General features: G+C 47.0%; 1 protein-coding gene across 1 annotated transcript; it reads right to left on the bottom strand.

Moving 5' to 3' along the window:
- Positions 1–31707: 31707 nt before the first annotated feature.
- Positions 31708–55039, bottom strand: IL1R2 (interleukin 1 receptor type 2; the record flags this gene model as incomplete). The annotated part of the gene is made up of 10 exons (XM_079720643.1): positions 31708–31874; positions 34446–34588; positions 36009–36144; positions 38270–38332; positions 40439–40610; positions 43666–43846; positions 49404–49662; positions 50185–50312; positions 51745–51821; positions 54983–55039. The coding sequence occupies 10 exons, from the start codon at positions 55037–55039 to the stop codon at positions 31708–31710; spliced, it is 1383 nt and encodes a 460-aa protein (XP_079576769.1).
- Between the last annotated feature and the right edge of the window lie 17050 nt (positions 55040–72089).

Below are 72089 nucleotides of genomic sequence, written 5' to 3'. Positions count from 1 at the left end.
CATCTGCGATAGTCCAGCCTTTCTGGACACATAACCTCTTCCCAAGGACACCCCACTACCTACTCGAGACCAGAAATGATGCATCAGACCAGGTGACAGAGGTGCCCCTGGGCAAGACAGCCTCTCACCAACCTCCAGTCGCATCACCTACTACACGGTTGGCCCTAAGTTACTTGATCGACACACCCTGCTGCATAGGCCTGGCCTATGCCTCTTAAGAAATCCAATTAAAAGTCCCCGCTCAGTGCCAGGCAATGGGTCCTAAGAGAAGCAAGCAACTCTGTAGGGTACTTAACCATGTGGCTCTTGCTTCAGGGTTTGTATAAATAAAACCTGGCAGGCTGGGGATTTATGTAACCAGATCTTCCCAGCTCAGTTTCCTGGAAGCGAGTTCAGAGTCCAGCAGTTGTATAGCTGTTTCTCCATCATTACAAGCCAGCCTTCCTCTTGGAGATGTTAAGAACTGATACAAAATTCTGGGACATGGATCCTGTATGATTTTAAGGGTGTACTGACCATAAAATTAAGCTCTGACATGAGCACATTGCTTTCGTCTGGGGAATGGACAAGCAACCCGTGCATGTGGTAAATGATTCTCGAAGAAGTGGTGGGATTGGGGTTAAGGAGCTGCTCATGGGGCTGTCATCCTGAGCCCTGGACCCAGCCCTGGTGGAGTGTGTCAGCTGGGGTCAGCGTGGGCAGTGACTCAGAGTCTACCCCAGCTTCTCAGGAACATATGGCTCTTTCCCTCCCGACTCAGGATTCCCCGCTGCTGAGCAGCCCTCCCCTGTGTGCTCCCAGCCCCCCACGCCGTCTTCAGACACCCTCCTCCCCGGCTGGCAGGGAGGACCCTACCCCCCGGGAGCCTGTCCACAGCTTGTTGGGGCCACAGCCCGGCCAGATACCCGCCGGGAGGGAGGGCGACCACCCCTCTCTGGAGGCCTAACTCTGCCCCTAGGGTGTTTCTGTTTCCTTCCATCTTTCCCTGTGGCCAAATAAGAAGCAGCCAGAGACAGCGAGGATGGGCTCAGACCCCCAGGGAGTGACGTCTCCGCTGCGGGGGGTCAGGACAGCAGCAGGACTGGGAATGGGGCTGAGAATTAAAAGGAGGGGAAACGTCAAACTTTCTGAGCCAGCAGTTTTATCTGTTGAAAAATAATCACTGGGCTTAGTCTGTCAGGAAGAGGAGAGGAAATAACATTTCTTAAGGACTCAAGGCTTATTTACTCACCCCACAAATCTTTTTGAAAGAGTGATTAGTGGTTTCCGGGACCGAACAGCCCATGTGGAGCCAGAGATTCTCCAGGCAGTGGGCGTGATGGAGTCAGGAGGCTGCAAGTGACCAGCTCTCAGACCCAGGCTGGAGCAGCCGCTTCCTGCGGACCTTGGGCAAATGGTTTAGCCCGTCTGTGCCTCAGTTTCCTCATCTGTAAAGAGGAAGGTGAATAACGATGGAACCTGAGGTTTGGGTTTCCTGTGGGGACTGTTCGCTCATGCATCCGTGAGCACCTCCTGTGAGCAGCCACAGTTCAAGGTGATGGTGCTACATCAGTGCATGAAACAGATGCAGATTCCAGGCCTTATGGAGGATGAAGGAAAAAATATAGAAGGGGGCACCTTACGCTGCCTTTCTGCCACAGCACAGACAATAACTAATGTTTTTAATGGGTTTACCAAGTTATCAGGGTCAGGTGTGGGCAATGAGATGTGCTAAGGACGCGAGGCACAGTGTCATTTATTTTAGAAAGATTAACATGCAAAATAGTTACAAGTTTCCAAAGCCGGGTGTTCAGAGCAGTGAGCTCTGATTCCCGGAAAATCCACTTGACAGCACATTTCTGAATGATGCCCAGTGAGATGTGTCTGCTCCATAACGATGAGTCAGGGGCAAGCAAGAGGCAGGGGGCTTGGTGATTCTGACGCACCAGAAATTGAGCTGGGCAGCCTTAAAAACAGTGGTCTCCTTCCTGAATCACAAGGTGAAGTTTAAGAGGAAACCAAGTTTCCGGAGGGGAATTAGCCAAGTCACAAAGGAACCACTAAATCAGGGAGGCCACACAGGAACAAAAACGCCGGAAAGATAGAAATTTCTAGCCACAGTGTCCTGACGCGAGACCATGATCATTAAAAATAAGCACTGGCAGCCGCCCCAGGGCCGGTGCATGAGGAGGGATGGGACACCGTTCCTCCAGCAGTTCTGGAGCAAGCGTGGTCCCCAGACAAGCTGAAGTGGGAGTCACACGCCATCAGCATGGCAGGCCACCAAGTCCATTTTCCATTCTCTTCTCCTGCCAAATGGTCACTACAAAATCCCACTCTGCCACTTGCAGCTGTCTGACCTTAGGCAAGTTACTTAACCTTTCTTAGCCTCAACAAATGGTAGCTAATACTACTGTTTATTGTTATTCAAAGTGGCTGAGTCTTTATAGGATTCTGTAACGTACTGCCTATTTTCATAGAGCACCGGGGTGGGCAAACTTTTCCTGTAACATACCAGATAGTAAATATTTTAGACATCGTGGGCCAAGAAGCAGACACAAATTTGCCCTGTGTGGTGGGCACACTTTGGGCCCAGCTGCAGCGGCTGGAGACCATCTCAAGAAGAAGAGCAGCCTGCTGGGGGACGGGGCCTGGAGGGCCACATCAGTAGGGTCGGGGAGTTGACAGGGACTGCTTCAGCGTTTGTCAATTTCTCTTTGCCAATGACACCCAGACCTGCTCCTCCTGGAGAGGCCAGCTGGCTCCCCTTGGGCAACTGACAAGAAGTGAGGTTACTGCATCTCCAACTCCCAGTCTGAGAGCCCGAAGCTCAGGGTCTAGCAGGTGCTGGGAGCAGGGGTGGAGAGGACACCCCAGTTTGGGTTCACAGTGTTCACCCGGTGCCCCCTGGGCCGTGCAGAGACAGGGGACAGGCCGTACTTGGCCTGTGGACCGTAGTTTGCTGACCCTTGATGTAGCAGAAGAAGCCCAACCCTAACCCCAGTGCGAGGCAGGCGGGATGACCAGTGGGTGTCCTCACCAGCCTTGCCCAGGGCACAACCTACTAATGGGCTATGAGATCACTTCAGTGGCTCACTACCAGCATTTTTTTAAAAAAATGAAACAGAGAATGGAATAAATCCAGGTTTGCAGCTGTGTCCATATGTGTATGAACCTGTGCTCTGGGTACAATGTCAAATGTCTCTCTTACTGAGCACTGGGCTCCAGGCATGCTTTTTGGCTTCTGCAAACCTCAAAAGAAGTATTCTCATGTAACCATCGAGTACTCACAAAGCAGTTACCATGAAGGTTTTGGGAGAAGTTCTTTGAGGAAAAGGCTCAAGTCATAACCCTCTGTTTACCCTGAAACCTACCATCTTTGGTAGGAAATGGAGGGAAAAGTGCATCTGCTGGCCTGTGGCCAATGGATGTTCCCTGGAGGACCCTGGGGAGGGGCGGGTCTTTGCTAGCACACCTCCTCACCACCATGTTTCACACACTTACACAACCAGAACATCTTATAGGGCCTCCAATCCAGTGGTTCTCAGACTGGGTGGGTTCTGAGGAACCCTAGGGTTCCTTGGCGTGCCCAGGGGGTGCCTGGGGGGAGAGGCTCTCGCCTTCCCCCCACCCTGACTTCAGCCAGAATGGCTTTGCATTCTTTTCTATATTTTGAGATGAACAAAGGACTCCAATTCTAAAATATCAAACAACAAAAAGGCATGAGGGCCATCTATTTTGTCTGATGCATTTTATAGCTGGGAAAACCTGAAGTAGCCACAGAAAAGGCAGCAGCATAGAAGGAAGACTGGCCTTCAGACTTCAGCTCCCACCCTGTTCAGTGGTCTTTCTACCCACTGGGATGCAGCCCAAGGAGAGTCCCAACTTTCTCTGGGGGCGACTCCCAGTGGCCACATCACAGCCCAAACAGACGATGTTGTAACACTGAGCTCAAGGTCAAGGTAAAGCCAAGAAGACACACATCATTTCAAGTATTCGTTGAGGGGTGCCACTGTTTGTCCCCCGCTATTATTTATCACAGGTCAGGCACAGACTGGCTTTGGGGTCTTGGACAAGTCAATTCCCTTCTCTGGACTTTGGTTCTTAAGTCCTCTCACTGTTCTGAGTCCTCACTGGAGAGAAAGGGGTTCTTGGGCTAATCCCCCAGGTGATCATGATGGCCATCCCCCCTTATCTGCAAGGGATACATTCCAGTACCCCCAGGGGATGCCTGAAACTGGGGCTACTACTGAACCCTATGCTTTTTCCTATATAGAAACACCTGTGATAAAGTTTAATTTATAAATCAGGCACTGTAAGAGGTTAACAATTAATAATAAAATAGAACAACTGTAACAACATCTTGTGATAAAAGCTGTGTGAATATGGTCTTTCTCAAAGTATCTTATTGCACAAATTGAATGCTTTTTCCTTCTTAACTAAGCACTTATCAGGCACTGTGGCTATAACTTTTGCAGTTTGAGGTGCAATAGCAAAACTAGCATGAATTTCTTTTTTCATACTTCATAATTTCACAGATAGAAGATTCATTCTTATTCGATCTTAGCACCCTCAGCATACGATTGTTTTTTTTCTGTCCTTACTGAGTCACGAACTTTCATGTTTTCCCTTAGAGGACGCACTTTACGGCATTTCTTTGGCGCATCTGAATTGCCAGCATCACTCCTCTGCACTTTGGGGCCGTTATTAAGTAAAATAAGGGTCACTGAACACAAGCATTGAGATAGCGTGACAGGTAATCTGATAACCCAGTGGCTACTAAGTGACCAAGGGACTGGACACACAGGACAAAAGGATGATTCACGTCTGGGTGGCACGAGATTTCATCACACTATTCAGAATGGTGAATGATTTAAAACTGATGAATTGTTTGTTTCTGGAATTTTCCATTTAATATTTTCAGACCATGGTGGACCCAGGGTAACTGAAACCATGGAAAGTGGAGCCTTGGATAAGGGGCAGGACTGTATTAACGCCACTGCTATGACACATCCTAGGGGGGTGGTGACTGCCACCTATAGTCAGTCTGGCAGCAGGACAAAGCCTCTTTGAGAAGCCGTAGAGATGGTAACCGTGACTCAGACCCCTCCGCTCCTAACTCAGTTCAGCCATGCAGAGAACTCGGGGAAACCACATTTTGGGGCTGAGAGCATTGATTTAGTCGTCCTGACTGTTAAAGCGGCTCTACTATTTCTCTTGTACAGTTGAGGAGACCCAGCAATGCCACAAGATTGTCCAAGGGGTATAGAATTGGGATGGGGGAGAGAGAGACAGAAAGACAGGGGGAGGGAAAGGGAAGACAGGGAGGAGCTTGGGGTTTGAGGCAGGGAAATGTCAGTTATCATTTGTTGACTGTCTTCTGTGAAAGGATTGGACATACTTAATCTCACTGAATCCTCCCAAGAACCATACAAAAATAGATAGAATAAACCCATTTTACAAAAGAGAAAGGTAAAACTCAAAGAGTGACAGCTCTGGTCCTCTAACTGGTTTGTCTGATTCCCAAATCTTTGCTTTCCCCACTCTCTCACGATGCCTCAGGGCCAAACTAAACATGCCCAGAGTATTCCCCACTCGGTGTTACACGAAGCCAGGCCAGCGGAGAAGGTGAAGGTCATCTTCACCACTTCAAGTGACACCTGCTACAAGAAGAACCAAGTTCTATCCCAGCTAGAACATCACTTCCCTGGAACACCTCTAGTCTGCTTCCCCAGTATCTTGTCTCAGATGCACCCAAATCTTGACAAGTCTGGTGTCCCCATAAGGAAACCAGGGAGACAAGGCTGTCATTCAGTCCCTACCTCTTTGCCCCAACTGGCTTAAAGGTATGAATAGCCCTTTATGTCTTCACAAACTCTTTGACACTTTGAATAGTTTCCTGCAGAACTGGAACATTTTATGAAAAAGCTTATTTATAAATGGTGCCACCATAGTGGGAAAAGGGCAGGTTTGGAAATAAGTCCCCTTTTCCCTCTTGACCTTTGATTCTTCCTTGGCAAAAATGGGATATAACCACCGTAATGTCCACACAGGGTCAGTGTGAGGAACAAGTGAAGGGATGTATCTGGATCTTACAAGTCCCCGTAAGACAGTGAGTTGGTTTTATGCCGGCAGGCAGCCCGCCATGCAGCCTTGCCTCACGGAGGGGATAGAGGTGAGGACGACGGTCCTCTGAAGTTCTATGGGCTTCTCTCATTCGATCCTCTTACCCTTTGGTGAGAACGACACACTATTCCCATTTTACAGATGGGAAGGTTAATGAAGTCCATTAAATGCAGGGCAGGCCGACTTGCCCAGTCATGAAAAGCTCCAGATCCCAACGTTACAGATAGAACAGCACACTTTGTCACCACCTCGACAGGCCCTGGAAGAGGCCCCCGTTGTCCCACCCGGGCCAGTGAGGTGCCCTAGGTGTCCGGAGCCAACACTTGACCAGCATTACTCCAATATGAAATTTAAAAAATTTTTTTAAAGTACACTTACTCTTCAACAATAAAGACAAATAACCCAATTTAAAAATGGGTGGAGGGCTTCCCTGGTGGCGCAGTGGTTGAGAGTCCGCCTGCCGATGCAGGGGAAACGGGTTCGTGCCCCGGTCTGGGAAGATCCCACATGCCGCAGAGCGGCTGGGCCCGTAAGCCATGGCCGCTGGGCCTGTGCGTCCGGAGCCTGTGCTCCGCAACGGGAGAGGCCACAACAGTGAGAGGCCCACGTACCGCAAAAAAAAAAAAAAAAAAAAGGGTGGAAGATGCGCCTAGACATTTCTCCAAAGAAGGTATACAAATGGCCAATAAGCACGTGAAAAGGTGCTCAACATCATGAGTCATTAGGGGAATACACATCAAAACCACAGTGAGATCCTACTTCTTACTCACTAGCATGGTTATAATCCAAAAGACAGTAACAAGTGCTGGTGAAAACAGTGGAGAAATTAGAACTCTCATACATTGCTAGTGGGATGGGAAAATGGTGCCATCAATTTGTAAAACTCTCTGGAAGTTCCTCAAAGGATTAAACATAAAGTTACCATATGTCCTAGCAGTTCCACTCCTAGGTATATACCCAAAGAACTGAATACACAGGTCCATACAAACCTTGTACAGGATGTCCATAGCAGCATTATTCTTAAGAACCCAAAGGCGGGAACAAGCCGGCTGTCAATTGATGAAAGAATTACAAATCATGGAATTTCCATACTGATACATGTTCCTCATGCATGAACCTGGAAACACTATGCTAAGTGGAAGAAGCCATTTGCAAAACACATATTTTATGATTCCATTTATATGAAATGAAGAGACTAGGCAAACATACAGAGATAGAAAGTAGATTAGTGGCTGCCTAGAGCTGGGGATGATGCGAAAGGGGAATGACCGCTCATGAGTACAGGTTTGTTTTATTTTGTGGTGATAAAAAAAATTTTTAATGGATTATAGTGATGGCTGTACAACAGTGACTGCACAGAAGAACCACTAAATTATATACTTTAAATGAGTGAATTGTACGATATGCAGCTTATATCTCAATAAAGCTGTTTAAAAAAATGAAAAGAAAAAAATCCAAGGAGAGAGAAACCCCTGGGGTGGAGGGAGGGAGTCAGGAAAGAAGGGGCTCCATTTTTTGTAGGAAAACATCCTAGACTCGGAATTTTGATGTATGGCTGTGATTGTTTCCTGGGGAGCCTCATATGGGAAGCAATGAGGAAACTCCCTCCAGCGAAAAGCCAGGGAGCCTCACTCTACAGGTCTCGGCCCATGTGCTCACAGGTACACATCCTTGTACGCAAAGAGATGCCCAGAAAACCACCGCCCACCAACCTTCCCGGAATTGCTCTGTGGCCACAGGGGAGGGAAGGCCTTGCACTCAGGTAAACAAACTTCAAAGGCCTGCTGGAAAGGGAAAACTGATCAGGGACATTTGAAAAGAGGTCAAAGGACATTTGATCACAGGGGGAAGGACTATTTGTTCAGAAGTACACAGGTGAGTATGACATACAAGGTCCATCCAGGGTCATGAAGTCTATTCAAGGGAATAAAACTAAAGGTCTTTTGGCTTAGAGGAGATTTTTTAATTTTAGGATATGTGGTATGAAGTTCTGTTGATTATGGAAGGCCTGTTTCCTAAGGAGAATGCGGAAATAAATTACCCCCAATTCACCCCTGAAGCTGTGTGCAAATGTGTCTGAGGCTATGAGCAGCCAGAGAAGGAGTCAGGGTTCCAGGTGGGCCCCAACTAACGTGCGGCATTGGCCTGGTGGCTCAGGTGACACCTCAGCTTCTCCACTACAAACAGAGCCCATCTGCCTCTCCAAGTGAGAAGCCACGTATGGGATCATTTCAAGCCTTTCAGGAGGTATCGTGTTATTCATTTCTCTGCACCCTCCCCCCAGTCACTTGTTTCCACATCTTCAGGGAAAACCTCACGAAAAGGAGAATTTCAATTAACACCAAAGCACTGAGCTCCCAGCGTTGCCCCAAGAAAATGATGACTCATCCCAGTTTTCAGGGGCTTTCCTATTGAGGGAGGCAACGCTGGACCCTGGTGATCCAACTCCCTCGTTTCTGAAAAGGAAAAAGAAGTCCTCACCACCACAGCTTTTGTATGGGACAAAGCATAAGTCAAATAATGCAAATTATCACCACGTTCCATTTGAATGCACAAGCCCTTGATTTTGACCCATGAGAGACACACTGCCAAGGCTCTGGGATTTTTCTAGAATAAATCCCAAGCCTTTCATTTCAACCTGGTTTTCTACTCTGGGCTCTGGGTACAAGAGTAGGAGCTAAAAACCCCAGAAGCAGAAAGTCCTTCATAAATTGAGAAGAAGGGAAGAGGGACCACATCCCCCTCCCTCTGGGAATCCTGTGGAAGGATGACCCACCTGAGTCTCTGACCAGCCACCATCTTGTTTACTCTGCAGGCGCCTGCACCCATATTTGATTGAAATGCAACACCGCTGTCCAAGAAAATCAAGCACATTATGGAAAGCAATCATCAAGCAATTTACCTGCATGACAACCTTAATAAATAAGCCAGAAGAATATTCTTCTCACTATTTTTAGAAATGAGGAAACAGTAATACAGAGGCACACTATTTAAGTTGTAGAATGGATGAGGACATGTCACCCAGGCCTGATCAATCAGATTATTACCATCCTTATGGCCACGGTGACTAGTGCAGAGGGGGGCACAAGACACAAGATGGACAAGCCAGACTCTTCTCTGAGCTCTTTCAGCCAGAGATATAGGGAAGATGATCTTTTCTCATGTGGGCTGCTATTCAAATATAAGGTACCCCTTGACCTACCATTGGCTAATATGCCTACCCCATGAAGAGAACCTGTTCAAGAGACACAAAGAAAAGGCACCTGATTGGCCCCCTGGATCCAGCCATGCCTAAAGCTGTCATGTTCCTGGATTTTGCTTAACTTTACTGTATTAAGAGCCAATAGATTCCTTCTCTCTCTCTCTCCCTCTCTCTCTCTCTCTCTCTCTCATGCTACTTTGAGAATGGCTGTCACTTGCAAATAAAAAAAAAGTTTACTAATACACGTTCTTAATTATAAGAAGTGGGATTATGTATAAAAAGTTTTATATTTTTATTCATCTGTATATTTTGATCATGATTCAGGGGGGAAAAGTGGCCTAAATGAAAAGTATATAAACTAGAAATCATGAAATATTACCTTTATAAATATGTTGAGGACAGAAATTGCCTGCTCGTTCCACCTAAACTTGAAGTTAGTCCTTGGTCAAATGTAGTCAAAACAGGGGCTTTCCAAATTTTAATCTATAATAGGATTTTGTTGTTTTGAACGCTATCCAAAGGAAATACTTCCAAAAGAGAGAATGCTCAGTGGACCCACTCAGCCCTTTAATTCAAGATGAGGAAAATGTTTATTGCTGTGAAGCTATAAAAACACTTCCAAGAAACTGAAGTCACATGTTTTCTGGAAAATCTAATTGCTGCTTTGCACTCACCAAGATGTTTTATTAATAAGAGGTTGTTAAATCATGGCTGTTAAGTTATAGTCTGCTGTTACTTGTGGACCAGGATTCTCAAGGCATCCCCCGTTCACTATGGACTATGTTAGACATTATCATGATCACAGGCTTCTGGTTACTGAACAAGAGTCTGAGCAGATGCTGCCACAAACACAGCCTGAACTATGACCTTGTAAGGCACCTATTCTGACAGAGAAACCCCAGGAGGGTAAATGTGATAGATAGCTCTGTGCCCAAGATCACAGAGCTCTTCAATGGAGGAGATGGAATTAGGGACCCAGTGGTGATGTCCCAGCCCAGTTTACTCTGGGTCTCATTTGGAGATGGTAAGAAAATCCCTGAGGCAAGTGTAGTAGCCCCAAACCCCTGCCATTCTCACCTCTGCACATCAGAATAGAGTCAAGACCACGTGATCATCCTCCATGGTGATGCGAGATTTGGGCCATCAGGATGACACTTGTCCTGTAACCACAGTTCTCAGATTCTAGCCCTGTGATTATAAGTCATGGAATACTGTCTCTGCAAGGAACTCGAGGGTCACTCAGAGACACTTATTTTCCAGAAGGGAAAAGTGCGGCCCAGCAGGGGGAAGTGATGTGTCCAGGGTCACCCAGGCGCTACCTGGTGACAGAGCCCAGATCGTGTTCACCATGGAAGCAGTTTGCCCTCATAAGCATCTCTATCCGCCCATTAAGCCTGCCTTCAGCTTGGACCTGGACCAGCTGCACACGCTTACCCTGCAGGGCAACAGGTGGGCAGATGGGATGCGAGCCGACAGGCTGGGGCTTTGCCTGATCCTGACTCCCTGAAACTCTGGAGACATTCCTTGCACTTGTTTTTTGTTTTCTGGGGGTTTTTTGGCCACACCTTCCAGCTTGTGGGATCTTAGTTCCCCAACCAGGGATCGAACCCGGGCCCTCGGCAGTGAAAGTGCAGAGTCCTCACCACTGGACCGCCAGAGAAGTCCCTCCTTGCACTTGTAAAATAGGATTTCTTTCATTTTCCTTTTGTTTTAAAAGTTGGTTTTAATGTTTTGATAAGTCTAAAAACATCACTTTGAAAACAGGGCTTGAATTACTTGGTTTTGATTCATCTGTGTATGTGTGTATAAATAGATAGATAGATAGATAATACATAGATAGATAGATGATAGATAGATACATAATAGATAGACAGGCACATACATACATACATATATATACATATACATACACGTAAATACACATTGAGAGAAAGGAAAGGAAAAGTCACAGCAGATCACGTCCCATAAAACAGTAGTTAAACTCTGGTCCTCTCCCCTCCCCAGCCTCTTAAGCTTTGCTCACATCCCCCTCTGTGTCTCACAGTGAAGAAGTCGTGCCCTTTGCTCCATGTGGCCGCCCTAAAATCACCTTCAGAGCAGGGAGCAGGGTTGCTCCCAGCTGGTAAGCCCAAGCCAGCCAAGCAGATAGAATTCCTTTCAGGTTTTCTGCCCATTAGCTGAACTCTTTCAAACGACTACAAGCTTAGAACCATTGAGAGGGCAAATAAGAAAGGAAAGCAGGGCTCAGTTTGGGTGCAAAATTAGAGAGGTTGGGAGTGCAGGAGCCAACTGGCCAAAGGGAAGGAATTCATTGCCATAAGAATAGGGGGAAAGTGCCCTGTAAAATGGCTCAGAAAGAACAAAGATCTTCGCTTTCTGGAGGGTCAGGGGACTTGTTTGTATACAGTGAAGTAGGATGAGGGGGAACGAAGGGATGTAGGGCTGTGTGTGAGTTTCACGTGTTCACAGTACAGGAATCTCTCCAAGGCGCAGCAGAAGATGCTCATGAGCCTGTGAGTCAAGCTGGCTGCTTGTCCGTAAAAACAGGAGTATTGACATGACTGCGATGGCAGCTCAGAGGACTTGTCCCAGTGAAGGGGGTTTGCATGGTGCCTGGATCGAGGAATCCAGACAAAAATGCAAAGTTTCCTTGTCCGCGTCACCAAGTCCACACGAGTGCCTGGTAACCAAGTGCCTTTTAGGTTCACACAAGGGTCTCTGATCTGAAAGCCAGGTAGTGTGCTGTCAAAAAGTATACACTGCTGTATTTCACGTGGATAAGCAGCTGTATAGCACAGGGAACTCTGCTCAATATACTGTAACAACCTCAATGGGAAAAGAATTTGAAAAAGAATAGAGACAGGTATATGTATAACTGAATCACTTTGCTGTACACCTGAAACTGTCACAGCATTGTTAATCAACTATACTCCAATATAAAATAAAAACTTTTTTAAAAAAATTAAAAAACTGGCACATGGGAGCCTGCAGCTGTCCGTGAAAGCTCATGGTTTGTACTCATAATGCTATTACTTCCCTTCGGGCCCATTGCAAACATGGAATTTAAATATGTTAATTAAATAGTGTATTTGTTTTCCCCTTAAAAGAGCTCTCTTCAGGTAATTAGAACTTCTAAACAATTGTTCTGGTGCTTGACATAAAAGTGGCCTTGTGCTCTGCGTGGGGAAAGCCTAGATAACTCTCCCTCCCTTGGCAGGGTAGGAGAGTTCTGCTTAGAGGTTCTTGTATCTTCGCAAGGTTCAAACTGGGTAGAAAGCTAATTATTCTGGGCATCCAGGTCACTGCCACCCTGACACACACAACCACACTCACCAAAGCATCCCCTCCCAGGGGACGATTACTCAAGTGACCTGTCAGTTCCTTGGTGACTTCCTAGAACCCACATCAAAGCAGACCCTACTGTAGAGCACAGGGAACTATATTCAATATCTCGTAATAACCTATAATGGAAAAGAATCTGAAAAAGGATAGATATATGTATAACTGAATCACTTTGCTCTACAACTGAAACTAACACGACATTGCAAATCAACTATACTTCAATTTTTAAAAAGGAGAAAAAAGGAAAAAGAATTAAAAGAAAACTATACTAATAAGATTTGAGGAAAAAATAAAAGAATATTTCCAAACATAAGAAATTTATAAACATGTAAAAATTGTTTAAAAAATAAAATGTGTAACTAGTTACCAGTGGGAGGGAGGGGCAATAGAGGGGTGGGGGATTGGGAGGTACAAACTATTGGGTGTAAGACAGGCTCCAAGGATTTATTTTTATTGTACAACATGGGGAATACAGCCAATATTTTGTAATAACTGTAAATGGAGTGTCACCTTTAAAAATTGTATAAAAATATTTTTTTTTTAAAAAGCCAATTGAGGGCTTCCCTGGTGGCACAGTGGTTGAGAGTCTGCCTGCCGATTCAGGGGACATGGGTTCGTGCCCCGGTCTGGGAGGATCCCACATGCCGCGGAGCGGCTGGGCCCGTGGGCCATGGCCGCTGAGCCTGCACGTCCGGAGCCTGTGCTCCGCAACGGGAGAGGCCACAACAGTGAGAGGCCCGCGTACCGCAAAAAAAATAAATGAATAAAACATTAAAAAAATTTAAAAGCCAATTGGGAGACAGATCTGAGAATTGTTCCCTGTCTCCTTGCTTGGCCGCCCTGCAATAAAGCCTTTTCTCCCTGAAGAAAAAAAAAAAAAAGACTCTAAAAACCACCCAAGAGATGACAGCATTGATGAACAATAACCCTGGACACCACAGTCCTGGAGGCTCATTTTCTCCCCCTCCAGTAGCTTAGCTGAGAGCTGATGTCGCCCACCTGGAGGCCTCCCCGCTCCATCCAGGTCACTCCCCAGAACAGGGATCATCCACGTCACACCGTGACACAGTCCCTGTCCCCAGGCCCCATGTAGGGCTTTGTGAGTGCAGACCCCTGTCTAGAGACCAGACATTCTGTGCCAAACCTCAAATGCAGTGTGTGAACCTTCCAGGGATCGCGTGAGCTGTGTTGTTCCCCGTGGCCGAGCCACGTGGAGCAGCCTGACCTGCTTCTGAAAGTCCCAAGGGGAGCACTCTTTCTGAGTACGTACTTCTGCCATGTGCAATTTTTCTGTTTCCTCAATCTCTCTTTTTTTTTTTTTTTTTTGCGGTACGCGGGCCTCTCACTGTTGTGGCCTCTCCCGTTGCAGAGCACAGGCTCCGGACACGCAGACTCAGTAGCCATGGCTCACGGGCCCAGCCGCTCCACAGCATGTGGGATCTCCCCAGACTGGGGCACGAACCCGCGTCCCCTGCATCGGCAGGTGGACTCTCAACCACTTGCGCCACCAGAGAAGCCCACTGTTTCCTCAATCTCTTTCAATGGACTCAGCACATTACTGTCACGCTCCCCACTTCAGCGGCCACTCCGCCTTTTAAAAGAGCTGATTTGAATTCTTTGTGTACTGGGAGGCCAGATACACAAGTGCCAGAGGAAAAATAGGTTCTTGGAGGGACCAACAGGCTGTCCTTTGGGGAAGAGAGAAAACATCAGGAAAGGAGCAAAGTCCCACAAAGACCCCAAGACTGTCGAGCGACTGTAACTGACGGGATGTTAGATCATAGGAAACAAGAGAGGAGAGAACAATAAGAAGGACCTTTCCAGGGGCCACTCAGGAAGGTCAGCCCAGACAGCACTGCCCCCTGCAAGAGCCACCTCTCAAATCTCATCCGCTGTGCCGTAGGCAGCTTCCGCTGGCACTTTGCGCAGGATATTTGGCAGAAGCCATGAGAAGAGCCTGCTGTAAATGAGAAATCCCCTCACACCTATTAGAATGGCTTTTACCAAAGAGACAAGCGGCAACAAATGTTGGCGCGGGTGTGGAGAAAAGGGAGCCCTTGTGCACTGTTGGTGGGAATGTAAATTGGTGCAGCCATTATGGAAATCAGTACGGCGGTTCCTCAGAAATTTTAAAGTTGAACTAACATGTGATCCAGCAGCCCTACTTCTGGGCATATATCTGAAGGAATTGAAATCATAATCTGGAAGGGAGATCTAGGCCCATGTTCATTGCAGCATTATTCTCAACAGCCAAGATGTGGAGACAATCTAAGAGGCCACCAACAGATGAATGGATAAAGAAGATGTATTATAAAAATATATATAATGGAATATTATTCAGCCGTGAAAAAGAAGGAAATCCTGCATGTGCCACACATGATGGACCCTGAAGGCATTATGCTGAGATAAGTCAGACGGTTAAGTGTAGGACCTCACTTATATGGGGAATCTTAAAAAAAAAAAACTGAACTCGTAGAAATACGGAGTACAATAAAATGGTGGTTACCAAGGGCTGGGGGTGTGGGGAATTGGGGAGATGCTGTTTAAGGGTACAAACTTACAACTAGTAGACAAATAGGCCCAGGAGGTCTAATGCACAGCATAGTGATTATAGTCAGCAATACTGTAGATAAACTCCAGAGCTGCTAAGAGACTAGATTGTCATTGTTCTCACCACAAAAAAAGAAATGATAAATATGTGACATGATAAAGGTGTGAGCTAACGCTACTGCAGAAATCATACTGCAGTCTCTAAATTATCAAACCAACACATTGTATACCTTAAACTTACACAATGTTATATCTCAATTAAAAAAAAAAAAAAAGGAAAAGAGCCGCATCTAATGAAGGAAATCCCAGCCTGAGCCCTGCAGCACTTGACACACCGTCCAACAGCCAATGGAGAGCAAAGGGCTCCACCCACAGCCCCGGACACAGTCATACATGGTCACAGCTAAATGGATGAAAGAGGGAGGGAGGGAAGAGGAGAAGGGGGAGGGGATGGGGGAGGGGGAAGGGAGGGAACAAGTGAGAACACAGTATCTAGAGCACTAGAAATACAGGTAATGGAGCAGATGGGATTCTGCAGATGAGACCAGCCCTTTAAAGATGTCCTTTGAGCAACACAGAGAAAGGCAGGATCTTTTGACTACTGTGTCTGCTGGAGGTGGACTGGATTGTGTGGATGCAGAAGCAACACAGGGCAACCAAAGAAGAGGATCAGGGCAGGACAGACACACGGCCACACTCCCAAGGGCAGCAGATGTCACCAGTTCTCCAGGCAGTATCCATACACATGTGTATACACATGTGCCTTATCCTTAATTGGATGTACACACTTAACAGGCTTTTGACCTTCTGGATTTGGTTTTTAGGATGGTAAAGTCCCGAGTCCAAGGCCTTCCTGAGGTATTCATGAGGAGATGGGGCTGAACCAGATGGCAGCAGCATCTGTCAGCCCAGGGCACACAAAGGGCAGTGCAAGAAAGCAGTGTCCTCAGAGGTGGGACCTGAATAGAGCCAATTCTGCTGTGCCGGTCCTGCATCTCATACAGGGATGTGATAACAGCCAGAACAGGCAGCTTCCAAAATGACCCTCCTTTGCTAGAGATTCATGCCCTTTTATCTCAACTATTAAATCAGGACTGGCCTGCAGGAATGCTGGTAGGTGACTCCTAAGACCAGGTCAGAAAAGGCATTGCAAATTGCACCATGGCCTTTGGGATCACCGAGACCTTTGGCCCACTGAATAGTTGAGAGAAGCAAATGAAGGGCTGTGCGCCCACTACCCTAACTCTCCTCCTATTTAGAAAATACAGGAGACAATTTTGGCAAACAAAACCAAACACCTAAACAATACATATGTGTGTGTACACCTATGTACATACATGCATATATATACATATACATAACACACATATACACACATATATTATACATTTATGTGTATATATGCACACACCCAGACATTATAAGATTAATGAACTTTGGGAATTTTGGATCCACTTGGACCTATGGAAAGTGGGTAAAATTTGATGCCTGAAAGGTCACTTTTAAGGGAAAGGACTATACCCTGGCCAAGACAGCTTTGACTAAAGCCAAATGGATATTAATTACACATCTAGAAGGGACGTGCTCAGAAGATGAAGTCAAGTGGTCCAGAAACACAAATCAACCACGAGCTCAGCCAGCCTCACTCCTGGCGTTTCTGAGGCTGAAAATGAGGCTGAAAATGAGGCTGCAAACGGGCCCTCATACCATGTGTCCAGATATTTCTGCATTATTTAATATACACCTAGGAATGCTAGGTCCGAATTTCCACTAATTTGTGTCCGGGGCCTGCAGCCAGGGGATTCCCTGACCCTAAAACTAAAGATTCCCCTGCATCCCCACACCTCACTTTTCTGACTCAGATTTCTAGACAGTTCCCAAACCACAGATTCCCAGAAAGGGGGCAGGAGGAAGTATAATTATTCAGGGAGGCTGGCTCTGCCCAGACCCCCACGTTGGGTGATTTGGAGCGGTCAACTTTGAACAAAAGCAGCAACTTTCTCTGAATGCTGAGAGCAGGGCTGTGATGTCTCCTCTCCCCACACAAACCCAGTGCTCTCCGCCCAGCATCCTCTGGCTCGGAGGGGTCCAGTTTGGTTCAAGCAACTTTCTTCTATGATTCCTTTTGGCTCAATTTTTGGCCAAACTTTCAAAAAACATTATGAGACTGAAAATACATTTAGAAAGAAGTCTTTGGGTTTTTGCTTATTCCTCTGGTCTAAGGACAGTTCTGATTCCAGCCATCCCTGGAAGATGCTCTTGGTCAAGGTTGGCTATGGATTCACCACCTTTCTTGGATATGATGCAGTTGGGGGAAGAGAAGTATCTGACAGTTGACCACTAATATCCCTTCAAATGGAGATTCCACCCTCCATGATCCTTTACTATCCCTCCCTGGCAGCTAGGCCTTGGTTCGGAATTCTGTCCCTCACTCCTTGGCAAACGAGCAGAGTGGATTCTTTCCACCCATGTGAACGCTGGGCTGCCCAGGGTTAGGGAAAATGCAACAAAATAAGGGCCAAGGGAATCAAATTTTGTCACCTTCACAATATGGGAATGAGTGCTTCAGCCTCCCTATCTGCCCACACCCTCCTCCCAAAGGGTAGCGTGGCCCTTGTATTAAGGAGAAATATTAAACCTTCCGCTTCTTAGCCCCTCGGTCCTATTCAGTAATTCCACCTGGCATTCCACTGTCACAGCAATTCTGTAGATGAAGGGTCAATAAACCACAGTTCAAGGATAGAGTCCCGCCCACCACCTGTTTTTACAAATAAATTTTTGCTGGAACACAACCCTGTCCACTTGTTTAAATATTATCTAGGGTTGCTTTTGTGCTGTAACAGCAGAATCGAGTAGTTGTGATACAGACGGTGTAGCCAGCAAAGGCTGAAATATTCACTATCTGATCCTTTACAGAAAAAGCTTGCCGCCCTCTGCTCTGGAAGGCAATGATGGCAAATAACGCTCGTAGTGGGTACCGTGCACCTGACATTGTTCTTCATGCTTAACGCGGAGTCTCTCATTTAATCCTCGCACCAAACCTGATGAAATTATATCAATTCCATATTTAAGGAAGAGAGATAGAGAAAGAAAGTTCTAAGTTTCCCTCTAAGAACAGCTTTTGCTGTGTCCCAAACCCTATGGGATGCAGCAAAAGCAGTTCTAAGAAGGAAATTTGTAGTGATACAAGCTTACCTCAGGAAACAAGAAAAATCTCAAATAAACACCCTAACCTTACACCTAAAGCAACTAGAGAAAGAAGAACAAACAAAACCCAGAGTCAGCAGAAGAAAAGGAATCATAAGAGCAGAAGTAAATAAAATAGAGACAAAGAAAACAATAGAAAAGATCAATGAAACTAAAAGCTGGTTCTTGGAGAAGATAAACAAAATGGATAAACCTTTAGCCAGACTCATCAAGAAAAAAAAAAGGGAGAGGACTCAAGTCAATAAAATTAGAAATGAAAAAGAAGTTACAACTGACACCAGAGAAATGAAAAGACCCTGAGAGACTATTACAAGCAACTGTATGTCAATGTCACCGGTGCAACATTGGCTGGGACCCAGTCCCAGGAAGTCTGGGGCAGGGACCGTGCTCTTCATTGGCTACTTCACTGCCTCAACATTCCATCAGGCCTCCAATGGTTTCATGCTCCCCAAGCTGCCTTCGGATCCCAAATTCAACCCCCGCCCCCCCAGTCACCTCCATTAAGTCACTGGGAAGGGACACGCCTACTGTAATTAACAAATTGATGTTCTGGAATTCATCAGCCTCTTGAATTTGGTTAGAAAGAACCTACCCCTGGGAGCCTGAACATCTCTGGACACCAGCAAAAGGGAGTTTCTAGCCCCAGTGTGAGCCTCCCTGAAGACTCCCGTGGCCTCAACCACACAAGGGCAACGGCCCTAAGTCTTTCCTGAGCCTCCAGCCAGGCCCTCTAGCCTGCACTGATCGGTCAGGCTGGGGCTCTTGAAACCCCAGTCCTGGGAAAACCAAGCTCTGCCTTCACAAACGCGCCTGCAGCCCTTCCCATAATCGCCCCTGTTGTTTCACTTTGCCTCAAATGAGGGTTAAAGATAACCTCCTGTTAACTTCCACTGAGGGAAGAAATGACTATTTAAGCTTCTTGGCTTTGGTAGAGTATGATTATTTTCATTTCACAAGTCTGTTTTGAAGAATGAAAGCCAGCCACGGCTCAACAGTAGCCTTCAAAGCACTGTTTGGTATCAATGGCCAGCAAGAGGAGAGCTTCCGAAAACAATGCCGTTTGATAGGAGATCCCAGAAGACTTCATGCATCTTGATCAAAGAAGCTACTGGCGTCCTTCAGCTGTTGGCCTGAAGCCCAATTTTTGGCTTGACTTAAAAGGATTTAAACAGTCCCACCCATCCCCCCCACAGGAGGATCCGTAGCATTTACTGGATCTCCTGGAAGCGATACAGACCTTTTATCTGCCCTTGTAATTCATCACCTAAATCACCTACAGAGGTGAGTAAGCGGTCTTGTGATCTGAGGACCCGGGGAAATTCTCCCAAACCTCTCTCTCATGCCCATGCCATGTTGTCCAAAACTCTACCAGCACCATCACCAAAGACACCTGTTTAAAGGTAAATGCTCTCTCCAACGGCAATCCATAGCTTTATCAGCTAGTAAAATGTAAGCACACCTCAAGATGGAACTTACAGTAAAATGAGAAGAAATGCAAAGAGTTGAGGATCTTAGTCCCCTGAGCTACTTAAACCTCAGTTAAAAGGGAGCACTAAGGGTCATCTGCCATTCTCACAAGTTGTGGCGAGGATGAACTGAGTTCAGTATAAACTGTATAAAAGTATGAGCTCAGGGCTTCCCTGGTGGCGCAGTGGTTGCGAGTCCGCCTGCCGATGCAGGGGACGCGGGTTCGTGCCCCGGTCTGGGAAGATCCCACATGCCGCGGAACAGCTGGGCCCGTGAGCCATGGCCTCTGAGCCTGCGCGTCCGGAGCCTGTGCTCCGCAATGGGAGAGGCCACAGCAGTGAGAAGCCCACGTACCGCAAAAAAAAAAAAAAAAAAAAAAAAGTATGAGCTCACTGTTTTCTTGCCTACAGCCAGACTATAGGAGAGAAGAGAAGGGAAGACCAAGAATTGCGGGGGGGCTTACCAGCTGGACCGAGGTTCCAAAAGGAAGGAGATGCTCAGAGACATAACCAGGAATGGACTCGTCTGCGGTGAGATACCACGCTGACTGTTCTCCCGGAGGGCAACCCGAAGGTTCAAGATGTTCCCAATAATTGCTAAGCACCCGCTGCTGTGATGCTCCCTCCCTGACTTCTAGATCCTTAGCAAACTCCCCTCTTCCATTTGTACCACCTGTGGACACGAGCTATTCTATGAGCTTGCTCCCTGCTCTGTGGGGACATACATCCTTTTAAAATCTTTCACATGGGGCCTCCCTGGTGGCGCAGTGGTTGAGAGTCCGCCTGCCGATGCAGGGGATACGGGTTCGTGCCCCGGTCTGGGAGGATCCCATATGCCACGGAGCGGCTGGGCCCGTGAGCCATGGCCGCTGAGCCTGCGCATCCGGAGCCTGTGCTCCACAACGGGAGAGACCACAACAGTGAGAGGCCCACGTACCGCAAAAAAAAAAAAAAAATCTTTCACATGCCACAAGGTGGTGTGCTGCTTCTCCTGCTTCAGAAACAGGTGGGCAAAGTCCATTTGCACTTTAAAAACATCTTTTACAGTAGTTTTACCGATTTGTATTCTCCAGGCCATAGAGTTCTAACCACTGACCTGCGCTCATTACACCCTCTCTGATCTGCTCATCACATAAAACCACCACTGGTTTGCAACGAGTAACAGGTTATTGCAAGCAGGGCTTGGTCTGGGTAGCACACATCGACATCGGCTGTGAGGGGTACCATGCCTGGAAGGGGGGCTTCAGGCTAGGCAGGATATTGGGGGAGACAAGAGAAATGATAATTCCCCAGAAGTCTGGGAAATCAACCAGCAAACCAAGAGATCATTGTAATCTGAAAATTCCCACAACCTAGGCTCATAGAGACACACAATTGGAAATCGTCATCTAAGGAGCATTATTCTGGAGATACTCGCCATATAGTACCTCATTTAATTTAATCTCCAAAGCAATCTTATGAAATAGGCATTATTCTGCCAGTTTACAGAAATCTTAAGGAACCATTGTCGCAAAGAGAGGTAACAGTTGAGCTGGGATTTGAACCCAGGCTAGCCTGGTACTTAAATAGCCACCACAGGGGCTTCCCTGGTGGCGCAGTGGTTGGGGGTCCGCCTGCTGATGCAGGGGACATGGGTTCGTGCCCTGGTCCGGGAAGATCCCACATGCCACGGAGCGGCTTGGCCCGTGAGCCATGGCCGCTGAGCCTGCGCATCTGGAGCCTGTGCTCCGCAACGGGAGAGGCCACAACAGTCAGAGGCCCGCGTACCACAAAATATAAATACATACATACATACATACATACATACATACATACAGTAGTCAAGGAAGGAACCACATAGACGTGGCACAGAAAAGGGGGCCATGAGGACAGTGCACTGAGTCCGGCCTTTGGTAGGTGTCAGACAGAGAGCACACAGTGGGATGTTCCAGTCAGAGAGAGAAGGTGGGCAGGGGGCTTCCTATGAGTCCAAACTGACCGATGTTATAGCTCTCTCCGCGGAAGACCCGAATGAGTCCAGGATCTAGAAGAGTTTGCTACGATGATGAATGAATGAGTGAGTGAATAAATGAATGAATGCCAGGCCTGGAAAGCAAAAGAAAGTTAAATGAAGGAAGGCTTTCAGTGCCTTTCCATTTTCTATGTTTGGTTGGTCTAAAAAAAGCACTTTGTCTAGAAAAAAAAAAGTCACTAGAAAACAAAAGAGCTTAAACCAGGGCTCCAGCTGGGCCCCCGTTAGAATCACCGGCAGAGCCTCGGAGGCCCCGGAAGCCCTGACCGCTGGCAATGGGACGTGCGCGGTGAGGTCAAAGGGCAGCAGCATGGCCTCCATCTCTCCAGATGGTCCCTGGGAGCCGCCAAGCCTGGTCCACAGGCTCGAAGCAGATCCCTGCACATCAGAACCACATGTACGAGAGAGAAATGCTGCACGGGGTCCTGACCATTCAAACACCGAGGAAACACCCAGCATGTGGTCAGAGGGCCATCCTCACGGGGCCCAGGGGCCCAGCAAGGTCCACGGTCTGCTGAGGGTGATCCTGCAGCTGAAGTGGGGCGGGGAGAGATCCCTTCCCTTGGGCAAGGTACAGAGGCCTAGAAAGTTCCACACAGGAGGCCATGGTCCTCGGCGCTCTGGCCCAGGACTGTCTGTGCCTGCTGACAACACACCAGGGACAGTTTGTCACCAGACAGGGCCCAAAACACACAACTCGGGAGAAGACCTGGTAAGAAGGTACGAACATGCTGGCTGGGGAAGAAAGTCACCAAAAACGGCCCGGAGCCTGGGAGGCTGGGGGCCACCCCTGGAGATGCCTGCGTTACTCAGGAAAGCATCAGGACCCAGATGCTAAGCTAAGATGCCCAGGTGGGATTGCCCAGGTATGGTCACCATGGTGCTGTCACTCACGCCTGTTGGAATAATTGGCCCAACAGGATTTACATTCCCCGGCTGTGGAATCTACACAAACCACAGTGGGGCTCAGATCTTGAGTAAGTACCAGAACCACCTGGAAGCCTTGTGAACCAGGGGCCCTGGGCTCTGCTGACACTCAGTACCTGGTTGTGGGAGCAGCATTTGCCTGGGAAGTCTGCCCCAGAGGCCAGGGAACAGATTATTTTAAAATTCCATGCGGGTGGGGTCAGGGCTGTGATCATCTTGTACTAACAAGATTTAAGGGGCGCGTGAGAAGCCAATTCGATGTTCAAGCCGTAAGGAGCCACACCCTTCCCTGCAGAAGACAAGACAGCCTGGACTGCAGTCCCCCACCCTGGACAGAGCAGTCTCCTTGCTGGGACTGAGCAGGAAGGAATTGATGAGGAGGAAACTCAGACCTTAATTTCAACATTTTTGAAGTTTGGTTTCTTTGTACTTGAACTTACAAGGGCAAAATAATTTAATCTTTGAACTTTAATGTCTCCTTAGGAGCTTGACAATGGGAAAGGGCTGAAAATCAAATTTGGGCTACAGAATAATATTTTACATTTTTTTTTTTTTTTTTTTTTTTTTTGGATACTGCCAAGACCACAAACGCAAGGCTTCATTTCTCTGCAGCACTAACTTTCCCACTAATGTTTGCCAGGTTTATGGTGACTGCTTTACTGCCTTGACTGTTGTTAATAAAGGATATTTGAACCATATGACCCAGCAATCCCACCCCTGGGCATATATCCAGACAAAACTCTAATTCAAAAAGATACATGCACCTCTATGTTCATAGCAGCACTATTCACAATAGCCACAGCATGGAAACAACCTAAATGTCCATCAACAGAGGAATGGATAAAGAAGGTGTTGTGTATATACAAAATGGAATACTACGCAGACTTAAAAAAAATGAAATAATGCCATGTGTAGCAACATTGGATGCAACTAGAGATGATCATATTAAGTGAAGTGAGAGAGACAAATACCATATGATATCACTTATATGTAGAATCTCAAATATGACACAAATGAACTTATCTACCAAGCAGACACAGGTTCACAGACATAGAGAACAGGCTTGCAGTTGCCAAGGGGGAGGGGTGTGGGGAAGAAATGGAGTGGGAGGTTGGGGTTGGCAGATGTAAGATTTTATATATGGGATGGATAAGCAACAAGGTCCTACTGTATGGCACAGACTATATTCAATATCCTGTGATAAACCATAATGGAAAAGAATATTTTTAAAAGAGACTGTATATATATGTATAAGAGAATCACTTTGTTGTACAGCAGAAATTAACACAACATTGTACATCAACTCTACGTAAATAAAAAAATTAAAACTGAAAAAATAAATAAAGGATATTTGATAACCTCCTTGAAAAAAATATAAAATTGGGAGCCTATTTTGTTGGCTCTTTACTTTTGGCCATTTGATTTCGTGGCCAATTGTATGCTGAGCTATGCCAGATAAGCTGGGCATAATTGTATGAACCACTTGTTTCTGAGGCTTTGACAGGCCTTGCTGGCCCTGCAGGAAATTTCCCTCCCCAGGTTAGCCAATTCCCAGAACGCGCTTTTCAAATGCAAACAAATCTGTCCACATCCCAACCACTTCCTTTATCAGCTCCCACACTCTGGGCCACTCTCCACCTGCGCTAAGCCGGTCACCAGACAACCAGGGACAGGCCCCATGCCCCAGAGCCCACTGAAATGATTCAAACGAGCCAATGCTAAGCCCACTTCCCCTGCCTCTCCCATTCCTTCCACAGAAACCACAATAAAGGCTACACTTTCCCCTCACTCCTGACCCACGCTGGTGTTTCCCTGCGTGGCCCTACATGGCCCAGCACGCCCCTTCTCCTGGGATCTGTGACACACCATCCTTCCAGTAACGGTCATCTCCTGATCTGCTGGCCTCACCACACTGGAATAATAATAAAACCTACATTTTAAAATGGTGCTTTGGGCCAGGACATAAACCAGGAGAACGTCCAGCCTCGAGTAGAGCATAGTTTTGCAGCTAATTTAATTCACATATGTTCTTAATCATTTCTGAGCCTTCTGGAGGCTAAATCTACATTGCCCAACAGCAGGCTCAGAAAGATCCAGAAAGTGCATCTGTATTTCCTGGGTGAGCATCCCCGGAAAGGTTGAGTGGGACGGTATTGGTGGGCTGCTCACTCCCATCCTAGTGGGACAAGCAGTGTCCTGGCTGGAGTCTCACAGGCCAAGAGGACAAACCCTAGGAAATGCTGTAGGTGACAGGATCACTTGGGTACCATTCCTGGTGCTTCCTTCCGTGTGGAGGGACCCCCATTAGTCACTCCTGTCCCCTCACGGATTCCAGGTGTTTCTCTGATGAGTTGGGAGGGGAACTGGACAGTGTAGCTCAGCTCTTCCCGGAAGCTGGGCTGCCCCGCCCCCCGGAAAGCAAATATTTGCTCTGAACCTTCTTCCTGTGTTCTTGCAAAGGACTCGCTCCCAGCTTGGGTCAGCTGTTCTCCAGCTGCTCCTACTGCTGGGATTCGCTGTTAGAAAACCCTCTGTGGCTGCCCATCGAAGCCACCTTCTCCGTGAAGTGATATTTAACCTCAGTGAGCCTCAGTTTCCTCGTCTCTCAAACGTGGGTTACTATATTCACCTTGTAGATTTCTTTTTGAGGATTAAATTGGGTAAAACATAGAAAATCTTGCACATTGTAGATGCTTAAAAGTCGGCTGCTCCTTCTCCATTCTTGCTTTTTTTCTCCTCTCTTCCACATCTAAGGGCCCACACTCAGGCCCTGACACGATACCTAACAAAGGCTCTGACGCTAGTCGTAACTAAGGCCCTGACACTGTCCCTAACTAAGGCACTGACACTGCACCTAAATCAGGCCCTGACACTGTCCCTTTCTCTCCCGGAGTTCCTGCTGCTGTCTGAGCAGCTCCCGGCCCCGCACAGCCCAACTCCTGGGCCTCCCTCGGGACCTGGAAGCTGTAGGCTGCGCCATTTCTAAAGAACCTGTGGGCAGTGCCTCTGGGAGTTTCTCTGTAGGAGGGTTTGTTTTGCTTTGCTCGGTCTGCAGAGGAATGAGGAAGTGGTTTCCACAGGCGTGCCAGGGAGGAGGAGGGCAGCTCCGTGGCTGGGCCCGAGGGAGACAGGCTGCTGGTCCACCACCATCACCACCGTGATGCCTGGCTGACCACGTGAGCCACAGAAGGGGCGTTCCTGTGAGTGTACAAGGCGGCTCCTGCCCAGGGTGGCAGCTGGGCTGCTTGCCCCCCAGACACCCTGGGACACGGTGTAGGGTGACAGCAGCTGTAACGAGGAGCCCTGAAGAGATGGCATGGGTGGCAGATGCCAGTGGGGATGGTGGGATGACGAGAACAGGAAAGCAACCACAAAAGCACGAGACCCATGTTGTGTCCGAGTAAGCTCCTGTCTGGAGTCATGGAAATGACCAGTGAGAGTCTGGGAGGAAGGGCAGGAAAGGGAAACTTGAAAGGTCCCACTAATGGTGTCCCATTTGTTCACACAGGCTGGCGAGTCCCCAAAAACCCAGGTAACACACAATTTATCCATCACCTCAGCAGGCACTTCCTAGGTACCTATAGGTGCTGGGGATGCGTCAATGAGCAGGAATGCTCCTGCCCTGAAAGGTCTCATGGTAGACAGACTAGCCGACCTTCTCCGAGAAGCACCCATCTGTTCCTATCGCGTAGGAAATACTTGAGACATCAAATTTAGTCTTTCATGCATAAATTATTGTGGGTACCTGTTCCTGGTGTCCACTGTCATCCTCAGTCAGTTCTTGGGCAGGTGGTATATGATGACATCGGGATTGTTTTTCCTATGGGCAACAAAGATGCTATTTACTATTTACTGCTGTTTACCCATCCCCACCCCTCAGTTTTGTAGGAGGAGGTGAAAAAATTCACCTGCAGAAAGTTAAACCAATAGAATCAACATAAAATGGATAAGATCAGCCACATTAAGAAAAGGAACCATCTTGTTTCTTTTTGTTGTTTAATTTGGATTTGGGCGCACGGAATTAGATTTATCAGAATCCTTGGTTCAATACACATACTCTTAAGTGGCCCTGTTTCTTTTGTTTTTTGTTTTTTTTTTTTGCAGTACGCGAGCCTCTCACTGCTGTGGCCCCTCCCACCGCGGAGCACAGGCTCCGGACATGCAGGCCCAGCAGCCATGGCTCACGGGCCCAGCCGCTCCGCAGCACTTGGGATCCTCCCAGACTGGGGCACGAACCCGTGTCCCCTGCACCGGCAGGCGGACTCCCAACCACTGTGCCACCAGGGAAGCCCTGGCCCTATTTCTTAATGTTTGATAAAAATGATAATAATCTACCACCCAACACGAGATCCAGAACCTGAGGAAACTTACATCTTCCTCAGTCTTCTCAACCCTGGTCTCACCTGTCACGTGACCCGATGAATTCACCTCACCTGATGAATTCACTGTACTGAAACTTCGGTTTCTCATTCTCCTGCTTTCTTAAAATATAGGTGCTTTTAAACCCTTAAAATCACATATGTGCTCTCTAATTATAGATACATACATCCACATACAGTGAAAATATGGTTTTAGCATGTATGTGTTCTTAAATATGTATATGTTAATGTATGTACATGTGTGTGTTTAGAGAGTTTTAGTTGTTTTTCACTTTATATATAAGAGCATCATGCTATAAATCAATGCTTCTGGGATTTGCTATTTACTCAATAATATATTTCTAAGATTCATCCACATTACTTTATGTAGCTGTAGTTTATTCATTTTCACTGTTGTAGAAGCTTCCACTGTGCTATGACATTTATGTACCCATTGTCTTGTCTAGTGGGTATTTGGGTTGTTTCTGTGTGTTGGTTTTTACCTTGTATAATGGAAATTTTTAAATGTACAAAAAAACAGATTGGTGTAAGGAACGCCCCACGCGCCATGACCGGCGTTAGCAACAATGCTCAGTACACGGCGGATCTTATTTCACCACATTCCCCCCAGCGCTGGATTATTGGGAAGCAAATCGCAACTCTACCCATCAGTATCTCTATATGTCTCTTAGAAAGATAAAGACTCTTCCTTCATAATGTAACCATCCCAGTATCACACTTATTCTGTGATAGTATCACAAATCAGTGCCCCAGATTCCCCGACTGTCTCTTACTTTTTCTGACGGTGCGACCCAGGCTCCAAATCTCGGGGAGGAAATGCGTAAGCCAGCAGCCAGGCGGGGTCTGGAAGCAGGAGCTGCTCTTCTGGCCGCAGTCAACTTCTCTTCTGTGGCATGGATGAAGCCGCCCAAATCTGAAGGAGGGGCGAAGAGCCCTGGAGGAGGGATCCCGGGAACGCCGCGTGAGGAGCGCCGCGTGACACCCGAGCCTGAAGACCCAGCAAGGGAGAAGCACCTGGAGCGGCTCTTCACAAAGCCCCCACCTGTCCTCCATCTCCAGCACTGCTTTCCATTCCCGTCCCATTAAAGTTCCTGATTGATGCTAAAAGGCCTCTGTCTGCTCCTTCTTACTTCCCTCTCTCTCATCTGCTTGGAAAACAGGCAAAAAGAGAAGATAATAAGAGGGAATACAAACATTAAGGGTCAAAACTGCCCCTAATTTCCTTGTCTAGACCAGCTGTCAGCAAACCTTTTCTGTAAAGGTCCGGAAGGTTAATACTCCAGCCATGGCCCCACTACTCAGCTCTGCCTTCCAAGAGCCAGAGTGCTCTGGCCACGGACGGTGTGTAAACAGGCCTGGCTGTGTCCTGATAAAACTTTATTTATAGAAACAGAGGCCAGGCTGGATTTTGCCAGAAAACTGGTTTGTTGACCTTGGTCTAAACAATACAACTATATTTATTTCTGTCTATTCCTCCTATTTTTTTCTTGGGTGGGGTGCCGTGCGGTTTGTAAGATCTTAGTTCCCCGACCAGGGATCGAACACGGGCCCACGACAGTGAGAGCACGGAGTCCTAACCACTGGACCACCAGGGAAGTCCCGCTCCTACGGTTTTTGATGATTAAAGAGCTGGCACTCCAGGATCAGTCCTGTTATTATCCCCATTTTTCAGATGAGAAGACTGACCTACTACAAGATGAAAGGACATGTCCAGGATCACGGAGGCACCACCCGGCAGTGCCTCCACCCCTGCTCATCTAGCCCCGCCTCACCTACACCTGACCCACATCAACATGCTTGCTCTGTGCTCCAGCTAGCTATGGTTCTAATCCTTAGGCCAGAATGGCTCCACCTGCTAGTTTATTAAAGGGAAACAACTTTAACCTGAGGGGCTGGAGGGCCACGCCCCAGATGCTGGTTTCCCTGGTAACCGATGAGGCTACCTAATATCAATTCTCTCTATAACTTGTAGCCTCCTTCTTTCTCCCCGGAGCAAGGAAGACAGTTGCCGTGTCCTGTGTGCCATCTGCCATCCATGGTGGGTGTCACTCCAGGACCCTTTGCTTCTGATGTGTAAGATCCCCTGTTCAACAAACCACTGATGTCTCTGCTGCTGTCTCCGGGCTTTCTTGGGTCTCGAGGCTGGGCAATTACAGGGCTTGTAGGCCTGTGGGGTGCAGCCCAACAACTGTATAAAACAATTGTTCTTTTGTATATAAAAAACTTTCCTTAACATTGCAAATATTCTGGTCTCACAATCTTGATAATTATCATTTACAGCTGATCATAATTTTCATCACCAGGGGGATAAGTTTCACTGATCTCTTTCACATGTCTAATCATCATCTTTTATTGAATCAGGTCCTAAATCCCCAGGAGTAGCAGGGCTGGGCATCACTATGACCCTTGTAGTGGGGTACCGCAAAGGGGAGACTTGGGGCATTTGCTGATTTCTATGATGTAAATACTCCCACGACAGCTGATTTTAAGCTACAGCATGATATCACTCAACAGAGTTGGGAAGAGATGCCACACTCGGCTCTTTAAAAAGGTGCCAGCTGGTCCCAGCACGCCACTGGCTTCACATATATGCCTGTCACCTCCCAGTGCCAGTGTATATATACATGGGATCGTAGGGAGTGCGGGTGACTGTTTTGTAATGACCTTGGTATCACCTTTTTTTTTTCTTTTTTTTAAAGAAGATGTTGGGGGTAGGAGTTTATTAATTTATTTATTTATTTTTGCTGTGTTGGGTCTTCGTTTCTGTGCCAGGGCTTTCTCTAGTTGTGGCAAGCGGGGGCCACTCTCCATCGTGGTGCGCAGGCCTCTCACTATCGTGGCCTTTTGTTGCGTAACACAGGCTCCAGACGCGCAGGCTCAGTAGTTGTGGCTCACGGGCCTAGTTGCTCCGCGGCATGTGGGATCCTCCCAGACCAGGGCTCGAACCCGTGTCCCCTGCACTAGCAGGCAGATTCTCAACCACTGCACCACCAGGGAAGCCCTGGTATCACCTTTTAACACTGGATAGTATGTGAGTGCTTAGGTATCTCTGATAACTCTGATTATTACTGAAACCACGTTTCCTTGGTGTTTCTTCTCCCAATTCCCTAACCCATGTTCTTTCATCTGTTTGGTTCTGATGCCTTCCTTAAAAGCTTGAATAATTATGTTATAGTTATTAGTGCCTTGACTTTGCTTGACACAATTTCTTTGATGTTTTGCTTTTTTTTTTTTTTTTCGGTACGCAGGCCTCCCAGCGCTCGGCCTCTCCCGCCGCGGAGCACAGGCTCTGGACGCGCAGGCTCAGCGGCCATGGCTCACGGGCCCAGCTGCTCCGCGGCATGTGGGATCTTCCCAGACCGGGGCACGAACCCGTGTCCCCTGCATCGGCAGGCAGACTCTCAACCACTGCGCCACCAGGGAAGCCCTGATGTTTTGCTTTTATTATTTTATTTTTTTATGCAGAAATTGTAACATAATGAACCCTGTCCATCTTTACTCTGGTGATTCTTTTATTGCTAGTGAACACAAGAGAATTCATCCTGTTTTCATCTATTCTACCAATAATTATTAAATGCCCAGTGGATGACAGGCTTGATTTGAGGTATTGGAGATATGGCCATGACCCAAATAACATCTCTGCCCTCAAGGAGCTCCCATTCTGGTGGGAAAAACAGAAAATAAACAAGCAACTATATAATGGAAGGTCTGGTGGTGATAAGAGCTATAATGACACAAAGCAGAGTTGGGGGGAACAGAGAGGGTTTGGAAGGGACTCTTATAAGGGCCTCTGGGAAGGTCACATTTGGACAAAGACTTGAATAGGTGAAGGAGTGAGTCATGCCAATTTTCCTGAAATTTGATTTTTTTGATTTAACTCATTAATTTAGCTGGAATTTAGTTTTGGCGTATTACATAAAAGAGGCTCTGATTACTTTTTTCTCAATGTGTATGCAATTGTCTCAATACTCTTCCATTCTCTTTATTTTCAGAAGTTTCATTATGAAGGCGAATCCATTTCTCAGTCTGCTAGTATGTTCTAACATATTTTTCTGACCATCTATTTGAATTACTATTTTTTGGATCGTCCTTTTAAAAAGCATTTACCAATTCTTGCTGTGACTCTTCTTTAGTATTTCGAAACCATGCTTTCCCATTTCAACATGAAATTCCACCTTCCCGAAAGGAAAACCATGTCTTTATCTATAACACCTGCCATAGAGCATCGCTAAAGTAGACTTTTAACACATTTTTGTGAAATGAATGAATGAATTCCAAAACTCATTTAGGTGTTTTCACCTCTTATTCAAAGAGCACCTCACGCCCACCCATGTGCACACTGGCTCCCGTGATTCAGTTTCTGAATAAACTTTACATGTCCACTTCAGTCTTTTACTGTAAACCCACTATAAACACAGCAGCTCTGTTAAACAACTGAGGAAAAGAACTACGTCCCTCAAAAACCAGGGTTGCTTCCGGAAGAAAGGACATCGTTTGATTTGAACTGTTTTATTTCCTTTATTTTACTCGGATAGGATTGAGAATCTGATGGCTGGTCTTTAACTCCATCCAACCATAGGCTTTTCCAGTTCTGCGTTTACACCGTCTGTGCATCCACATTCCCCCCAAAACCAAGAAGATGAGGGAAAAGGGGGCCAGTGTAATCTCCCAGGAGAACGTGGCAGCTGTAGGAAGAACAGACATGTGAGGGGTGAACACGCTTCTACCACCAAATAGGACATTGCCGTGCACTTTACAGAGAAGGAAGTGGTGTTTGTCACTTCTAATAAATATGTACTGATTTTCAGAAAGTCTGTCTTACACCAAGATCAAGGATACTTGAGAATGATATCTGTGGCATTAGGCAAACGAGGAAGGTAGAACAAATATCCATTGGAGAGAAGCAATGCAGAGTTGGGGGGGTGGGCAGGTGTCGATGGTCTAATTTTGCTCTACCCGTTGGGCTGTGTGCAATAAGATGCCTGTCTAGGTCTCTGCTAGCTGACTGTGACGTGGCCAGCACATCATTTGCCCTTTTCCATGAGCATGGGTGTCATGAGGCGTCAGTAAAGTAACAAAGGAAAAGAAAAACTTTGAATAAAGGAGCTTTAGGTGTCAAGATTATCGCTTGGATCCAGCTATTTTATATTCTACTCCTTGGCATCTCTGTGTTATGAAAATATAAGAAGCAATCCCTGGTAGTGCAGTGGTTAAGAATCCGCCTGCCAGTGCAGGGGACACAGGTTCGATCCCTGGTCCAGGAAGATCCCACATGCCGTGAAGCAACTAAGCCCATGCGCCACAACTACTGAGCCTGCGCTCTGGAGCCCGTGAGCCACAACTACTGAGCCCGCGTGCCACAACTACTGAAGCCCACGTGCCTAGAGCCCGTGCTCCTCAACAAGAGAAGCCACCTCAATGAGAAGCCCGCGCACCGCAAAGAAGACTAGCCCCCGCTCACTGCAACTAGAGAAAGCCTGCACGCAGCAACGAAGAGACCTAACCTAGCAAAAATAAATTTAAAATTTAATTTATTTTAGAAAATATAGGAAGTATGGATAAAAAGTTAACAAGTGTTGAGGAGGAGGGATAAATTAGGAGTTTGGGACTGACATATACACACTACAGGTAACCAGCAAGGACCGACTGTAGAGCGCAGGGAACTCTGCTCAATATTCTGTAATAACCTATATGGGAAAAGAATCTGAAAAAGAGCAGATATATGTATATGTATAACTGATTCACTTTGCTGTACATCTGAAACTAACAGAACATTGTCAATCAACTATACTCTAATATATAATAAAAATTAAATTAAAAAAGTTAACTAGCGCATGGATGATGAGGCTAGAATTCTGCATTTTTAAGCTACTATTTATCTTAGTCTGTGCAGGCGTTCAGAAATTGACACAATCTCAGACAATTTCTCCAGATGATTCTTACACCTTAAAATCCCTCAAGGCTTAGACACAAGTGAAGCTTTAATTTTCGGAGCAGCCATTTGGAGGCACCTCTCAGCCCTGGTGAAAGGCTTTGACCTGTGCCCTCTGTGATCAGCCATGGCCCACCCAGCGAAGGACATGCCGGGTCAGGGCTCACGTCTTAGAAACGTTTGCAGGTTCCCAGCATCAGGAGCAGACAAACCATGGCTTCCTTTGGGTCACTATTCTGAAGCCCAGCAGTGGATCCCACTTTCTGTGGGATCCTCCATTTCCAAGTTTGTACCACCACCAACCCACTCATGGAAATGATCTGGGACGTCAGCCTTTGCGTGTGTCCTAGGGCAACAGTTCTGAAACTTTAACATGAAAGGAGCTTGCTACATTGCCGTCTTTGGCCTCACCCCAGAGAAGCTGACCGGGTAGATCTGGGGGTGGGCCTAGGAATCTGCATTTTCAACGAGTGGCTCAAGTCAGGGATGCTGGTATGCATGGACCACAGCTGGAGAGAAGTTATACTGTGCTGTCCTTCCTGCCCTGAGGCTTCCACAAATTCTCAGCTTTCCAAGTAAAAGCTTGTCTGCAGCTGCCTCCGCTGCAAATAAGGAATCTGTGGGGCAGTTTGTGTTTATTGATTGTGCAGACGGCCCAGCAGGCAGGGTAAGGGTCCTGGTAGGGATCGCCTTGTCTCTTCCCTTCTTATCCTTCGGGCTGTCTACAGACTACATCCCCCACGTCTCCCTTTCCTGCTCAGCGCTCAGACACTGAGAAGAAATCGATTTGTCAAAATGGTAAGTCAGGGTTTTCTTTTCTTTTGTAAATGTCCTTCCGTGAGCACTGGGTTGGTTTGGCTACAGCCTTATGCTTTATCTCCTGATGACTGACGGCTTTAACCCTGAAGCTGCCTGAGCCCTGCGCACCTTCCAGTTCCCAGCTCTTGGAGGATGAAATCTCTCAACCTCGGGATAAAAAGCATTGCACCCTCCTCGAGGGGTCATGAAAGCAGAGCTGGTCCTGCTGATCCAGGCAGAACCACTAGAGGACACGGGTTTTTTTTAAATCTATCGCAGAACCATTTTATCTTTTTTCCCAAAAAATCAGCTTCCTCTTTAAATTTTTCTTTGAGTACAATCTCCAAAAGCCAGCCTCCACCCTACCAAAAATGTTATAAAAGATGAGAGATTTGCTTTCTGTGCTCCACTAATGGGAAACTCACGGGCCCTCCTAAGTAATCACCCAGAGCGTCGGGAGCTTTATTTAGCATCCACAGAGCATCCAACACATAGTTTTTCCCTTTAATGTCCCCAAAATCCATACCTTCTTTGACTGTAGTACGAAGCATCTGGAAACTCATCGTATTACGGACAACACATGTAAAATCCGTGTGCAAATCCTCTCTTATGACTGGATCAAAAATCAGTGGCACTTCAATATAATTCTCATTATTTTCTGAGTATTCCCTAAGTGAGAAAACACTTAGTTAAACATAAAGTGTCTTTTCGACATAGACACCTACACATTCTCAAGGCCCCACTGTGCTTAAATTGATGTCACGATTTACCAAGTTAGAGGCACTTGCCATTATATTTGTTACGTATTTGGGAGAATTTCTAAGCCTGTTCCTGAAGGTAAGAGGGACCCTGAAGACGCTGGTCACTATGATAGGATACTTGTGACAAGGAGCACTTGCAGAAGCCAGTTTAGTTTGGATAATGGGGGAGAAATCACTTTTTAAGGCCCTTGATGAACAAAGAAACAGTAGTAGAAATAGAAATGTCAAGTTTTGGGAAATTGGACTGTATCACCAAGAAATCATTTGCATATTGGAGGGCAGGGAGTTTCCAGGAATCCCGTCCTCCACGGTGTCTACCCTCATCCCCACTCACTGCCAACCCTCACTCTAGAAACTCAAGTTCAGATCCGAGGGCTGCAGATGAACCGCAGTGGAGGGGTCTCTAATCAACAGCACTGCCATTTGCAATGTTGCAGGAATCCGAAGATGCTTCACTATGATCTGTTAGTATGAATAAAAATATCATGGATGTGGATCCACTAGGACTATTTTTTTTTAATCTATGGGGGGAAAATAGGCTCCTTTAAGCAAAAAGACAGTATGAGTAAGCTGATATGCGGCATGTGGGGTCTGCCCAAGCTTTTCACAACGAGGATTTGCAAGCAAACAGTTGCACTAGCCACACATAATTTCTATCCACTAAATTGCATCCAGAAAGACCTTTTTTGATAGGTCCTTCCAAAAAGACAAAAATTGGGCCAGCAAAAGTTCAGGCGACTTCAGAGTACTGAAAGTATAATTTTAAAAACACTTTATAATTTGGAACATTGAAGGGTCTGCCTTCCTCACACGCAAATGGTTTCCATTTACAAGGCCTGATTGTTCTACTTTCAGAGTGAGAAAATATTTCCCGGAGATGAAGGCTTATGAGGACAGAGTCCTCGCTTTCTTTCAGAGTAACCTTCCTTAGAGGCTGGAAGGAAGCAGAGGCGGCTCTCGGATCCCGTGGCTAAGTTTCAGGGTCATTTTAAGGGCTGTGAATGTTTGACTCTGCAATGCTCAAGGAAGAAAGATCTAATTAAACAGCTAGAAGAGGCAACACCCATGTCAAGTAGTAGGCTGCAGCTCATAGATTTAGAGAGAAGGCTTGATTCTCAAGAACAGTTAGTGATTCTTGGCAAAACCCAATGTTTAAGATTCTAAAAATCCAACGGAGTAGAATAAAAAAATATATATATATATTTGTAATGTGGTGTGTGTGTCATATGGATGGATTGGCTAGGACATTGTATCTACAAGGAAGTGGAGTCTACAGGGGGTTCACAACAGCTCCGCCCAGGGGATGAGGAAGATCTTCCCCCACTTACTGGCGCTGCCCCTTGGTCACGCGGCCCTCCTGGTAGGCATCCTCTACGTATGTGTTGTTGGCAGTCCACCACAGCAAGGTGGTCGCGTGTATGCCAGCTCCCAGAAACACCTTACACGGGATTGTCAGTCTCGACCCTGTGACAGCAAGACGCAGCACATCAAACATCAGAAGCCAGCCAGGGGACGGGGTCACATCAGCAGATCTGAGCGGTGGATCTTCCCCCCTCTTTTCAGACACCCTCACCAATTCTTTTCTTAGAAGGAAACTTAGTTCCCTCAAGCAATTCCATTCACCTAGAGCATCAGTATTTACCAAGGGTCTCCAGCTCTTTCCACTGGTCCTCAGGGCAGATGGAAACCCAGAGGCAAATGGCTTCCCCAAGGCCACTCGGCTCCTACAGTGCATTCTGGATTCCAGAGCTGCCTTCTTCCACAGTTTATTCTTCTTGTCTCCAAAAATCCAGATCCAGAATTCAGAGGATTCTGTCTCTTTGCCCATTGCTGGTCTCTGCTCTCCTGTTTCCCCTAGGAGCTCTCTATCCCTGGTCATGTTCATTTAGGATGAATCCTTTCAAAAGCCACTGTGTTTTACATGAATGATGCCTTCTACAGTTGTGCAATATGATGGTCCTAGGTCCCCTGCCTCAATCACTATGTTGATTTTTTTTTTTAGTCACCAAAGGGGAGGAGGGGGAATAAATGAAAAAATCCTTCCCATGTGTTTCTTCCTCGTGGGTAGTGTGCCTCCCTGGGGTGTGTGCTTGAATGCACCTGGTCACTTCAGGCTCAGAAAGCCCACTTTTCTTCTTCCTTCACATCCCTTGTGACCTTAAAGATTTCTCAGCCAAAAGCAGCCCATTCGTTCCGGCCTCATATGACTCTGCCAGGCACATTAGTGCATGCAAAGCGAAAGGGCCAGAGACTCAGCTCCACTGGGCTGGGGAACACAGAGGGGCAGGGGTGCTGGGGCGCTAGTCAGCGCTAACCCGGGTCCCCAATTCCCCAAGCTTCCAGGAGGCTCTTCTGAGAGCCAAGGCAGCTGTTGGGAGCTGCAACTCAGGTGTCAGGCAGCAATCCTGGTGTCTGTGCAAGAGCCCTCCTTCTCCATGACCACCAGTGAAAGTTAAAAACCACCAGACAAAAGAGGGAGGGAGGGAGGGAGGGAGGTAGATAGATAACAGATAATAGATAGATAGATGACAGATAGATAATAGATGATAGATGGATGGTTAGATAGATAATAGATAGATGATAGATAGGTAGATAGATGATATGTAGATAGACAGGACTCTGTAGCCAGGGTTTAATAAATGAGCATAAGGCCTACAAAACCACTATATAAAAACAGACACACAGAAAAGGTACAGGCCTTACAGACACACAGGCCTGAGTCTGAACCCCAGCCAGACCCGACTATGGCGTTTTGACAGATACTGAGCCAGGGACCCCCTGGGCAGCTTTTCCTTCTGGAAATTCTGAGAAATAAGACCTCCCCACGGGGTTGATGTTGGCATTGAATGGCATCTTTTTTTTGTTTTCTTTTTTGCGGTATGCGGGCCTCTCACTGCTGTGGCCTCTCCCGCTGCGGAGCACAGGCTCCCGACGCGCAGGCTCAGCGGCCATGGCTCCACGGCATGTGGGATCCTCCCGGACCGGGGCATGAACCCGTGTCCCCTACATTGGCAGGCGGACTCTCAACCACTGCGCCACCAGGGAAGCCCTGAATGGCATCTTATCAGACTTAGCAGCGCTCAATAAGAAAGTGCGTGCTGGCCAGGATGGTGAAACATGGTGAAAACCTCTGTCATGCATTTTCATTAACTCCCTTGACCCGCTGACCAGCTATTTTGGCGATAAGAAACTGTCTCTGGGGGGACCATCAGGGGCAGAGCCGGAGTCTTGGGGAAATGCTGAGCGTCAGCCACGTATTGGTAAAGTGAATTATTTTAAATACACCACAGGTGCTGACTTTCTGGGGCATCATGCCTTAATCCTTTCATGCAGTTAACAGCTACTAGAATGTTCTGATTTTTGCACTGAGATTTTTCTAGGCAGGGTTTTCAAGAAGCAAAGCGTACATGTTTTCAGATAATGCCATTACTGACAGGATTTGGTAAAGGGAAATGTTCCCTCTCATTTGCTATTTCCCGCTGCGGTAGGGGGACCTGCAAACCCCATGGCAGCCGCAGTCGGTGACACAGGGGTCCTGGGGCCCCAGCTTTGGGACTGCAGGCATCCAGGTGGGTTACAGGGTCCTTACCCAGCGAAGCTGAGATGGTCTGGTGGGGGGAGATGATCACGGGAATCGTCTCCTCTTCTCTTTCTGAGAAAGATACGAGGAAAAGAGATTCAGTTAGGAAAGCCTTCCTTGGAAGCTGAGGGTCAGGGTCTATTGTTTAGCTAATTAACTAAATGATCCTTTACAGTAGGGCCAGCCATTGTGAGACTTGGCTTTTGCCCGGCAAAGGAAACCGGCTCTCCACGAAATTGAGCCTCTTTGGCCAATGCTTTTCCCAGAAGAGAGATGACTGGAAGAAGCCACAGTTAAACACACATTCCACGAACAGATGTTCTCCGCTCTGTGGTAACAATTAACCATTCCGCTCCCCGGCTTGCTGAATGAATCCTTAACAGGAACCTTCACGCTGTCCACAGGATAGGTCTTACCCCAGAGGCTCCTGGCCCCAAAGTATCTCTCCCCACTCCCTCCCTGCCATCCCATGCACCTACCACAGAACCCTGGAGTCGCTTCCAAAGAAATAAAAAATAAAAAAGGCACAGGGGCCCCAGAACCACCTGTTCGTGATGCTAACCCCATACTGAGTGATAAACAGAGTAACCCAGCTTGACCACCAGAGCTTTTTAGTTGAGGTGATTGACCCTTGGGCGGGGGGAATTGGAACCCAGCTCCCTGAGAGGCAGACCTCCCAGCAGCTGGAAGAAACTGGGCACCTGAACTGGAGCAGAAAGGACAGTGTACGGGGGTGGACGAAGAGTTCTGCTCCATCCGCACCTCTTCCACTAAAGAGCATTTGAAACCCTAACGGGAGTAAGCATTACGCAGCATCCCAGGAGAGCCCAGGGAGCAGACGGCTTCTCCACCATGACCGGGAGCTTTTCCCTCCCCTCACGGTCACAGGGCTGCTGCACAGAGGCTGGGAGCAGAGAGGGGACAAGAACGCCCCAAGGACGAGACGTGAATTCATCCATGGGTCCCAATTCCAGGCTGCATCAGCATCACCGACACGGGGGTGGTGGGGGTGTTCAACACAGACTGCTCATCGTTTCTGATTCAGTAGGTCTGGGATGGGGCCTGAGATTTTGCAGGTCTGATGAGTACCCAGGCGATGCCGCCACCGCCTCCGCTGCCGCTGGCCGAGGACCACCCTTTGAGAACGGCTGAGACACAGCGTGGCCCGGACACAGGATTATAGGTAGGTTGGCGCCCCCTAGTGTTCCTGTGCAGTATCACATGAACAGGATAATTCGGGGCCCCTTCAAAGGCACGGGATTCTCAGGGATCCCCGCTGTGCGGGAGCAAGGGGTGGATGTGAATGAATCTTCACAAGACGTTACAAGAAAATAATCTAGAGATTTCCATTCACGGGAGACACGATGTTCCCTGTAGTAAAACTGAATCTCTGGATTCTCTGGGAGAAAAAAGTCTTTCCCCTCACAGACCAATCATGGAACCTTAATATAGTTCCAATGCTCTCTGAAATGCCCTTAAAAGACTCCAGTTGTGTAGTTACTCCGTGTATAAAACAAAGAAAAGCGCCATACCTTCCAGGGCAGGGGCCAGAACTGCATCACTTGTGTGCCCTGTGCACCAAGCTTGATGCCCCGCACGCAGGAGGCATGGAGGAAACCGTGGATAAACTTGACATGCTACTCAGTACTGTTCACAAGATTATTTTCAGGTAGAACTCATTTAAACCAATGAGATCCCTCACTATTTAAAATCCTGGTTTCAAGGGTAACTAGACCTGCTTGGGAAAGACCAGAAAAGGGCAATTTTCACTACATATGCCAATGCATAGCCTTCTCACGGAAAAATCCAATAAAATCCTAGTATCCTAGAATTATACACAAAGTTATGGCGACCGTGTCCTGATAGCTGGCCCTGGAGGTGCAAGCCTTCCAAAGGGACCTTCCAAGAGAACCACTGTTTGGCTCCCTCTAGTGGTGTATGTTTTAGCCTCAGACTCGGAACCCTGTCCACTACCCAGGGATTCACCATTCCTCATGAAAACACCCTGCTTCCTCTCTTTCCAAGTGTCCTACACATCTTAGAAAACTGATGCTTAGAGAGTTGCCATATCCTTTCATACCAAAAGACATTCAAAGAATTCTGCGGGAACCCTAATTTTTTCCTTGCATGCTTGTTGCTGAACCAGGGTGCAGAGGTACCTTGATGGCAAGTACTCACTCTTAACACGGAGTTTGATATTCCTGGTGATGTTGTATTGCCTGCCTCCGTGGGCAAACGTCATGGCACACCGATAATAGCCTGCATCCTCCAGAGACACATTGTTTACCAGTAAGCGAGTTCCCCTCACACTTAGAAATTTCTCATTGTCTTGATCCAAAGGGACAGAATCCTTAAGAGAAAATGTTTTTCAAAGTTACGCTATATCTTAATTGACAGCTCAGAAACTATGAACAGCATTGCTATTATCCGTCACTGTTGAATCTGCAATCCAAGAATCGCTCTGATATTTACTTTGCAAATATTGTCCTTTGGGACATGCTTTTAACTGTATTTTTACTGGGGGGAGTTTGTTAGCATATAACACAGGATGGCTGGGTTTGTTTAACCAGAATGTTTAAAGCCCATTTGCTTTGGCACAATGGGAAAAAAAGAAACTATCTTCTTTGACAAAGTAGGCGATTAAAATATAAATATATTTATGGCATAACAGCTGCCTATAGACCTTGGGAAACATCCAGAAAGGAGTGCTATGACGTAGTCATGGCAACTTGGAGAACAATGCTCAGAAGAGTTGATGTTGCAGTAATCACTTTAAAAATCATCTCAATTTTAGGAGTCAGTAGAGACAGAGAAAAATTTGTAAGACAAAAATAAATGTGGGGCTTCCCTGGTGGCACAGTGGTTAGGAATCCGCCTGCCAGTGCATGGGACATGGGTTTGAGTCCTGATCTGGGAAGATCCCACATGCCGTGGAGCAGCTAAGCCCGTGCGCCACAACTACTGAGCCCACGAGCCACAGCTACTGAGCCCACGTGCCACAATTACTGAAGCCCACGCACCTAGAGCCCATGCTCCACAACAAGAGAAGCCACCGCAATGAGAAGCCCATGCACCACAACGAAGAGTAGCCCCTGCTCGCCACAACTAGAGAAAGCCTGAGCACAGCAACAAAGAACCAACGTAGCCAAAAACAAATAAATTTATTTTAAAAAATAATAATAAAAAAAATAAATGTGAGACATGAGACCACACTTCCCGTATGGACAAAAGGTACTGTGCGTTCTACAGAGCAGACCCTCAAGAGGGAGGTCTCCAGTAACAGAGAACACACCCTCATGAGCACAAAATGTTCTCAGGAACATCTCTTTCAAAACCATGATGATTGTGGGGCTTCCCTAATGGCGCAGTGATTGAGAGTCCGCCTGCCAATGCAGGGGACACAGGTTCGATCCCTGGTCCGGGAAGATCCCACATGCCATGGAGCAGCTGGGCCTGTGTGCCACAACTACTGAGCCCGTGTGCCACAACTACTGAGGCCCATGCACCTAGCTCCCATGCTCCGCAACAAGAGAAGCCACCACAATGAGAAGCCCGCGCACTGCAATGAAGAGTAGCCCCTGCTCGCCGCAACTAGAGAAAGCCCGTGCGCAGCAATGAGGACCCAACACAGCCAAAAATGAATAAATAAATTAATTTTTTAAAAAAGAAATGCCTTTAAAAAAAACGATGATTGCAATAGTCATATATAACCTTGCGTCTTTTCAGAGACTTTTTCTGAATGAGAACCCAGGCATAACTGGAATAGTTTGTCAACCACATAGCTCATGAAGTCTAATTGTACAATTAAAGAGATTTCATTGTTCCCAACATGAGTGATCAAATATGAAAAAAGCAAACAGGGCCCAGCAGCACAATTATTCCAGGGCCTACGAGCCCCCAGGTCTCCCCCGTGTGGCAGGGATGTGTGGGTTCTGGCCTCCGGGGTCAGAGGTTTGGCTTCACCCTCTAGCAGCTGCATGACCTTCAGCACGTTCCTTACATTTCCCGTCTCTGTTTCCTAATCTGTAAAATGGAGATATTAACAACCCCTACTGCACTGGGTTCATGTCAGGGAGTTTAGAACAGACTTGTACACAGAGCATGCTCAGTAATGATTAGCATTCTTAGGACGGGAACAAATATTATTATTAAGCGACACCATGATACCCTTGTCCACCTGAATTTATTGAGGACCATTTACAAATCAAGCACTGCACGAGGTGCTTCACACACTGTGCTCCATTTAATCTCAAAACAATCTCAGGCAGTGGGAGTGACGAACTGCCGTCTTGCAAAGGGAACAGGTTTAAGAGGTAAAATAACTGACCAAGGCTATACAAAAGGTCAGTGAATAAGCAGGGTTTCCAGTCCAGACTGGTCAACCCCAGAACCTGTGCTCTTTCCTCTACGGTAAAACCCCCCACTTGACCTTTTTATGCTCTTACAAAACCAAGAGCCCCATAATTGGGCAGGCTAACTCCTAGGAGCTGGCTGCTTACTTTCTCCAAAAATCATTTAAAAGTTCCCAATATTAAATTGAAATCCTATAGGTATCTTGTAGTTAGAATACCAGTCAACTGGTCAACCTATTTTTTGATTAAAGGGTTCATTTCTATCCATTTTTAAACAAATAACTGTACTTTTCAGTATCAATCTATGGTGTATATCAGGAGTTGGCAACTTTTTCTGTAAAGGGCCAGAGAGTAAATATTTTAGGCCTACGGTCCACGTGGCCTCTGTTCAACTATTCAACTCTGCCGTTGCCCCACGAAAACACAGAAATAAATGAGCGTGTCCCAGTAAAACATTACTGATAGACACTGAGATTTGAGTTTTATATCATTTTCATGGGTCATGAAATATTAGTCTTTTTTTTAAACCATTTAAACAAGTGAAAACTAAGCTGGTGAACATACAAAAATGGGTGGCAGCTCAATTTTTGGCCCTGGCTATCATTTGCCCACACCTGGTCTAAACAAGGGAGCCAATGATAGTAGATATTTATTCAGCCAGTCAAGACACGAAATTGTGTTTATATTTACTCCTTTAACTCAAAGGTTGATTTTTATGTGCTTTCAAAAAACTCTATCAATATGTGTATCAAGTTGTTAAATAGTTCTTTCTAAAAATTTCTATAGACAAACAACAGAGTAAAAAGCTATTTTCTTCAGCTGTTATTTATTCTGCATTCATTTCCACTCTGTCTTTTCAAATCACCATCTGAGAACACTTACCTAAGCCCTATAAAAACTAATAGAGTATATTAATCATGGTCCTTTTTAAAATCACTGGTTTAAAAAAATAGAAATATAAAAGTGAACATATTGTCTTCAAATGAGTATTTTATATCTTTCCTATGGCTCATCAAACACATTTTCATTAAACGGCAATTCTTAAAGATGTACCTTGTACCATCGAATCTTCACGTCAGTTTTGTTCCCGATGAATTCACTCAGATCAGGACAAACTAATAACCCAGAGGCTGACAAGGTTACAATTTGCGGGTAGAAGATGAGAGGCAGGGAAGCTTCTGTCTTCTCAAAAACCCTGAGCTCAACAGACATTTCGTCACAGTAAGAGGCATTTCTGATTTAAAAGGGAAAAAAAGGAATAATAAATGGCAAGGCAAAATGAAAATAAAACTAAGTGAAATTAAGAATAATTCCCCAATCTTATTAAATTCTGCATTCTGTATTTTCCTCATTGCTATTGCAATACTTTTGTCCCTTGTCCTTTTGAATCTTTGGAGCACAAAAAAAAAAAAAAAAACACATCATAATTGTCATATAGAAATGGTGATATATTCTGCATGTTTCCAAAAAGGACCCTCCACAAGCCTGATTTCAAGACCATTGAAGGCCAGTAGAAAACCCTCAAGTCCTCTTCAAAGGGGCCTAAACGCTTCCAGGTTCCGGGGGAGGTTCTTGATCACAGCCCCAGTGTGCTCCAAATTCCTGGTCCAGGCAACCTTATCTAGATGGAGATATTGTTTCCTAAGAGCCACTGTTTCCATATAAAGAAAATCCTCATTACTTCTCTTGGAAATCATTTATCAACTGAAGTCAAATTTCAGAAAACTGCTGAGCACTTTGTATAAGCTCTAGAAATGATTTTTGCAATACTGCACAGGGGAAGTTAACTTGATAAATTTGTTTGTTTGGTTTTTATTTATTTTTTTGGTGGGTCTAACTATAATCGCAATATCATCATTCTATCCAGACCCTAGAACTGGGGAAAGGACAGAGGCAAAACATTGACAGAAACACAGACGATGTGGAGGGAAGGACAGAGGATATTAATACAAACAATTTTTTTAAGTAGAAAAACATAAAGATATAATTAGCTCAGCTAAGCTGCTGGTGACCTACCTAAGAAACACTGGACATCAACACAGACAATGAGCATGTGTGTTTTATGGGGTTGGGAGGGAGGGGTACAGCAAAATGTAAAAAAATTCTATACCCAAAGAAGGAACAAAATGTGAAAATTATATGTGAAAGTAGTAAGTGATAAATGCTTACTACCCGAAAGCAAAAAGAAATTAATTCAAATATATAATGCCAATATCTATATTCTACTTCATATCTGGTTGAAGAAAGGAAAAAGATGAAAAACATTTTATGCACGAAGAAATGCAGACAGCTATCACCTTGAAGAATGCATAATCTCACTGCAAATCGAAGAAATGCTAATGAGGACAAGTCTGAAGAACAGAGCACACCTGAAAATAGCCCTCCCAGCAGCTCCTGGGGAGGAGAGCATGCCAGGCTCTGTGCTCTGCAATACATCATTTCATTTATTCTCCAATCCTGTGATACTACTGTATCACTTTTAGATGAGGAAAATTAGGTATGCAGAAAGTAAGTAAATTCCTAAGGCTATAGAGCCTCTGAGAGGTCAAACCAAGGTTAGAAGCCAGTAGGGCTGTGGGAAAACCTGTAAATCAGGGCATTACATCCAGACACCAAGCTTACGAGACATATTGAGAGTTACAAACCTGTTCACATTACTGATCTGGTCATCCCCCTTGGGCAACAGACCCCCCCCATGGAAATAACTCAAAAGAAAGATGGGTGGGGAAATCATTTGATCACCACTCATATTCCCCATGTAGTGTGGCAGCCCCACAGCAAAGAGGTGGTTGTCATTTGTGCCATCCACCAGATATGTCCTGTCCCCCATCCAGAGCAGACGGTGGGGTTACAGGTCCTGGCACTGAGACTTGGGGGCTGCGTGGCCCAGCAGCATCACCTTGCCCACCCTGATGGACTGAACAGCTACGTGGGTTCTAGGTCACAATATTATAAACAGCACAGGAGCAGGGCCGTTGTATGCCCTGTGACTGTAAATGCCAAAGGGCATTATGGCAGCTGCTGGTGATCCTCGCTCTATTAGACCCCAATCCCGAAGCCGGAAGAGAGTTTGAGAGGTCAGCCAGGGGAACTCTCCCACGAGCTACAAAAGATTAACCCACACCGGGTTTCCCTGGCCTCTCAATCTCAGATCTCTTTTTTCTACAAGAATACAAAACAAAATAAGGTATTAAGCACAAATTTTTTAATCAAGTATAAAAACAAACTTTAAGGCAAATATGACAGCTCACATCTCCCTAATTTTTGCATATTATCACTTCAGTAGTAAATAAGTCTTGCATTTGGGGAAAGAAAGGCCATTTCCATGTGCATACTGACACCTACAATGGTGCTCCCCATACTCTATGCTTCATATGCCATGATTTCACAGAACCCTCCCAACAAACCTCCTTACAAAGGAGAAAAGTGAGGCCCATAAATATCAAATAATAAGACCAAGATCCTACCAGGTAGCAAATGAGGACTAAGATTCACATCCATATCATTCTGACTCCAAATTCCATTCTATTTCTACCATGCTATTAAGTTTTCCTCGTAGTATTCCTTAGAAAAACGTTAGAATTTTTGACACTAAAAAGGAAAGAAAAATTATACATTTATAGCTATTGTAAAATCAGATATCCAGGGACTTCCCTGGTGGCGCAGTGGTTAAAAGTCCGCCTGCCAATGCAGCGGACACAGGTTCAAGCCCTGGTCTGGGAAGATCCCACATGCTGCAAAGCAACTAAGCCCATGCGCCACAACTACTGACCCTGCACTCTAGAGCTCACGAGCCGCAACTATATGAGATTGTCTGCCTGCTTCCATTGACAGGACTGAAAACACACACACACACCATCTAGGACTGGGGTTGATATTGTCTGAAATTCTCCCATTCACCAGTAATTTCTTTGTGCTGAGAATGTCACTTTCTTTGGCTGCCTTTCTAAATGTAAACACTCATGGGCACAGTTTCTCCTTAAGTCAAATGAGTTTATGAAATGTGGGGAGACTCTGAAGCTGGCTGGTGAGGATGATTAGAGCCTTGGGGTAGAAGAAAGGCAGCAGCTGAAGAAACAAGGCCAAGAAGAGTATTTCCCAGTCACGCCAATGCTCTGCCCTAATCCTTTCAGAAGAACTAACTCAGGAAATGTTTAAGGCTGCCAACACTAGGCCTACAACTTTCTCCTTCAAGAAGCAGCAAGGTATGCCTAGACCGTTCAATGGGGAAAGGACAGTCTTTTCAATAAAAGATCTTAGGAAAACAGGTTAGCCACATGCAAAAGAATGAAGTTGGCCCATGAACTTACCCATATACAAAATTTAACTCAAAATGGATCAAAGACCAAAACATAAGAGCCAAAAACTATAAAAATGTTTAGAAGAAAATACAGAGGGAAAGCTTCATGGCATTAGACATGATTTCTTGGCTATGACATGAAAAGCGCAGGCAACCAAAGAAAAATTAGATAAATTGAACTTCATCAAAATTTAAAACTTTTGTCCATCAAAGGACATTATCAGCAGAGTGAAAAGGCGACCCATGGAATGCAAGAAAATATTTGCACGTCATATATCTGGTAAGGCATTGATATCCAGAATACATAAGGAATTCCTACAACTCAAAAACAAATAAACAAGCAACTTGATTTTAAAGTGGGCAAATGACTTGAATAGACATTTCTCCAAAGAATATACACAGATGGCCAGTAAAGCACATGGAAAGATGCTCAAGATCACTAATCATTAGGGAAATGCAAATCAAAATCACAGTGACACTACCAAATGTAAAATAGATAGATAGTGGGAAGCAGCTGCATAGCACAGAGAGATCAGCTCAGTGCTTTGTGACCACCTAGAGGGAGGGGATATGGGGATATATGTATACATATAGCTGATTCACTTTGTTAGACAGCAGAAACTAACGCAACATTGTAAAGCAATTATACCCCAATAAAGATGTTAAAAAAAAAATCACGGCGATATACCACTTCACCCCCATCAGAATGGCTATTAAAAAACAGAAAATAATAAGTGTTGGTAAGGATGTTGAGAAATTGGAACCCTTGTACATTCCTGGAGGGAATGTAAAATGGTCTGGCCACTGTGGAAAACAATATAAGTTCCTCAAAATTAAATATAGAATTACCATACGATCCACCAATTCCATTTCTGGGTATATACTCAAAAGAATTGAAATCGGGGACTCAAATTTTTGTACAGGCATGTACAAACAGCATTATTCACAACAACCAAAAGGCAGAAGCAGCCTAAGTGTCCCTTGATGGATAAATGGATAAACAAAATATGGTATGTACAGTTGACCCCTGAACAACACAGGTTTGAACTGTGTGGGTCCACTTGTACACAAATGTTTTTCAATAGTAAATACTACAGCATCACACAATCCATGTTGGTTGGATCCACGGAGGCAAAACTGAGGATACTGAGGAACCGTGGATGCTGAAGGCTGACTATAAGTTATATATGCAGATTGTTGACTTTAGGGGTTGGTGCCCCTCACCCCCGTGTTGTTCAAGGGTCAACGGTACATATAATGGAATATTATTCAGCCCTAAAAAGGAAGGAAATTTTGACACCTGCTACAACATGGATGAACCTTGAAGACGTTGTGCTGAGTGAAATAAGCCAGTCACGAAAGGACAAATACTGTGGTACTTGGAATATGAGATACCTGGAACAGTCAAATTCATCGAGACAGAATAAAGGTAGAAGGCGGGTTGCCAGGAGCTGGTGGGGAGGGGACATTGAAGAGTTGTTCAGTGGGGACAGAGTTTCAGCTTGGGAAGATGAAAAGAGTTCTGGAGCTGGATGGTGGTGATGCTCACACAAACCATGTGACTGTACTTAACACAACTGAATGGTACAGTTAAAAAGGGTTAAAATGGTAAATGTTTTCTTTTCTTTTTGTGCGGTATGCGGGCCTCTCACTGTTGTGGCGTCTCCCGTTGCAGAGCACAGGCTCCGGATGCGCAGGCCCAGCGGCCACGGCTCACGGGCCCAGCCGCTCTGCGGCATGTGGGATCCTCCCGGACCAGGGCACGAACCCGTGTCCCCTGCATCGACAGGCGGATTCTCAACCACTGCACCACCAGGGAGGCCCCTAAAATGGTAAATTTTATATTATGCTTATGTTACCACACTTAAAGGGAAAAAAAAGCAACAGGACAATGAGGAAGGGGACTATACCCCAGGAGCTGTGGGTTCCAGCCTCACCTCCACACCCACCGCCTGGGAGAACTTTATAAGTGAGCTTGGTTCCCCCAGGTGTGCAATAAGCAGTTGGATTAACTTCTTCCTGAAGTCTCACCTGGGTCTCCAGTTCTACTCAGTGTTCTACATCTATTTCTTGGGTCCTTGTGGATTCAGCAGTGAACCAAACAAACCAAGTCCCTGTCCTCTGGAATTTACGTTCTAACAGGGTAGACAAACCTTAAGTACATAAAACACATATATGTGTGACAGATGAGGAAAAATAAGCACAGGGTAAGGGGAGAGTGACAGGAGTCCTGCTTTAGATAAAGTGGCCAGGGACGTCCCCTCCATAGAGGTGACACTTGAGCAGAGACTTCAGTGAAGGGAGAGAGGACGCCATGAGGACATCTTGGGACAGGCTCTCAGGTAGGAGGTATTTCAGTGACAGTGAAGTGGACGTAAGGTGGGTTCCCACCTGTGCGCTGGGTTTTGAAATCCAGGTTGTCATGGAAACGCCATGCAAGCATCCATTCTGCAAGGGCCCCCCTTCCCACCCTCATCCCAGAGGGACTGACCTGACAGTGCAGATGTAGGTGCCAGAGTCCCCCCTCAAGGCTGGCACGATCCAGAGGCTGCCGTCCTGGACCCACACTCGCATCTCTTCCTCCCCTGGGACCATCGTGGTGGAGTCGTTTCTACGCCATGTCACATTGAGGTGGGTGCTAGCAGAGTCCCAGTATGGCACCTGGGGGCACCTCATGGCCACAGCCTCCCCTTCTACCTTGAACCTGGTTTTGGGATGCCTGCCATGAAATTGGCAGCTTCCTACAGCCACTGAAGGACAAAGAACCCACAGTCAGGCTTTAGGTCCATCCGAGGAAGCCACGTGCCCCTGACAACGTGGGGGCCCCATGAACCCCTCCTCTCACAAAGATCTCAAAACTCCCAAATAACAAGGTTAGGGCGACTATCAAGTCCCATCAACATTCTGTGGGAAAAGTTAAGTCAGGTTCACATGATAACAAAAAAAGTTTGGCCTTATTTTTGACTTGTTGATGCCTTATCATTCAAAGTCGATCTTGATTGAGTTCAGCTTAGTTGCAGCAGGTCGTACGGTTAAAATCCAAAGGCACCTTTTGTCAAGGGCAAAAGCAGGGTCTCTCTGGTTTGCTCCTTTGGCAGGAATGACCGATGCCCAGAGCAAGCTCGTGCACCAGAGGAGACGGGCAAGAGGAAGACTCCATCACCTACCAACACCTTGCTTTCTGAGGACAACAGAACCTCCCTAGAGAAGCAACTCCTTTCCCCAGAGAAGCTGCAGGCACGTCCCCTCCAGCTGAAAGAGTCATTTCTTACCCATGTGTTCCTCAGGCTGGATGGTGAAGACAGAGACCCACATCATCAACATGGACCAGGTGAATATCACTCCCGGGAACTTCTGGAGGACACAGGAGGTGGAGACCGCAGGTCCAGCACCCCACAGCCTAGAGGAGGACACAGAGGAGGGGTCACCAAGAACCACTGACGCCCAAAGAGAGAACCCCTTGAGGATGGTCCCTGGGATGGGTTCTGGAGGTTTCCCCTGATGACCAAAACCCTTTTGCCTGGATTTTTTAACAAGAAAACTCAAATTTTTGAATTTATTCCTCTACAGCAACTTTCACTGGAATAGGAGTTCTGTCTCTTAAGTGTTTCTCTCTCCTGAAGCATGCCTTAGCACTCCCTACCCCTTGGCCTGAGAGGCTCTTTCCTCACCTAAGGCCACTGCTAGGGTCTGGGCTCAGGCATCACCCATGGTGGTCTTCCCTGACCTTCCCGTAAAGTTGCACCACCTTCCGCCCCAGTGCTCCATATTTCCTTTCTTACTCTATTGCTCTCTATGGCATCTATCATTAACCATGTCTCTTCTCTCCAGCATGTAAGCTCCATGTGCTTTATTTTATTTTATTCACCACTGTTTCCCTAACTCCTATTTGTTGAATGAAGGGATGAGTGAATGAATCACCAGAAGTCGAAAGTTCCTTATATTTTACTGGTCAGAGAACTCTTCCTATAGTCTTTATGGATTAACTCTTATTTTACATACAATTCTGACATACGCTGAGGGATGCAGCATACCTACCCTCTGATCTAGAGCATCCCCAAGGAAAAAGCAAAATGAGGGCCAAAAAAAGTGAATAATTTATACAAGCTCACGAAGCATTCCTCCCTACCAACCTCCCCAAGTCTGGAGTATCAGATGCCTCTGCATCTCCCCATGGTCCCTCTCACGCTTTATCGCAGTTGCCTGTTGTATCGCTAGCTGCTGCCACAACAATACTGCTAACAAGCCAGCCCCAAACCGAATGCCATACGACACCAGTCGTTTGTTCTTGCTCACAGGTCTGTGTGTCAGACGGAGCTTGGCTGACCTAGATTAGGCTGGGTTAGTCTCGGCTCCAAGCTTCAGGTGGGACCCAAGTCAGCTCCATGGGTGTCTCACCCTCCTTGGACCAGTGACTTCCTGGGAGATGATCTTCTCATGTGATGGCAAAACTCAAACAATGTGGGCAAAAGCACTCGAGGCCTTGCTTGCTCAGAACTAGCTCACTCTTTTTGGCCCACATTCCATTGGTCAAAGCAAGACGTGGCCAAACTGCCATCTGTGGGACCAGGAAATACCCCCACCTGTGGTGGGAGGAGTTGCAAAGTTACACCAGGAGGGGAATGAAGTGGGAGCAATCAGGCCATCCACCACACCTGTGACTTGTCTGGCTCCCACGGGTGGGGACGGCCTTGAGGACAGAGGCTGGGTCTTATTCACAGCCTTCGTAGACTACACAGTGCCCAGTTCCAGAAGTTACCAGGGAATGTGTATGATTGAAAGTCTACCAGGGAGTTGGGAGTGATGAGTGAATCCAGAAAAAACATCCTTACCCATACCTCCTCCCCATATCCTTGAAGGAGTCTGACTTTTTCTCTGTTCCTGGCACAGATGCAGTTCTGAATGTCTCCTAGTAAAACCAGATGGCTCTTAACTGGCCAGGGCAGGGTTGGCAGACAGAGGAAGCAACCCTTGCACTCTAGAAACCCCCCTCCCCATCAGTGGGGAACCATCAGAAGGCAGGGGCTCAGAGCTGCGTCCTGAGCTCCCCCACTGGTGATGAGGCGCAGGGGTTGATGTGGAGGACCTGGGACTTTCCCCTTAGTTGGGTGTCCGCCCCGGGCTGTCTCCCCTAAGCTCTTCCTGCTTCTACAGGGTCCTATCCTTCACGTGTTCCTGAAACGCAGACATTTCCTGTAACTTGAACCCCACCCAAGGTTCACCAGGCCACTTGCTTAGCATAAAGGTCACACCAACATTGACCACGTTGCTTTGTCCTCTTTGGGCAGGGACTAGCTTATCACGTCCCAACCATACTGGTCCCAGCCAGACTCACGAGTTCTCTAGTAAGGACATAAAACAAACAGGAGTTAAACACACCACGTGCAATCAATACCACGTATCCAAGTAAATGAATGAAGTCAAAGACGTTGACCCAGGGACCAGTGGAACGGTTACCGCTGCTGTGCTAAATACTGAGCGTTTGTTCCTTCATTTTGCCCCCATGATGTGAATCTCTCTCTAAATCTACGGATGATGCAGTAGGATAAAGAGGTGAAGTAGCTTGGCCAACATCTCACAGCTAGTATGCGGGGGGTTGACGTTTAAACCCAGGACTGGTGATTCCAAAGCCCTTACTCTTCAAAAATATAGTTTCTGTGACAGATGGTGCTAATTTCCTCCTCCAAAGTCGGCTCCCCCAGTAACAGAACCCCCGACTCTTACCTGGGCACCGCCCCCATCCCCACAAAGACTACATTTCCCATCCTCCCTTGCAACTAGGAGTGGCCACGTGACAAGATTTGGGCCAATGAAATGTCAGTGGAAATGTATGACCCTCCCAAGATGTCAACTTAAAAGTCTCAAAAAAACGTAAAAGTCTCCAAAGTCGGCCTTGCTGCCGGCTCAGTGTGGATGTGGTGGGCGGATTGAGCCACGTGCTGAAATGGTGGGGTGACCAGAGGAGCCTGGTCCTCAGTGGCTTTGTGGAGCTACCCTCCCCCACCCCGACTGCCTCCTTTTATATGTTCAGGCTTCCTGTCATCCTCACCCTGAATCCCTAATCTCAAGGACCCCAGGGAAGGAGCCCGGCGGGTTCTGTCACGTGTGGTGTTCCCACTGCTCCTCTTTCTGACACTCAACTCTTCCAAATAAACCGTTTCTGCCCACTGACCCTGAGAAGTCATCTCAACTCTCCTCGGGTGAAAGCAGCCCCCAAGGCTCAGGCTTAAACTCTGATTGTGTGTAGGTTTGAAACCACGTTTAAAATCACTCTGACACCAGAGAGTCAGGCTGTGTCCACTCTGGGGCGGCTGCTCGCTGAACTGTCACAAAGCCAGGGAACTGGGAGGGGCTCCGAGGAATCTCATCCCATCCCTTTCTTTTCAGGTGATGAACGGGAGATGGACTTTAATTAATCCTCTCCTCAAAATCACGCATCTGGTTGGGGTAAGAACCCTGATGATTCAACAAGGACCCTGTTCCAGTGGAACAAAATCCTACACTGTTGTTCTCCTCCGAGACCAGCCCCTCCCCATCCACCCCCGAGCCCCACCTGGGCCCCAGCCCCGCCTGGGCTTCCCAACCCCCCCGCCTGGACCCACAAGCCCCACCTGGACCCCCAGCCCCGCCTGGGCTTCCCAACCCCCCCGCCTGGACCCTCAAGTCCCACCTGGGCTTCCCAACCACCCCCGCTGGACCCCCAAGCCCCGCCTGGGCTTCCCAACCCCCCCCGCTGGACCCCCAAGCCCCGCCTGGGCTTCCCAACGACCCCCGCCCCCGCCTGGACCCCCGGCCAAGGCAGTTTTCTCCATTCTTCTCTGTGAACTTTGGCACAATAGCTGCTTTACTGCGACCTCTCCAGGAAGTGGCTTCAGAGGATTAAACCACAAGCACATAGCAGTGATCGTTTTCAATAACTGAAACCTCAGCAGCGGGCTGTACCCAGAACTGCCCTAGTGAGGGAGACGGTCGGTCTTTGCAGGCCCAGAGGGAAAAGTTCGTTTTGCAGAAGTTTGCAAGCAAATGCTATTTTCCTGCCCTATTTTCTTTAAATGTGTCCTTAAATGACAGGCAATTTGACATTTCTGCTTGAATCTGAGGTGACCTTCTTACTGGAAGAAAGAAGTTTTAAAGGCAGCTCGTTCCAAGTATTTGAGTTACAATTCTGGCTTTATTTTTTCCTTTGTCAAATAACCCTGTTTCCCAGTACTCAGTGTAAGGGCACAGAAGAATAGGAGGCAAAGCAGGGCCAGGCATAAGAAAATGAGCAAAAAAATGTGTGAAGAGTTGAAGAAAAGAAGAATAATGCAGTAAGGTGGAAACTGCTGATGGCCCAGCCTGAGCCAGGGGCGCCAGTGGCAGGGGGGAGGGGGAGGGGAGGGGGAGGGCACCTGAGCAGCATCCCCCTCGGCCCTCGCTAAGGCCCAGGTGACAGTACCTGCCTGTGACCCTGGGTCTGCCTCCTGCTTAAGGGTGGCACATGGAGCCTAAGGGTGTGTAGGTGTTTACTTCACCTTTTAGTTTAATTCTGAACAATTCCAACAGACTAAAAGGCTGCAGGAATAGTATAATAACACAAGTATGTGTCTTACCTGGGTTCACCAATTTTTAACATTTTGCTTTATTCTCATTTTCTCTCTCTGTTTCTTTCTGTCTGTCTGTTTCTCTCTCTCTCTCTGGGCCCCAGACCCCCTCGTTATCCCCCATCCTGTGCTTCCCAGAAACTTAGTTCCAAATGCTTTTTATTTTGCTTCAGTTTTGAATTTTAAAAAATTTCCAAGCTTAAGTTTGATGTAAATATTAATTTCCCCATAGGTTCAAGAAGTGGGGCTTCAGCCTCCCAACCCCCTGCCTGGATCCCAGCCCCACCTGGGCCACAAACACACACACACACACACATTTTCCCCTGAACACCTGGAAGTTTATTGAGAGTAAATAAGTAAGTAAACGATAGCTCCAGAGATAAATCTTTAGGCATTTAAAAGGAGTAAAAATTTGATTCTCTAGTATATTTGAGTCTCTCTCTTCATTCACCCAGAAGATGAAACTTTTCTTTATTTCCATCTTCACCTTGTTCCCAGAAGGTTTCAGGCAACTGTCCATCTCTGAGTCAGGCAGTACAGTCATCCAAAACACAAACACAAGGTGACAGATCTTGACTATTAAGGAAGACAAATAACTCTCCAGGCTTATACCTACTGCTGAGTCACATTCAGTTTGCAAAATAGATTCCTAAAAAACTGAACATGTTGTTTCAGGCATGTGGTATAAAACCTTCTGAAACCTATGGGGAAATAAATATTTACATCAAAATTAAGCTTGGATTATTTTTTAATTCAAAGCTGAAGCAAAATAAAAAGTATTTGGAACTAAGTCTCTGGAAAGCACAGGATGTTAGGCGTTTGAGATGTAGGGAAGATCCTCCAGCTTCAGATACAGGGAAGTACATGCCCAGGTTTGAGGCACATTTTGTTGAAAAATGTACTGGCTCAAAGCAAAAGCAGAACCCTGAGAGAAGTCCACAAACTATTTTTGTTCTATAGAAAAGAGAGAAGCTAGCACTTTCCCCCCAGAATTAAGGGAATTAGGAGCAGCACGGTGGGACTGTTTCTGATCTGCATGGCTGTGTCATAACGACAGCACCTGCATGTCCTTGACCCTGATGGGGCCGGGGGATTGGGGGGGTGGGGACAGAGTCGCTTACTGGAACCCATGGCACAGGAAGACCCATCTTTAGCAGAACAAGGCACTGGGCCACTTGGGCTGAAGGTCTGACCAGGGAGAACCTGGTAAGGTTCAGACTTGGCTCCACCAAGGGCTACGCACTCTCTTTCTGGTTTACTTTCTGCCAACAAGTATCTTTCTCTTTAAAACCACCCTTTCCAAATCTACAAACAACAAATGCTGGAGAGGGTGAGGAGAAAAGGGAACCCTCTTGCACTGTTGGTGGGAATGTAAATTGATACAGCCACTATGGAGAACAGTATGGAGGTTCCTTAAAAAACTAAAAATAGGGCTTCCCTGGTGGCGCAGTGGTTCAGAGTCCGCCTGCCGATGCAGGGGACGCGGGTTCGTGCCCCGGTCTGGGAAGATCCCACATGCCGCGGAGCGGCTGGGCCCGTGAGTCATGGCCGCTGAGCCTGCGCATCCGGAGCCTGTGCTCCACAACGGGAGAGGCCACAGCAGTGAGAGGCCCGCGTACCTCAAAAAAAAAAAAAAAAAAAAACTAAAAATAGAATTATCTTGTGACCCAGCAATCTCACTATTGAGCATATACCCTGAGAAAACCATAATTCAAAAAGAGTCATGTACCACAATGTTCATTGCAGCTCTATTTACAATAGCCAGGACATGGTACCAACCTAAGTGTCCATCGATAGATGAATGGATAAAGAAGATGTGGCACATATATACAATGGAATATTACTCAGCCATAAAAAGAAACAAAACTGAGTTATTTGTAGTGAGGTGGATGGACCTAGAGACTGTCATACAGAGTGAAGTAAGTCAGAAAGAGAAAAACAAATACCATATGCCAACACATATATATGGAATCTAAAAAAAAAATAAAAAAGGTTCTGAAGAACCTAGGGGCAGGACAGGAATAAAGACGCAGATGTAGAGAATGGACTTGAGGACATGGGGAGGGGGAAGGGTAAGCTGGGACGAAGTGAGAGAGTGGTATGGACATATATACACCACCAAATGTAAAATAGATAGCTAGTGGGAAGCAGCCACATAGCACAGGGAGATCAGCTCTGTGCTTTGTGACCACCTAGATGGGTGGGATAGGGAGGGTGGGAGGGAGATGCAAGAGGGAGGAGATATGGGGATATATGTATATGTATAGCTGACTCACTTTGTTATAAAGCAGAAACTAACACACCACTGTAAAGCAATTATACTCCAATAAAGATGTTAAAAAAAAATCACCCTTTCCCAATGAACTTATCCACAAAACAGAAATAGAGTCACAGATGTAGAAAACAAACTTATGGTTACCAGGGGGTAAGGAGACGGGAGGGATAAACTGGGAGACTGGGATGGACATATACACACGACTATATATAAAATAGATTAACTAATAAGGACCTACTGTATAGTACAGGGAGCTCTGCTCAGTACTCTGTAATGACCTCTCAGGGAACAAAATCTAAAAAAGAGGGGATATATGTATACGTATAACTGATTCACTTTGCTGTACACCTGAAACTAACACAATATTGTAAATCAATTCTATGTCAATAATATTTTTTCTTAATTTTTTAAAATAAAAATAAAATAAAAAATAAATAAAATCACCCTTTCACTGTCAAATCTTTTGAACTTGACCAACTTGTGCCCCAGGAACCATCAACCAAGAGATTCAGCAAATCAGCCCAGCTCATCCTCCCTCTCCGTCAGGTCCTCCAGTCACACCTTGCATTCCCAGTGAGCCCAAGTCATTCAGAGTCCCCGGCGGGCTGGACCATCAAGCAAAGACCCTTCCATCACCTTCTTCCTGCATCAGCCCCTCCCGCAGGCCAACCCTCAACAAGACCACTCCTCTAGCTCAGAACAGTCGTCGTCCTCCCCCAACAGGACAGACGGGGAAGCTCGATGCATGAGACCCTTGGCAGCCACGGTACGAATTCACCAAGCTTCAAATTCTCCCAGCCTGATGTTTGTGTAAAAGGGATTCATTGCTCTGAACAACTCAAGAGGGCAAAGCCCGCGGGTCTGGTAGAGCGTGTCAACCCCATTATAAACATGAAGCAACGGAAACCAACTCAGACACATTAAGTAGGTTACCCAAGGCCACAGAGCTAATGGAATCATCAGGTAGGATGTAAGCCTGAGTTGACACAGTCCACATTCTTGGTACTGGTCCTCAGCTCTGTAGGAGCATCATCACCTGGACCTAGAGGGGACTCCAGGAGCCATTAAGTTTAGCAGCCCACCCAAACAGTCTTCCCAAACCAGCATCCTCCATAGATGGCCACACGTGCCCCTTGTAAGATGGACACTTTCAGTCTTGGAAACTACTCATGATCAGAAACTTCTGTCATTTTAGGATGCAGCTTCTCCTCCCCTTAAGTTTCACTCACTGGCCAGATTCCCCCCTGGGGGCAGCTCAGAAGAAGTCCTTCTGCATCTTCCAAGAGTCCTGAGGGTTAGGGAGTCTACACAGGAGAGCACTGTGGGAACAACATGGCCCTTAGAGTCTGGCAGGAGCAAGTGTCAATCCTCCCTTCCTTCTGGGCTAGTTGGATGGTTCAGTGCCTCTGTGAGGCTCAGTCTGCTAGTCTGTAAAGTGGCTGCAGCTTGGCGTGCATCACAGGAGGACATATGGTATATAAAGAGGTCAGCACAGTGCTGGCACAGAGAAAGCCCTCGACAAGAGGTCACTCTCATCAGCATCTTCCAGAAGTAGACCCAGAATCTTGGAGAGGTAAGTAATTTGCTCAAGAGCACACATCTGGCAGACCTGTGTGAGAAGTCAGAGCTTCCAGTCTGCATTCTGCCTCACTACAGCTAAAGGTCCATCACACAGCCAGAGAATGTTCTGGTGCCCTAGTCAATAGCACAGCTAATAGCTCACCAGATGCTATTCTAGAGAGGTGTGCAATTTCACCTGAAGGAATCAATGAGCCTGTGTGCATACACCCGTATTATAGAAGTGTGTTTAAATTGCAAACACACAATCATAAACACACACATTCAAGGCCTATTATGGAATGCTAATGCTTTCATTCAGACATCTTAGCACAAGAGTTTTTAAGCACACAGAAGAGGAGATTGAAGCTGGATTCCTGTCCTCACTTGACCATTAGCTATTGCTACGTGATCGTAGGCAAGCCACTGAGCCACTTACCCAGCCTGGGTCACAGTTCCTTCATCATCAAAATAAAGGTTTGGGCTGCCAAAAGCTCCCAGGTCCCTCCCAGGTGTAAAATCCTAGGGTCAAGGTCAGTCTGAACTTGAGTTTAGGCTTCATTCCTGGGCACACCTTTAATTTCTAAAGCACCAAGTCAGGGGCTCAGTCAGATAACCACTGAATTGGATCAACTCAATAGCTTAAGGTCCCATAGCTAGCAAATGGCAAAACCAGGACTCAAGACTCCTGAGTTGTCCTGGGTACTGGAGTTTCAGCCCTGTGGGGCTGCTCACTGGGTAGTGTTAACTAGTATCTGGATGCCCTGTGCTGGCATGGGACAGGAGACTTGTTATGAGCAGATGCACACCCTTTGAAATGAATGTTGCTTTCAACCCTTGTAATCTGAGCGTAATAAATGTCGCAGATATTTAAATTATCAGTTATCCAGAAAACATGACCATCTAAAATATAACACAGCTAAAAGAAACCAGGACAAAAAAACCTGAACGGCTGAAAGACAGTCAATAGGATCCTGGCACCAAGTCATGTCTATTTGACTCACAGAAGAAATGTGAAGCTCTCTTTCAGGACCTGTCTCTTTATTCGTATGAATGTGGCTATTGCTTCTCAGAGGGGCGGATCGTATTTTGTAAAGATGGCCACAACAATATCTCCCTAGTGTTTTCTGTGATGTGACCAGGCTACTCTGCCATCAAAAGTGGAGTCCAGGGACTTCCCTGGTGGTGCAGTAGTTAAGAATCTGCCTTCCAATGCAGGGGACACGGGTTCAATCCCTGTTTGGGGAACTGGACCCCGCATACCGTGGGGCAAGTAAGCCCGCGTGCTCTGGCACCCACGTGCCACAGCTAGAGAGCCCACGCACTGCAAGTACTGAACCCACATGCCACAACTAGAAAGAAGCCCATGCGCTGCAAGGAAGAGCCTGTGTACCGCAATGAAGGATCCCACGTGCCACAACTAAGACCTGACGCAGCCAAAATAAATAAATAAATATTTTTTTAATAAGGTGGAGTCCAACTTATCAAGGGGTCCCTTGAATGTGGGCCAACTGTGACTTAAGTCTAACCAACAGAATGGTGCTGAGTGAACACTGAAGCTAAGTCAGAAAAGGCCATGCAGCTTCCACCTGGCTTTCTTGGGATGCTGGCTCTGGGGGACACCAGTCACCGTGTAAATTGTCCAACTGCCCTGAGACCTGCTTGGAGGGAGGCTACATGTAGGGGGTCAGGCCGACCGTCCCAGCCCAGCCCCAGCCATGTGAGTGAAGCATCCTAGGCTCCCCAGATGAGTCCACTCACCAGCTGAGTACCACTAATTGATCTCAAGTGAAACACATGGAGCAAAAGAACTGCCTAGCTAAGCCCCTCTCAAATTCATGACCTGTGGAGTATGAGTTACAATAAAATGTTTGTCGTAAGCCACTCAATTCCGGGGCAGTTTGTTATGCAGCGATAGGTGACCAGAATGTTCTATCAGAAGCAGAGAAGAGGTAGCAAATCAGAAAGAGGGAGAGAGCTGATGTGGGAAAACACACCCACAAAGCCGTGGCAGCCAATTACCCAATAACGGAGGAGAGAAGAAAAACTACTGAGACAGATGCAAGAACCAAAGAGCACAGCAATCAGAGGCCTTTAAGAGCAGACACAAACGGTCCCCTCCACCTCTCTGTGTCCTACTGAGGGTATCCAGGTGTTCCAGCACAAAACAGTTGATGTCCGTAATGATATCCCTGAATCATGAAGAACAGTTTAAATTTTGCACAGGACCTTCTTTCTCGAGGATGCGACAGTGCATAAAGTATGTGATGAGGATAACATGCTAACTACCTTCCAGTGTATCTCCCTGCTCGTTACCTCTGAGTCTTCAGCCACTATGGCCCCAAGAAAGGGGACGAGCAAAGGCCTCCTTGGAAAGGAGAGAAGGAAGTGGATGTGACATAGGGGATGTCTAAGTAGGGAAAGCAGGTTCTGCCCCCACTTCCGGGCTCAAAACGTGAGTGCAAAGAGACAGAGGGTAGAAGAGAGGGGGAAGCTGAAAGCTGAGGGGCTTTTCCTCTGCTTTCAAATTGGGTCCCTGGAGGAATCCCACCAGGGTAAAGTAAGGAGCCATTACCAAGATGGGGGCCCCGGGGAAGGATGGAGATAATGGCATGGCCTATTTAGGTAGAGGGATGCTAGGGTTAGCTGCCTGCTGGCCTCAGTTCTTTGCTGATGGGGAGGAGATTCAAATCTCCCCTGTGCTTCCAGTGGAAAATGGGGGGCTAAACTGAGATCTGAGCTGATCTGGGGCTGCCATGATGGATAGGTGACCTAGAGGCTGCAGGGCATTCAGTCCCTAAGGAGCAGTGTGGCCAACTGTGGAAACATGTCTTTACCAGTTGGTAACTAACCACCCACTTAAGCCCTGAACTCTCCATCCTCTACCTTTCCAGGGGCTCCCCTGAGAGCCTCACGGTCCAGCAACATAGGGCAGCACCTGTTCTGACTGGTTGATACTCCTGCCCTGCGGGTTGGTAAATATTTGGGCTACCACCTGCACAGGTGGCCAGTCTAAGCCAGGGGAGAAGTGAGGCCATGGCCAAGGGATGCAGAGGACCATGGAGCCAGCAAGGGGCACAGTGGGGCCATATCAGCCATTGCACTGGCTCTGCTTCCCCTGAAAGACCAGACCCCGGCGTTCCCAGCCATGAACCTCAGCAGCAGATGTAGCAGGACACTGCATGACCAGCCAGGTCCAGGAACATCTCCATGGAAACCAGTGAAGAACCCCACCCAGGCCAGCAAGTGTGGACCAGCCGCCCTCCCCACCATGCCCTGAGGACACGGCTTCCCCAGTTCTCAGACTCCTTGCTAGAAGTAGGTGGCAAAGTCAGAAACTCTAAGAGACTGAGCATCTACCCAAAAGAGACCAAATAAATCCAAGAGAGGCAGCGTGGGAGCAGCCTAGGCTGGAACAACATGGACGGGCAGCTTAACTTCCCCTTTCCTCCTAGAAAGAGGCCTCAGGAGCCAAACGAGATTCTTATTAGAAAAGTTATTAAAGGCACATTTCTGTGACATCGAGTTGCAGTGACTACAAATTTGCACCACAATACATATCTTCTAGAAATATTTCCTCCCAAAATTAAGTTGTCAGAACAGATGAGATTTTCTTTTTATGCTTTGAAAGATCATCTTTCACTCCCTGGAAAATATGGCCACCTAGAATGGCTTGTCCTCTGAGGGTCACAGAAGGCACAATTTTCCCCAGCCCTGGGCCTAGCATGGCCACAAGAGCAGATAAAAAACAAGCCAAGAAAGCCAACCATGATAGGAAACCCAAGCGATTTTGAGCCATAGGGTGTGGGGAAATCCCTGGGCACAAGAATCCTCAGTCGTTAGCCTGAAGACATCCCAGACTGACTGAGTTTTCCACAGACCCAGAAAGTCCCATTAAGAAACGCTTTGCTCTTCTCTGGAGCTGGAGGGGGGAGCATTTCCCTCTCACACGTGTTCCCTCTGGCTTCTCCCAGGATGATGCCGGGGCAGCCAGCTTCATCCCTGGTTCAAGGAGAGCATCCTGAAGCTGGCTGACCTGAAATCCTGCTTCCTCCCCAGCAACCTGATATGATAGACTCAGGTTCCCAACATCTGGACCTGTGATACTTTGGGGTGCACAAAGGATTTCACTTCTCTGCACCCTTGAATTAGGCACAGCCACATGACTGGTTATCGTGGGAAGGACACAGGAAGGACATAGGTCACCTCCAGGTGTTTCATTTCCGGTACCCCACCCTCCAGCCCTCTCTTCTGCCACCCTTGTTCAAGGATGGTGCCTCTGTTGATGGATGGTGGCCACCGATAGGAGACTGAGGTTTACTTCCATCCATGAAGCCACTCCCTTGCTCCTGAACATCTGTTTTTCCTTCTGTTAAATAGGAGAAACACAGATTTTCCACACCAGCACTTGTGTCAAAACAATCTGAGGCAGACAGGTAGTCTACAAAATTCTCTTTTGAAAATGGCCTCAGGTAGCTGTGAGGGGCCGTCACGGTCTGACACAGCTGCCCCGAGACAGTGACGTGACGTGAGCAAGGTGATGGATTAAGCTACTGAGATGTTGTAGGTTATCGTTGCAGTGTAACCCGGAGGGTATGCACAGCAATCAAAGAGAAGAATAAGGACACTGTGTTCATTTTCTATTGCCCTGGGGCAAAGGACCACAAACTCAGTGACTTGAAACCAAGCCCCATTATTAGCTCACATCACCGTGGGCCCAAGGTCGGCCTCTGGTTGGATGGACTCTGCTCAGGGTCCCACAGGTGGACATTAACGCTTGGGGTCCTGTCCCACGTCCCTGGGGCTATGGTAGAATTCAGCTCTTAGGGATTATACAACTGAGGTGCCCACTTTCTTGCGGGCTGTCAGCCAAGGCCACCCTCAGCAACTAGAAGCCACCACTGTTTCCTGCCCCAGGGCCCCCTCCATAAAACGGGACAGTTTGTTTCCTCAGGGCCAATGGACCACCTACTTCACATCTCTCTGACCTCTTGACTCTGACCCCTGGACCCTCTTTTAAAGAGCCCAGCTGGTTGTGCCAGGAACACCCAGGATGATCTTCCTTTTGATTAATTTCACATCAACTGACCGGGGACCTAAAATACATCTGCAAAATTCCCTCGCTTTTGCTGTATAAGGTAACCTAATCGTGGGAATGCCATCCCATCCTGTTTATATTACCCACCCTCATCCAAGGGGAGGGGGCTACACAAGGCATGCTCAGTGGGGGGCACCTTAGAATTCTGCCAACCACAGACAGTTAAGAAAACATGCTGATGAATACTAGCTCTAGAAAATTTAGGACACATCCAAAGCCATACATTGACTTCCTTGCTCCCAAATAAGAAAACCTCGTCTCGAATATTCTAAAGCCTTCCTACTCAAAGTGTGGTCCTTGGACCAGCAACATGGACATCACTTGTGAGAAATGCAAAATCTCAGGCCCCACCTCAGAACTAGGGAATCAGAATCATCTGCCTCTTAACAAGACTCCCAGGTGATTTGAGAAGCATTGATCGTAAGGACTGGCTCATTCTTAAATAAAGTAGGCAGATACCCTCATGGATTAAGACCAGGGACAATATTAAATCCCTGCGCCTGGATCACCCCAGCCCTCTCAGAGTGGTTTCTGAAATTTTGAGGTCAGAACCTCATAATCTGATGATGATGATGATGATGGTGAGGATGGTGAGGATAACTAACACTTACTGAACATCCACCATGTGCCAGGCACTGGGCAAAGTCTTGACATGTATGATTTCTTTTAATTTTCCCAATACTTTACAAACTAGATATTATTTTATTTTTTATTTATTTATTTATTTTGTGGTACGCGGGCCTCTCACTGTTGTGGCCTCTCCCACTGCAGAGCACAGGCTCCAGACGCGCAGGCTCGGCAGCCATGGCTCATGGGCCCAGCCGCTCCGCAGCATGTGGGATCCTCCCAGACCGAGGCACGAACCCGCGACCCCTGCATCGGCAGGCGGACTCCCAACCACTGTGCCACCGGGGAAGCTCAATATTATTAGTTTTGTTTTAGAGATAAAGACACTGAGGCTCACAGAAGTGAAATAACTCCTCCAAGGGAATACAAATAGAAGTGATGGGGCCAGGACTTGGCCCTCATCCCTTTAACTTAGGGGTGATGTGATCAGATTGCCACAAATAGTCAAAGCTAATCTGGGAAGCACAAACTGGGGGTCACAGGCCTGTTCAACTTGTGGATATGCATTTTTTCAGCTTGAGTGGTGGTGTCATTTTTCATTGAATGTCTTTTCCGAGGGACAAACTCATTCCAGTGGGTCATAGGCCCTGTCACTCACAGCCTCACGGACTTGACTCACCGCCTGACCCCTGAATACACTCAGGTCAGCGATCCCCAATTAAGTCCAAGCATTCTTAAATTTCCTCTTGACATTTCATGAAAAATTTGAGGGCTTCCCTGGTGGCACAGTGGTTGAGAATCTGCCTGCCGATGCAGGGGACACGGGTTCGAGCCCTGGTCTGGAAGGATCCCACATGCCGCGGAGCAACTAGGCCCGTGAGCCACAACTACTGAGCCTGTGCGTCTGCAGCTGTGCTCCGCAACGAGAGAGGCCGCGATAGTGAGAGGCCTGCACCCCGCGATGAAGAGTGGCCCCCGCTTGCCGCAACTAAAGAAAGCCCTCGTACAGAAATGAAGACCCAACACAGCCAAAAATAAATATAAAAAATAAATAAATTAATTAATTTTTTAAAAATTTGAGTGAAATGAATACTTCCCAGAAATTCTTTAAAATAGCAAAGAACCCCTGCTCTCTAATCCATCCATTTCATCAGATGAATGAAACTAACATCCAGAAACAAACTTATATGTCCAAGTCACATAGCAAGATAATATCCTGGTTTTAAACTGGCCTCCTCTGGCCCACAATCAAGTGCCACAACAATTTACCTCGTGTGTTTAGGGAATTATTTGTGCTCAAAATGAAACAGAGGTTCTTCACTAACGTATGCTCCAGAAACGTTTAGATGGAGTCTCATACAGATTCTCATGCTACTGATAAGTCAAATGCCCATTTATCTAATGAGAATCATCAGATACATGACAGGTTTAGAACACAGCCTCTGCAGGGAGAAAGAAGAAGTCCCTAAATAGTTTATATAAGTGGAACAGTGAGTATAAGAGGTAGAATAGAGCAGTGGATCCCAGCCTTAGCTGCACATCAGAATTGCCTGGGAAGCTTTAAAAACTACTGCTGCCTGGGCCCCAACCCCCCAAGCTCCTGACATAATTGGTCCCAGGTATGGAGATGTTTTTTAAAGCTCTCCAGGTGATTTTAATGCTCAACCAGGTTAAGAACACTGGAGCAGGGATTCTAAGGTGCTGGAAGACCAACATCATCTCCATCACTGTTTTTCCTGTGACCCCATTGGCTTTGGCTCATCAGCTGATCACAGAAGCGTCCACGTCCCTTTCATCTTTCTGCTGCTTTCTTCCTTCCTTCTTTAAGCAGCAGTCCTTCGTGGGTAGAGAACAAAATTGGTAGGAAACTGAGGTCTAGTTTCAGACTCTGAGGTACTCACTTGTTCCTGCTGATTTGCTTCTGGACATGAAACCTCCTCTCGTCTCCTAAGGAAGTGTTTCTCCCAGACCCGTAGCCTCAGCATCACCTGGGAACTCATTCGAAGTGCAAGTCCTCAGCCCCTCCTGCCCTGCGGCTACTGAATCCAAAATTCCAAGTGGGCTCAGCAATCCGTTTGAATAAATTCTTCAGGTGATGCTGAAGCAGGCTGACATTTGAGAACCACTGGTTGAAGACACTGTCATGATCAAGTGTCCCCATATAGAGAGCAGGTGATGGTGACATAAAAAGACCACCCGAAACTATATACTTGCACTACTTCAGCTGTGTTGTCACTAGACTCTGCTGTCCTAGGGTCTGTGCGTCCTGATCCCTCAGGTGTCGATTGTAGGAGTGGGGATATTGAGGGGAAGGGCTGTGGCAGGTGTGGAAAGGTGGGGCGGCGTCCCGGGCCGGCTGGGAACAAATGGTGCGGGGACCATCCTCACAGCCCCACGACCCCGACCAAGCTCCCTTGCTTGCCTGTTACGATAACCAGACAGGCTAGAAAGTGGAACATACAATTAAAATATGGGCAATGGGCTTCCCTGGTGACGCAGTGGTTGGGAGTCCGCCTGCCAATGCAGGGGACACGGGTTTGAGCCCTGGTCCGGGAGGATCCCAGATGCCGCGGAGCAACTAACCCCGTGAGCCACAACTGCTGAGCCCACGCGACACAACTACTGAAGCTCACGTGCCTAGAGCCTGTGCTCTGCAACAAGAGAAGCCACCGCTTGCTGCAACTAGATAAAGACTGCACGCAGCAGCGAAGACCCCCTGCAGCCAAATAAATAAATTTAAAAAAATTAAAAAAAAAAATATGGGCAAGACTGTAATGAGGTTTGAGGGGAAGTGCCCCTTCTACCGTGCCTGTAGGAGGAGCCCCCCTTTTCGAGCTGGGAAGAGGGACCCCCGCTCTCTTGGGGAGGGAGAGCTCAGAGAAGGGTGAGCAGGGGGGAGGGGTGCAGGATGGGCTGCCGGGAGGAATGCCCCAGCATCTCACCTCTGACATCGAGCTGCCGGAGGGGCTCAGAAGGTCAAGTCACTCAACTGCCTCAGTTTACAGGAGAGGAAATTCAGCAGGATGACAAGCCCCAAATAGCATCACACGGCATTAGGGCAGAGTGGGACCAGGGGCCCCCGAGGGAGCTGGGCGCCAGGAAGAGGCAAGGCCTCCAAAGGGGAGTGGGATTCGAGAGGGAGGACGTCTAATACAGAGAGCAAGCATTTTTTTTTTTCGGTCGTACCGTGCGGCATGTGGGATCTTAGTTCCCCGACCAGGGATCGAACCCACACCCCCTGCTTTGGAAGCGCAGAGTCTTAACCGCTGGACCATTTAGGTGGCGCCCCCTTGAGCCCGGCACTGTGCTAAAGCTCCATGTGATTCAGATTCATACGCCTTTCCCTCCACCTGTGATCCTCACCATCAGCATCACGATTTACAGACGGGGAGACTGGGGCGCCAGGAGGGTGAAAATAAACTGCATGGGTTACTTAATTATAATCGAGGGTAAAAATGATTTTTTTAAAGAATCGCACCCAGTTGTATTATTACTTCACAGGAATGAAGCAAGGGATAAAGATAAGCTTAATACTTCCTGGCTGTTGATTACTGGTGAGCTGCTGGCCACTGGGTGGACCATCTCTATTCAGTGATACTTTTTCACTGGAGAACAGGATTTTTAAAAGACAGTTACTATAGGAACAGGTGCGTGACGTCACACAGCCAGTAACAGGCACAGCTGGACTGGAACCCGGACGCTTTAGCCTCTGGGACTCACACTTAGCCACACTCTGCGGGATACTCCTCCAAGATGGCCTTGAGGGTTGGTGATCAGCCAACACGGAGAGCTCAGGCATTAGAAAAGTTACTCATACTTTAGAAAGCATCCCATGATCCTTCCAAAGAGGAAAGCCTCTAAACTCAGTGTAAGTCTCAGAGGCACAGCCTCCCCTGAGCTGGACACAAATCCTCTCAGCAATTCCTTTCCTCTTACTGACTCCACAGCAGTTTTGCCGGTCACTTCCAATCATAGAAGTTCCTTAGAAATCCTCCAATCCAGCCCCCCCCGCTTTTTTTTTGCAGTACGCGGGCCTCTCACTGTTGTGGCCTCTCCCGTTGCGGAGCACAGGCTCCGGACGCGCAGGCTCAGCAGCCATGGCTCACGGGCCCAGCCGCTCCACGGCATGTGGGAATCTTCCCGGACCGGGGCACGAACCCGTGTCCCCTGCATCGGTAGGCAGACTCTCAACCACTGCGCCACCAGAGAAGCCCCCATCCCCTTTTTTGACAGATAGAGAAACTGAAGCCCCAGAAGGTCAAGGTCACTTTCACACAGGTGAGGAAGGTCACAGAGATGAGGAAAGTCACATGGAGGAGGCACCTGGGGTCTGGAGACATCAGGAAAGCCTCCTGAGGTGCCCTCCAGAAGCGATGGAGCCCAGGTGTCCTGACTCCCCGGTCAATGGCCCTCCCGTCCCTTCTCCCCTCTTACCTGCAGCTCTGCATCGTTTGCCTGGTGCTTGTCTCCTGGGATGGCTGCCAGGCATTTCACCTTCAGTGGCAGCTCAGCAGTCTGGCAGGAATTTATATTCTCATTGTCCAGGGATTTCCCAATCAGGCTTGTGTCACTCCTCCAACTGGGTGGCTGTGAACACACCTTTTCCCTCCTCACAGGGAGCACCGCCTCCGCTGTAGCGCTGGGTGCGTGATCACTCAGATGGGGAAGTGGCCAGAGAAACTCTGTGTAAGTTTCCCTATTTTTTGTGACTCGTTAAAAGTTACGTACTTCCAGCTGTGAGGTGGTTTTAAAGTGATGAGTATTTTGCCCAACCACGGCCCCATCAAAGAGAAAAGGAGGACTGTGGGGCTTTAACCAGTGAGGTATGTGCTGTTTCCCCCATGAAGTCCTTCTAGGGTTAGGAGACCCCCACTGCCAGTCTTACATGATGTTTAGTTGTTAGCAAAGGAAGGGGGTGATTCTCGAAGTATTTATTATAGTCTGTGGGATTTGGCTAACTGAATAGTTTAGAGATGGAAATTCATGTCTGTACAAAACCAGTGTCTGCTAACCACCCAGCAGCCCCAAAGGTGATACTGAATGTGCCTCTCCCCTCAGGGAGCTCCCCGTGGAGCTAGAGAGGTCGGAGCCCCAGGGGGTGACCCTGGACCCCTGCTGTTGGATGGAAAGGAAGGACTTTTCCAAATGTCCTTAAAAATCCTTGTTACTAACCTGAATGACATCTTCTGTCTGATTTATTCAGATACTGGGGCTCTTACAGGTGAAAAGGCAGATACAGAAACTCTTTTAGAGAAATCTTAGGAATTTCATACCCAGAGCAAATGGCTCACAGTCAAAAGGGCCCGCCGGCATTAGTTTTATCCTTTTGCTAACAAGGAAGGTAACTTTCAAGGGTCACAACTCAGATGGATAAATAATATCTGAGAAAAGCAATGCTGGAGCAAGATGGAAACTTAGAGATGGTCAAATCCATTCTCCAGTTTCAAGGAGATGAAATTGAGGTCCAGGCACATAGGGGGACCACAGGTGAGTTCACTGGATTAATTGAGTGTGTGTATAACTTCACAATGGGGTTTTTATGGAAGCTGGAAATACCCCCAAAAGAAGTTTATTGGGCAAAAAGTAAATGTTACCTTGTATCTGTGTTTATTCTTTTTCCAAGGACCAGTTGAAGGGGGAATATTTGTTTCTGTTCCATAATTTTGACATGGTAAAATTGAAGAGTGAGCTATACATTTGGGGTCAAGCCAAGGAAGTTTCAAGGGTGTGAATTCACCCAAGCAGGTAAATCTCACCAAATACCATCGTCATCCCAGGATGAAGGGCATGTCAATAACTGAGTCCTCTCCGCACCATCTCTGTAGTCCACCAAACACATTAATCCAGCTGACCTGCCAAGGGTTGAAGCAATGAGATCCTTGTCACTAAATAACATAGGACATCCCACATTAATAGAGCCAAAGAAAGGAAGTGCAATCGTGCAATGTGCCTTTGGCCATGCTGAAGGGTAACTGCTGATTTTGTGATCCATAAAGAGGAATTTATATAACCTCAGCTTTTTCCATGGGAAACCTTGATCCTCAAGCCACAAGAATCGTTTGAATCTTCGAATCGTCCTTTCAAAAACTAATGCCTCAGGGTTTCCCTGGTGGCGCAGTGGTTGAGAGTCTGCCTGCCGATGCAGGGGACACGGGTTCGTGCCCCGGTCCGGGAAGATCCCACATGTCGCGGAGCGGCTGGGCCCGTGAGCCACGGCCGCTGAGCCTGCGCGTCCGGAGCCTGCGCTCCGCAACGGGAGAGGCCACAACAGGGAGAGGCCCGCGTACCGCAAAAAAAGAAAACAAAAACAAAAAAACTAATGCCTCAGACTCACAGCCACCCAAGAACAAGTCCCCTGGCCTGCAGCAGTGCAGGCTGACCTCAGTTTACTGGGCTTTGCTTTACTGCGCTCCGCAGATACTGCATTTATTATACATTGAAGGTTCGTGGCAACCTTGCTCTTTTTCCAATAGCGTTTGCTCACTTCGTGTCTGTTTCACATTTTGGTAATTCTCCAAATACTTCAAACATTTTCATTATTACTATATTTGTGATGATGATCTGTGATCTTTGACATGATTGCAAAAAGGTTATGACACACTGAAGGCTCTGATGATGGTTAGCATTTTTTAGCAATAAAGTATATACACATAATGCTATTGCATGCTTAATAGGTTACAGTAGAGTGTAAACATAACTTTTATATACATGGGGAAACCAAAAAATCCATGTGACTCACTTTATTGCGATATTCGCAGTATTGTGGTGGTCTGGAACCGATCCTGCAATATCTCCAGGGCTACATTTTCGGCATCCTCCTTCCCCTCCAGGGCCTACACTGACCTGTTCCCACTGTCACCAGTGCATTGGTTCAATTTCTCCACCAACTGATGGGAAATAAATAAGGCACAGAATGTTCCGTGGTATCTCGAAATCCTCTGAGGTTTGAGGTGAAGGTCACCCAGGATGTCTATTGCAAGGGTTGAAGCAATGAGTCTTCGTTTTTTAGGCTCAGGAGGACTTTTCAACGTCTGTTCTGGTTCAGAAATCCGCAGCATCCTCTGAAAACCCTGTGTCAAGATTTCTACCCCCTTTCCTTCCTTGTGCTGTGGAGGCAGAGGGTGTGGGAGGTGAGACGGGAGCTGGCGGCCAGGACGGCATGGGTTGGCCACTACGCCATGTATTACAGCGCGGGCTATTTGTCCCTGGTTTTATGGAATAGCCTCTGTCTTATTATCCCCATAAGCCCACTCATACCTATCAGATCAGAGTTCTTTCATTTTGATTCAAGAAAATATGGTCATCGAACCTACAGGATCAATATAGCAATCACCCCATAAAACTGAAAATTCTAAGGCCTGCTCTCGTCAACAGGACAATTACAGAAAAAAACTTGGTCTTATTCACGGAGGCAGGAGAAAAATCATTCCCTTCTCATAAATAACTTACAAATTAGCAAACTAAAAAGGAAAATATCTACCACAAATGGGCTCCAGTCTCCTCAGCAGTAAAAAGAGAGGGCTGAGGTCAATAAGTTCCGTATTAGTTTCCTTTTGCTGATGTAACAAATTACCACCAACAATGGCTTAAAACAATACCACTTGATCCTCTTACAGTTCTGGAGGTCAGAAGTCTGACATGGTCTCAAGGGGCTATAGTCAAGGTGTTGGCAGTGCTGAGGTCCTTCTGAAGGCTCCAGGGGACAATCCTTCTCTTACCTTTTCCATGTCCTAGAGGTTGTCCTCAATTCCTTGACTGCGGCCCCCCAGCACATTGTCCTTTTTTCCCCCCTGCTTCCATCAACACGTGGCCTTTTTTCTTTGACCTTCTTGCCTCCCTCCTAGGAGGACTCTCGTGACTCTATGTGGGGCCCACCCGAGTCATCCACGATAGTCTTCCCACCTGAAAATCCACAGCTTAATCACGCCTGTAAAATCCCTTTTGCCGTATAAGGTACCAAAACCACAGGTTCCAGGGAGGAGTTTGGTGTGTTTAGGGGACTACTATTCAGCCTTGACAAGCTCGAAGATTCCTTTCCCGTTCTCAGAGTCTGTGCCTGACAATGCTACAGAGTGTAGGGAATGGGTCTGCATAAGT

This window comes from Hyperoodon ampullatus (assembly GCF_949752795.1).
Source record: "Hyperoodon ampullatus genome assembly, chromosome: 15".
Lineage (NCBI taxonomy): Eukaryota > Metazoa > Chordata > Mammalia > Artiodactyla > Ziphiidae > Hyperoodon > Hyperoodon ampullatus.
The sequence above is the reverse complement of the archived record's forward strand: the minus strand, read 5'-3'. Positions and strand labels throughout refer to the sequence as shown.